The sequence below is a fragment of the Alosa alosa genome, chromosome 17, assembly GCF_017589495.1.
Source record: "Alosa alosa isolate M-15738 ecotype Scorff River chromosome 17, AALO_Geno_1.1, whole genome shotgun sequence".
NCBI lineage: Eukaryota > Metazoa > Chordata > Actinopteri > Clupeiformes > Clupeidae > Alosa > Alosa alosa.
The window spans coordinates 28,299,143-28,370,087 of NC_063205.1; the positions used below are offsets into that span (position 1 = coordinate 28,299,143).

A 70,945-nucleotide genomic window follows, 5' to 3' on the forward strand; every position below is an offset into this window, starting at 1 on the left:
CCCTCCCCACAGGCCTTCCCAGCATGCCTTGCTCCAGATCCACGGAGTTGAGTTACCTGCGATTAAGTGCCTCTTATGTATGTACCCGAGTCTGTTTTTAAGGAACATGCCGCCAAGCGTGCGGTGACGACACCCAGGCTAGCCAAGACCTCGCCACGCCAGCTCTCCAGGCCTCTAGTTTTGTCATCGCGTCTCGTGCCCTCTTGAAGTGGAGTAGGATTTCAGGACAGCTCTCTCCGAGCGTCCATAAATAACATCCGCAAACTGCCCAGTCGAGCCTGCAAAAACCAGGCCAGTGGCACTGTTTGCTTTCACTCTCCCACATTCTCTAATACACCATGAAACCACAAACCATTTCACTCCTCTGCTTTTTTTTGTCCTCTTTAAAAGCTCCCGTAAATCTCCACTACTTGCGTGAGACGTCCCTGAAGGGATGGTGGTGGGGGCGAAAAGAGAGAGCCTAAAATAACAAACACCATGTTTTCTGAGTTCCAGCATCTGAGAAAACAGGCCGCATCACAGGAAGAGATCATAAATTAGTAAGCGATCGGAAGATCCCCCAGGGGTTTGGCTGAGTGGCGCGCTCCTAGCGACGGATGAATACGGAGCTTTTTTAGATGTAGAAGCATGCGGCGCAACGTTTTCTGTGTGCGCCAGGTATCCGCTGTCACTGTTGGACAGTAAGACTCTATCTCCCGCCTCCCTCGTAGTAACTCAGTGGGCTCTACGCATTCAGCGTTTTACAATGAGTTACGCGCTGCGAGTGCTTATAATGATGAGGTCATTCTCTAGGAGGCCAGCGGGCTGACTGCTGGCAGAGAAGCGACAGAGATAAACACAGGATGAAAACAAACAGAGGGATAGAGAGATGGAGACAGAGAGAGAAAGAGAGGGTGAAGAAGAGACAGAAAGGATGAGAGGGGGGGTGGGAGAGAAGAGGGGATTGAGGGAGAAAGTGAGGGAGAGACGAGAGGTAGAGGGTGTGTGAGTGTGTGTGTATGTACGTGTGTGTGTGTCTGTGTGTGTATGTGTGTGCATGTGTGTGTCTATGTATGTGTCTGTGTGTGTGTGTGTGTGTGCATGTATGTGTATGCGTGCGTGCGTGCATGCGTGTGTATGTGTGTGTATGCGTGCGTGTGTGTGTGTGCGCGTGCGTGCGTGTGTGTGTGTGTGTGTATTGTCCAGCTCTCTTGCTGCCAGGCCTGCAGACCGCGTCTGACGGCGCGCAGGTCTCCGCTTGCTCTCTCGTCGTCGCCGGACGTGCCAGAGCAGGCGCCCTGACAACAGACAATCCCTCCCGGTGGCGCCCGGCCACCGGCGACTTCCTCCGCTCCCTCTGTCCATCGCCATGGTTACAGACTCTGCCCCTCACCTTTCACTGAGGGGTCCCGGAGACTCCATCTCGTTTATACGGGGGGCGAGACCAGAGTGAGACCCTCTCCCTTTCTTCATCCCTTGTTTTCTTGTCTCTCTTTTCAAACCTTCTCTGTTCCCTCTCTTAGACCCCCTGACCGAACTTCCCCCAAAAGCCAGGAAAGGCCAAGCCAAATCCTTTTTTGTTTTTTGTTTTTTAAACAAAAAAAAGCGTTTTTGTGACTTCACAGACAAATCCCACTTATTGTCCGCGGAGTGTAACTCCAGATCCCGACTTCCTGAAAGTCAAGAGGGGAGAGAGAGAGAGAGAGAGAAATGCTTCTTTTTTCGCTCGCCGCGGGCACGCTGCCATGTGCTCCGTCGTCCCGTTGCTGCTTCGTCTCTAAACATTTACACTAGTGCCGCGGGATGATTTAGGCAGGATGTTCTGGGTGCTGCAGGGCACTCAAAAGCAGCTCTCAGGACCAACGGTTCCTCCACGCTCCCCTGCCTACACCACACCCAGCACTCGTGCAATAGCCACAGAGTTTTTTGTACAAGAGCTTTTAGATGAAAGGAAAACTCCTGGGAGGAAGAGTAAGTCAGGAGAGAAAAACAAAAGTTATTTTTCAGGGATTTTTGCCCCCCCCCCCCCCCCCCCCCCCGGTGATAGTTTGCCTCACCAAAATAAAGTCTCTGAGGGAAAGACAAAATGTTTACAACTCAGTAAATAGACTGCTGCAGCTATGAAGATCATGTTTTCCAAATTAGACACTACGGACCTGTGCTAAGCACCACACAGTCCAAACAATCAAGGAGTGAAGCGTAGGGGGGGGGGGGACTCATCTTATCCGCTTGGAGGGCACAAGCAGCACGGCACAAAGGAGCCTCAGCAAACGTGGGGAAAGCAAAGCAGTTGGCCGGCTTAAGGGTCTGTCGGATTTGTTCTGTTTCAGGGCTTCCTCTTTTAGGAGCACAGATTGTATTTAATCAGCGGAGAGAAACTGCTCTGCAGGGAATCCAAATTTAAAAAAAACAAAACGCAAATAAATCAGCAGAAATAATTCCCATGCCGCCTCTCTACTTGATTCGCCATGGATTTTTCCTTTTCCTCGTCCTCTCTGGCCCCAGCATCTTGCTGGTTTACCCGCGTTGCTATGGAAACAGCAATGCCAAAAAGATTTTTACATTTATTTTTTAGCCCATTCTATTTAATATTTTTGAGGTCTGATGAGGCATCGACTGCTGGCATTGCCATAGATCCATAATTTTCGTCCAAGCAGGGGTGTATTTTCACATCACTGGACACAGTGTGTGTGTGTGAGTGTGTTGGGGGTGGTGGGGGTTGCTAAATGTGTTACTCACACAGCTTTTCTCCATCTGTGTTGTTTCCAAAGAATGCCTGCACACACTAACCCCTCGACTGGCACAAACACAGACAGAAACCAGCACAGAAATAGCATGTGCACAAAACAGCTTCTGCTCAGTAGCATCAACTGCATCCAGCTTCTGCCCTAGGTTACAATGCCACCTGAGGAATCGACACCAAAAGCAAATCCATTACCTACTCACTCACCACACGAGACAAGAAGAAGGGGAGAAAAATGCTCTAAGTAACCAGGACACCATCCACTGTCCAATGTCAAATACATTCAAATCAATACATGACCTTTAAGACTAAGATTTTTGCACTGATGTTTAGCCCTTTTGAATTCCCCAAAGCACCGCTCTGCATAACATGCAACACTTTTGCAGAGCGTAGATCAAAATTATTTTTTGCTGAGCTATGGTCAGACACTGGGAGTTTATTTAAATTTAATTAAATATAATGAACCTGCACTGTTAATTGCCTTCATCCATTTTGCAGATCGGACTGTCTTAAAACATGAAGGTAGATTATGAAGATGAAGATGAAGATTAATGAAGATTATGGGCTACTGTAGCCAAATACCAGTGAAGCCAAGAGATAGGACAGTGGCTGTCTTGTGGAAGCAAACACGGCCTCCCATAACCACATCCTGATGATGCTCCAGATTTCTAGCCTTGCCCTGTCCAGTACAGTTTACCGGACCATTTAGATAAGAGCATTGTTTAGGAAGAAGATCCTGTTTGTCTTGCCAATGCCACGGCCCATCTCACCAAGTAAACCTCAGCAGTGGCACTCCACATCGTTTCCACATTTTTACTCAGGCTTGGCACCCACTTGTTGCCAGACTTTTACGGTTCACACAAGCAGTGGACTGAACCCATACAGACACTGAGGGGTTGAATGGGGACATTTTAGAGAGCGGCTCATCCTGAATCACGTGTCGGCCGCGCATCATTGATTTTAACGTTATACTATGTTGCAGTCAGCAGGACTTTGGATTGATTGCCCGTGCTGCCTGCACAGTGTCAATGCAGGGGTGTTACTGCACGTGCACAGAGTGTGATAGGAAGGCAATCAGCCCATGCCAGACATTCAATACCACAACTGTTGCCCTCCCCAATCCGCCAAATCACAATCCGTTTATTTAGATACATGACGCAGGGTCACCAGGCCCCGTCCAGTGCGGTTGCAGCATGGAGCAGGAGCAGGAGCCATGCCCTGCAGTCATCATGATACCCATCATGGCATGCAGACAGTTGGGGGGCTGACACGCAGAGCTGCCCTTGGCATTTATCGAATGTTTGGTTTTGGTTGCCCTTGTCCAGTGGGGTTTCCGCTTTTGCCCCTTGCGACTCCACCATCCAGCACCAGCGGACCCGTTTGCCAGCTCCACAACACAACCCAAAATCCGGCCCTGGCAGCTGCACAGCTACAGCTCAGAGTCGGGCTCACGGAAGGAAGCAGAGAACAAAAAAAAACATCCAGGAGAACTGGACATCTAATGCCAGTGGTAATTTGACAAATGTGAGAGCACGTGGTTCGGACAATGGAAGACATTGTGGTTGGGTTGGACTGAACAGCAGAGACGACGATGACAAGCTGGAAAAACTGGCATGAATGACATGCGATTACATAGAGACTTAAAGCAATATGTTATACATGACAAATGCACAGTAAGCCATATCAGTGGCAGGTTCAATGACAGAACAGATGGTGGATGATGGTATGGATGGCTTGACAGTGGACCCTCAGCTCATGGCTAAGACTATAATCTATATTCCTCCTGTGGATCTCAGAATGCATTGAACTATGTTTATTTTGACTACAAAAGAAGGAGAATGCTCTACAATGTGCAAGATGACAGTGATGCCCTTTCAAACATAAGCTTTGTGCTTTACTTTAGATTGCTCAGACGTGCCTTCCCTCTAGTTAATGCAAAGCCCTCCATAAAAGATCACAGAAAAGCATGTTGAAACAAGTGGAAAATAATATAAAGAATATAGAGAAAATGTTACCTAGTTCATTCAGAACACTGCAGCTGAGTATGTAGAGACATGTGGATTGATGGAAAGTTTCTCTAAAATATCTCAAAATACTTGTTAGTGAAGAGAAGAGGAGAATCTTCAAGGTTCGCTGACTGTAATAGGTTGTATTTGATTTACATAAACATTAAACACACACTTGTTTGTACTGCAACTGGACAGTATTTCCATGATTTACCATAATAACAGGGATGTTGTGGCACGCAATCTAGTACATCTAATCACTGCACATAGGCTTTAACACCAACATCGACATAACAGGACAGACGTGCCCCTTGAAGTCCTGATGTGCCTCAGCCAAAAAAATCCGGAGTAAACATAAATAGCACATCAACTTTACACTTAGAAAAATGCAAACATGAATTTCTGTTACCATAGTCTACATTCAATCCTCCGCACGCTTACCTATTTGGCAGACGATCCAAAGATGTGCAATCAGAACATAAAATTGTCTTGTGGACACCTCCATTTTCATCTCCAGTGTAAACCACTAAAATGTGGTCAGCAGAATTTAACCGCTAATCTCTAAAAAAAATATAAGGGAAGCCTCGATTCAAGCGAGGATGCTACACTTGCTTCATGCCGACTATCACCGGGTCTCGATGGGCTCCAAGCCGTCTCCCTACTCCAGTGCGCTCCCATACATACGGTCGCTGCTCTCCTGGCAAGAAAAAGCAGGGAGAAAGATTGCGTGCGCGCGCCGCCCACAGTTCACTTTTTTACGCTAACGCGCACTCGGTTGCCAACGGAGACACATCCACATGGACAATCCCACGATAGGAGAGTGGAGATAGGTCAACGGGTAGCCTAGTTTATGTTGTGCGTTCAGAAATACTGTTCGTTTGGCAGAAATTATACAATGACAACGATTGAGACAATGACACGTCGAGACTAGAATGAAGACTACACAGAGGAACATGTTTATAACATAATTTTCATACATAGTTTACAACTTCACCAAGTAGGCTAGCTTTGGCAACCCTAGAGAAATGTGAAACCCAATTGATGAATTCAGAATAATGTCCTGACCCCTAAAGAGTTGTAGGCTACAGTGTACACAGTTTACAGCCCTGACCAAAGTGGCCTCACTAACTTAAGAAAAACACAAGGTAACATATTGCTTTCAAGCTCTCTTCTTGTTATCCTTTTAGTGCATACATTAACATATTTTAACAGAGATTATCTTTAATTTATGCAGGATCCCCATTCCACTTCTTCGACCACATTTTCTCTCCCCAAAGGAACTGGAAACAGGGCACTTTTCCTCTCTCTGACAAATAAAGGCATAGAAAAGAGCCTTGTTGTTGGAGACGCGAGTAATTATGCCAAGAGCAGTAGACAAAACAACCTGTTGATCAACAGTATCACTAGAGATGCATTGACTGTGTGCTTAAATAAACCTAGCGCAAGTCTTTAAACTTTAGTTGATTAAAGGGATGTTTTAAAGGGATGTTTTTTTTTATCAACTCGGTCATATTATTTTCAAAACAGGAATCAAGTGCAATGCTCAGCTGTGTGAGTTTGCAGACACAATGTATGACGTCCATCATTCCTGTGATAGGCCTAGAAAAACACCTGACACAGGGGTGAAAGCCCCGAGCTCCAGGCTGATTCCAAACAGGTAGGTTGTTATCAAAGCCAGCAGCATTTGAGTGGAACAATGGCATACAATTTGGCAGGCTGCAAAAACACTTGTGATTTATAACACACAGGACTGGCTGATGGGAAAACGCACTGAGTGTGGGGTCCGTGACTCACTGAAAAGGGACTTGCCATGAGAAGGCCTCCTTCCCATGAACCGACAGGGGATACAGGTGTGGAGACGGGAGACTGAAGATGCTTCTTGCAAGTTTTCCAAACCGGAATAGAACAACCAGGAACCAAAAGGGGCATATTTGGTTACTGGTTGAGGGAGTGCCTGGGTTTTTGGTGAGAGATTTCGACTCACTCTGACAGGATCACTTACGACATGGAGGAGAAAGAGGGCATTGGACAGTAAACAACGTGACAATAATGGATCCTAGCATCACTCCAAGGGTAGGGTACACTCACCACACCTTGGTGTAGAGTTGCGGCTGATAAATATCTAAACCATGGAAGAAGAATGAAAGGCAACAAGTAAACAACAGTCGGGAAACATGTCAGTAAACCAAGCTTTTCCCATAGCAGTCAATTAGTCCCACTGAAGCATTTAAAAGGTGCACTTTCTAAAGACAGTCTATTTCTAACACTGTGGAAGCTTTTATCCAAGGGTTGGCTTGGTGTTATTCACCCATTGTGTCCATTCAGGGGTGTTGCTCTTTCTAGACTGCAGTTTCTTCTCTTGAACCTTCCGCCCCAGAGAAAAGACCAAGGCCCTCCCCATCACTTTCCTTGCTGGCGGACTGACAATAGCGGTCCACTATTGTCCGTGGTATTGACAAACAGCTGTGCAGCTGAAGTTCAATATCCCGCACACTTAACCGCAGCTCCGAGAAATCAATGTCTGTCACAGTGAATCACAGCAGAGTGTGTTAGCAGGCTAGTACACAAAAAAACGCTAGCCCCAGGGTGCTCTGAGGCCATACATAATAAAATCCTCTCGAGGGTTGTGGTGGACAGAATTATGCAAGAACCTATGCGGACATGTGTTCGAATTCCCTTGTGTGTAACATTGACACTGACGTTACATCCAATTTAACAAGTGCTTCTCCAAGCTCAGATTCTACTCAGCCTAAAGAGCCATCTATGGCCACCACAGACATAGTCTCTTGATTCGCCGAACAATAACATTTACTTTAGCATCGTATAACCTTCTTAGGAAGCAAACTGTGCATCCTTTTAAAGCGTATGAGAAATGATGCGGTCGTTGGAGAATGGAGATCTCTCCATACCGCTGAGTGGACTGCTGCCGTCCATTCACATGTCTCAGTGGTGGTGGAGGGCGAGTCCCTGCCACGCAACATCAGGGATCCCGCTGCCCAGAGAGTGGCGCCTGTGTAGAGGACTGCAAGAGGGCTTTCATCGGGACCTCTATGCCGGCGCCGGCTCAGACTGCTGTCTCGGCCTCCCCCAGAGCATCAGCGACAAGATGAGCGATCAAGCGAGGCTTATGACACACACACAGCGTCCACACACACTCTCTCTGGCTCTCTCCCTCTCTCTCTCTCACACACCCACACACACACACAAAGACACATGTACATACAACACACACACAAACATCAAACCGCTCTCTGCCTTTTAAACACACACACACCACTATAAATAAATGTCTGTGCACACTCATTAACAAAATGAAAAACATACAACACACACTTTGCTCTCATACAGAAAGATTCACAAAAATGTCAATGCACAAGAAAAATCACTGACGTGTATATAAAACTATTAAAAAAATGCATGAAAATCACATTATTCAGGAGACAATCTCAAATACATAGAAACTGATGCCGAAATAAGTTTGTGATTGTACTTTTATTAAAAACGCCCTTATCCTATTCCAGGATATAATGCCACGTAAGCACAAACATCTCCTCTGCTCATCTGACCTTGAGTTAAAAATTGTAATTCACCCCTGAATATTTCCACTTTAGATTTGTTTACATCAGGATCTTCATGTCACCGCAACATTGGGTCTGTTATGTCTGCCTTTTCCTCCAGAGAATTACAAAGAGAAGAAAGATCAAGGCTCATCTCTCTCTCTCTCACACACACACACACACACAGTGTGTGATCATCACACACACATGCAGACATACAGCCTCCCCCAGCTACACACACACACACACACACACACACACACACACACACACACATACATACAAACACTCATACAGACACAGACAGACAGACAGACACACACACACACACACACACAAATAAAATAAGTCAGGCTTGTGATTCTTTTCATCCAAAGGCAGGGGGAACACACATGGGCCTCAGCCTTTCATGAGCTGTCACTGAATAACCCTCAATAGACAACCCACAGGGACCCAATAACCCTCAATAGACAACCCAGGGACCCAATAACCCTCAATAGACAACCCACACCTTCCATACCAGCCTTGCACTTTAAAAGCGAACATAAATTAGTCTAAATATTTATTTTTCATTCTACCCACGGCCAGTGTAGTAACACTACTTATCATAGAGATGGTCACACAAAACAACAAATTTAGCAAGATTACAGAACGTCCTCGGCAGCCTCTGTACCAATTAGTAGATGAGCACAACTTGTGTGCAGCGTGTAATTGAAGAGAAGCACAAAGCACAGCCATGCCACCAGGATGAGCTGACTACTCATCTCATCTGGGGCTTCGGAGGAGTTCCCTAGCAACAGGCAAATTGTAGGGGTAAAGGCCAAGTGAAGCCATGGAAAACTACATACAGCTAAACTATGTCTTTGCTCGGGCCCTTGACAACTGACGAGGAAACCCTGTCAGAAACATAAAGGCACAATCTGGGGTTTGATTTTTTACCCCCAAAAATATTCTGTGTCAATATTATATATATATATCTTGCCAGTGAGAGAAAATCTTTTTAAAAACGTGTAGTTGTTGCAAGTGTTTTCATGGGCAAAACATATTTCTGTACAGATAATATTAGCACTGCAATAACAGTTCTGTTGAAATATTTCTGAAATGTTTCACAAAATCTATTGTACTAACACACAATAAATCTCTTTTGAAGGTAATGTTCCAAGTAGCAACATTCACAAGTATAAAATGATTTTCCCGAGGTAATGAATTGAATATATTGAAACAATGGCTTCCCTCTTGGCACTTGGAACAGTCGATCAAATTGGCTGCCAGTCCTGGTAACACTCAACCTCTGATAAGTCACCTCCTTGGGAGCAATTTGTGTCTGGCGCTGTGGTGCTAACGCACACAAGTCCACCTCTACAGTCCACAGAACAGCATTAGATTTGCACAGTTGAAATGTGCTATCAAATACAAAAGATTCCGCTCATTTTGATGGAGTTTCAGAAATATGGGGGGTGTTTTTGATTATGTTTATGTCATGCTCTCGGAAGGCAATATTTCACTGCCAGTGCTTGCTGCTTTCTCAAATCATGGTTGTGGGGTTGTGGTGACGTCAACTGTCATACCACATAACAACAAGCCAGCCCTGCCAGGGGCTCTACAGCTTTTGTTGTTGTTGTTGTTGTTGTTGTTGTTGTCATTGCTGTTGTTCATTAGTTAGGGTTTTATTTTTTGTTTGATTTTCTTTTTTAGGAGAGGGGGGCATGTCACTGGCTTAGATGTATAGGAACTGGCAGGGGGAACAGTTTTGCAGAGTGTAATTCTGCATGAAAGATTTCACAATTAATCAGTAAAAATGAATATCAGGGCTACTCTTGGTAACTGCTGTCAAACCATCCCAGGTTAACTCCTATAGGATTCATTTCAGGGCAGCATCTAGTCATCACACAGGGTACAGTTAGTGGGTAAAAATCTGCTCAGTTCCTGTAACTCTTACTAGGTTTCTGACTTATTCAGTGACAGAGAAGTTTAAAATATTGTAACTTACTTGATAGTTTTTTCCTTGTGTCATTTCACTTTATTATACATAACTCTACTTATGGACTTTGTTTGGATTGTTTTGTATGTGTGGATTACCTGAATTAATAATGTCTGGTGAAAATTCCTTGCGAATAGCCTCACTGAAAGTATACTTACTGAAAAAAATGTTGATGCGTTGTTGAAATGTTGAATACTTATTTCCCCCACTGTATGATCTAATAATATGATATGATGAATATGCCTGTAATATCTGCACCTTAAAATTACTATACACTGTACTACTTTATACTGTACTATCCTACACAATAGAGTGCTTGTTATTATTGTTGCAATGTTGTGTCAAAAGTAGTTTAAGTCTTAAAAAATATCAAATCAGTGACAATACACATGAGACTGACCTAAAATTTTGAATTAATTGTTGTTTTAGTTTTAGTGACATTACTTACAGAATAATAAGGTTCTATCTGCGTTTTGAGTAGTTCTGAGATATTGAGCTTCAAAGTTTTAGAATTCCATAGAGTTACATGGTAAATGGAACAAGTTCTTTTTGATACAAAGTCCAAATATGTACACAACTTTAAGAAACACCTCATCTGAACTTAAGAAACTCCATGTATGTAAATAACTCCATTTTGACAAAAATGTCAGATGAAGAGTTCAGATGCAAAACCCTCTAAATCCGTCTGACCACTTTTCTTTTAAATGAGCATTTAAATTCAGGCTCCTTAGGTTTTTGCCTATAAATCGATATTTCAGACCAGGAAGAGAGTGGTATTTAGTGGGTTTAGAAGTTAAATTATTTGATTAGCGAATACTATGTGTGGAGAGCATCCCCTCACCATCTTTATCTCATTTTTGACATAGGTGGCATTTAGAGGCTTTTGCATCTGAACCCTTCAGATAGAACCTTCTTATTCTAAGGTAGCGAAAATTTGCCACCTACTGTACATTGAGGCATATTGAAATTCAGCTGCCTGAAGAGTTGTATCTATCATCATGGGGCGAACATGCTGACTGTTGTTCAGTTGGTATACATAACAACGCTCCTGGTCCTGACGCTCCTGGTCCTGATGCTGCCTTTGGTCCTGACGCTGATCCTGATGCTCCTGGTCCCGATGTTCCTGATGCTGACACTCCTGGCCCTGAAGCTCCTGATCTTAGTTCTAATGCTTTGGTTCTAACACTCCTGGCCCCGACACCCCTAATCCCGATGCTCCTTGTCCCAACACTCCTGGTCCCAATTCTCCTGGTCATCATGCTGCCTTTGGTTCTAACACTCCTGGCCCCGACACCCCTAATCCCAATGCTCCTGCGTCCCAACACTCCTGGTCCCAATGCTCCTGGTCCTGATGCTGCCTTCGGTCCTGCTGGTGATGCTGCTGCTGGTCCAGATGCCAATGTTATTTCCTCCTGTCATTCTAATGTGTTTATGGAGAAGACCGCAGCCTGAAGCCACACGGACCCCCTCGCTTCCAAAAAAGTGTAAAACGTAAATGAACAATTATTACTAATGCTTTATTTAATTATCAGCATGTGACTTCCTAAGCATGTGCTCTTCCCAGATGCCTTTTGGGTATGGATACATAATCATTTATGTTGCAGTAGATGTTCTGCTCTTAGGACCAGAGAGGATGGTGCCCTAGCGCCCTCTAGTGACCAAGGATATAAGGTAACACTGAACACCAAAGGAGATGAAAACCTAATTACCGGTATTCAAATGGATCAGGCTAAGTCATATGATGTAAAAACCTAATATAAGCATTCAAGAGGGTTGAATGTTGAATTGCTGAAAATATTGAAGAGGAACAATACACATTTCACGAACAATACACATTTCACACATACATATACAGATATACAGACATACAGACGTATAGGCCTATATGGACATACATACATACATACATACATACATACATAGGCTACATAGGCTTATGTGCAATAAATTACATGGTAATTGAGTGATGATTGGGCCAGATCTAAATTAACATAATCATGTTAGTAGGAACGGAGGTGTTACTGCAAGAGTTTTTTTGTACATCAAGAGAATAGGCTGGGTAAACCCAGATGAACCTGTTAGCAAATCTGAATTTGCTCTGCAGATGTCTGGAAAGGAGCCCATTGACATGTTTCCAAATCACCAAAAATCCAGGATCCAATCACAATCGCTTATTCGGTGTGGAGAGACAGATAGCTTATTAGGAGATGGAGCATTCAACACATGGCTGTGCTTATGGCGACAGGGTTAAAACCTTTGTTTACAAGAAAGATGTCATTCAGCTGCCCGTCTGAAACAATATGATAAGAGTTTAATGCACCAATTTAAGTTCCATTTCTCTCAATCTCAACAGAGATTTAAAAAATGGTCTGGTGTTAACCAGGCTATAGAATATGTACTCAATTTAAATTATGTGTGTGTGTGTGTGTGTGTCAATTTACTAAATTGTGTGTTTGACTAAATCGTGCACTCACTGTGCAAAGATACTTCTAGAATGTGCGCATCTAATGTGTGGGCTTGTTTACAGCTATTATAGCATTCAACATTGATTTCAACAACTAGTCAGGGGGCCTATGTGGTTTCTGTGGGTTTGAAATGTTAATTTTTGGAGTGGTTGGACTGTCTTTAGAGGTCATTGAACATGGAGAAAAATGATGTCTCCATTTTTTTACCTGTTTCAACCCTATTTTTTGAAAATTGTATATTTCACTGTAATTAACACCATACATTTTGCCTAAATCACTGGCTATGGTAAATAAAGTTCACAAAACAGTTATTTTCAACAGTATGATTGTATGTCAGTATTATGATTGTATGTCAAACAATTAGAGATAAGATCAATAACCAATCAGTTTCCCCAAATACACACTCCATTGCTGAAAGATAGCGAAAACATAACAGAATCACAGATGAGACCTCAAACAACATTTCATTCATTTACATATACATAACATATTAGATCTCACCTCCACAATTTCTTCATCAAAATCTACAATTAGTCTACTAGACCCTACCCCTACTCACCTTCTTAAGACTGCTCTCCCCTTCCTGGATAATGTTTTGCTCTATATTATAAATAATTCAATGCCATCAGGGCATGTACCGCAGACGTTTAAGACATCTGTTATTAAGCCCTCCCTCAAAAAACCAAGCCTTGTATCAATACTGGTCCTCCTGGACCTCAGCGCTGCCTTTGACGCCATAGACCATGACATACTACTTGGGCTTGAAAATGTGCTATATCAAAGACTCAGCACTCGCTTGGTTTAGATTATACCTTCCTAATTGTCAATAATGTGTACAGGTCCATAATAAACCATCTACCCAGATTATGGTAAAATATGGAGTGTCTCAAGGCTCAGTACTGGGGCCCCTGTTGTTTAGCAGATGATACACAACTATACCTCTCCATAAAACCTGATGAATTAACCCCGTTAGCCAAACTTGACACATGTATAAGAGATATAAAGACATGGATGACGAATAATTTTCTGCTTTTGAACTCAGATAAAACAGAAGTCATGGTTTTAGGTTCTAAAAAGATGGGGGATATCCTATCCACATCACAGGTTACATATAGTGATCTTCCACTGACCTCATCCACAAGTGTTAAAAACCTAGGAGTTATAATTGACCAGGACCTAGCACTAAATAATCATATAAAACAGATCACCAAAACTTCATTTTACCATTTAAGGCACATTTCAAAGATAGGGAAGTCCTTATCCTTACCAGATGCCGAGACATTAATCCATGCTTTTGTTCCCTTAGGGATAGACTATTGCAATGCTATTACGCTGGCTGTAATAATACCTGTCTAAAGAGCTTACAGTTTATACAAAATGCAGCTGCTCACACACACAAAAAATATGAACATATTTCCCCCACCCTAGCATTGTTACACTGGCTACCTGTTAAAAGTCATTGACTTCAAAATATTACTTATATCTCTTGGTTGGTTGCCTGCATTAAAAGAGGACAGCTCATGAAGACACTCTTTTGTTTGCTTCTGACAGAAGAAGCACTTATCTATGCTGGAAGCAGCTGCTGCTGAACAAGTGTACTGTACAACCTCTAGATGGACTTGATGCAGTTACAGGTGTGGCTGCAGGTTCAGAAGATGGTCTACCTGCAGAAGATGATCTGCCTGCTTCACATGATTTCTAGCGATTCTTAGCATGCTGCCGATGCTCACTGTTACAGGTGGATTTGTAGCAGTTTCTGTGCCAAACTGCTTTGTTCTGTTGTAAAATAACTGCACTGTAACGTTGTAATCGTTGGCTGATCTGTGATCACCATCTCCATACTCTCTCATGGACAAAAACAAGAAAATTGGCATATGTCTCTCTAGTGATGGGTCATTCACCAGTCCACACATATCTGCCACTGGATACATAGCCCCAAATCTGTTTCTTTTATAGGCATCACCTGACTAACAGAAAGACACACCTCAGAATATAACCTAACTAGACTGTGCCACCATGAACTATGAAAATGTGCATGAAGAACAGAACACACACACACACACACACTCACCTGTCTGTTTGTCTATCTTACCCTTTCTTTTCTTCACACTTACATAGGCTACGGAAGGCCTTACAGACTTCAGCTGATACTAGCTATGTAAAAGTCTATTAAACTTGATTTAACAGAGATCTTTGCACTTTGTGCTCTGAATAGGTGAAGACAAGAACTGGCAGAGCAGGCTAGGCCTACACTCAAGCACACTAATAGGCATGAATTGATAGTATTGATATTGAAGTATTCTTTTTTTAAGCGGAAAATTTTGAGCATTTTAGGCACAATTTCTTATTAGAGAGATCAATCATCAGCCTAAAAATGTTTTATAATGTTGTATTGTTTAAGTGGTCCACTTCGGCACACTACCTTATAGAATATCTTTGCTTTTTGGCACCAAACCCCATGCTATAATACCAGCAATGTGAGGTTTATGGACAAAACACTAAATTTGACCTTTTCTGAATTTGACCTTTGATTTGGGTCCTTCAAAACCTTCAAAAAATGGAGACATGTTTTTTTTTACTCTTAAGAACCCCTAGAACAAAGATTATAATTATAATTTGTGATGCAAATCAAATCACAAGCCCCCAAATTAGACACATAGGCCCCCCTACTAAAAGCATGGTCACATTTTTTAGGAAGTTTGTACTGCAGCAGAGTCGAAATGAATACTGGAATTAGACGCTACCTTACAACATTGATTGGTAGTGGTTTTAAATACGCATGTGAGCTGTATTACTGTAAGCACATGTATTGCACTTATATTGTGCAACGGAATCTGCACGTGACTCTGGTGAGCATGCAGAGACTGCGCCCACACCAAATCACGCAATGGCTATAAATCCAGGTGCAACCTAGCAAGTTCTAACGGATATGTGGAATTCATAGTGATTTGTAGCTGGAAAACGCACCACCAATTTTCTTATCTTTAATTGCTGTTGGCAGCCCGTGTGTGAACTTGCGCCTACCAAACGGTGATCGTGTCTATTGTTTAAATGTTGCATCACAATCATTTACCACCAGATGGCGCACCAATACAAAGGGAACCCCCTCTTTGTCAAGAAAAAAAACTCAAGGTTTCACCATCCTGTTCTTTGGGGGGAACTAGAAACGCTGTGCTACACTGAGAGATCTCAAAGAGGGATGATAGTCTACAATGTATCATCATGTAACCATTCAAAGACACCATACAAAGCCTACAAGTGAAGCTATGATAGGGCCTATTCCTCCAGACTCCGCATTCTCTTTGAATGATTTACATACAATTTCTAGTATAGGCTAAACAGAAACTACAAAATGGTATGAGGTGTTGGTGAGAAATTGTGTTTCTTAGAAGGACATTATAAATTATGTAAAAATGTATCTTTTGAACGTGAATATCATCCTTTAATTTTACAACCAGGAGTCTAGCACCTCTAGAAATATCTATGCATCTGACACATCAGCATTTTGAATGAGTAACTACGTTTGTTTAATAATTAATACGTGGACCCATTAATTTTTAACAAAAGTAAAATATAATGGCCTGTGGGGCTATCAAAATAGTAAGAGAGAGAGAGGAAATGAATAGTGAGTGCATGTCAGCACACACCTTTGGTATGCGAGAATTAAATTCTATTTTATCCTGTCAGTTTTCACATGACTTCCATCACCCATTGTTTTACCAAATTCACACAGATGTTGTTTTGATATAACATGGAGATTGGCTCCTGAGCTCAACTTGCATAATTGAAAATGTGTCGTGTTTTGCACCTCTTGATTTCAATGCACACCAGATCACAATGATTCTTCAAGTATATGCTTTCAGTAGGCTTAGAATTCTCTTCATCATATTCTGTCTCTTTTTGAGGTCGTCGCATCATCTAAGGCCACTTAAATTGTCAGTCTGATATTTGCAGGTTGTCATGGCCAGAGGAGAATGGTGCATGCGGACCTCTGGCTGAGCGCTGCTTACATGTGAAGGTGATGACAGCTTCTCATTAAGACCCTACAGGCCACGACGGGGAGCTGTCATGAAACCAGAGGAATTGCCAGGCCAAAGACACCGGACCTAATTAACAAAAGCCTCCTGAAACCACACAGTTAGACTCAACTTTATAAAGACTTCTCAAGAATGTGGATATAATTATGCCAGGAATGGATTATTGTAGGGTAGTCTAAGAATGTATGTACCCTACCCTAAAGAACATTTCATTTTCGTATGAAAGTTAAGCTTTACCCATTGCATTTAATAATGCAACTCTGTCTAAATAAACGCTTGTGTGTCTGAAGTGCTTCTCTTCAGAAACTGATCGTAAATTAAAGATAAGAGTGCCATGCCGCGTGCAGGCTATTACGACTACTTATTCACGGTAGGACAGATGGGTGAATGGGGGATGGGCGACAATGCTCGTGGGTATAGAAGCTGGGGTGCACGGCGCGCGCCTCATTGCTATTCGCTGCATCCATGCACGCAGCACCCTGGAAGCACGTAGCACACGTTGCACTCAATGCAGTTGCCTCCACGATAAGCATTTTCAATTTAGCATTTGATGCTTTATGTCTTTGTCATTTATGTCACATTTAACGTGTGGATATTGTCTACTACATGAGGTAGGCTAGGCATTCAACTGTTCACATGCACTTGAAAGCCAGTGTGCTAGCAAGCAATGTAAAATTGAGATTTCAGCAAAGCATGGGGTTTAAAGGGTAGCCTTACCCCAAGTGCAAAATAGATGCGCCTTGCCAAGCCAATTCTTTACTCACTGAAAACAAACTGCACAGCTCCTGAGGAGACTAGCTTGGGGCAATATGGCCAATTTGTGTCAGTAGGCATCATGTCATATTTGTAGGTCAGAGATGATCATCACTAAACTATGAGCCCATATGACCCCTGACATTTTGAAAAACAACCTTGAAACTCAACATGAGAATGAACCAGATTCAAATTTGCTGCCTGTGCACATCCAACCCCATAGCCTAGGCTACCCCTATAACATTTTTAGCCAATGTGAACGTAGGCCTAAGCCTACTCAAAGGAAGTCCAGACAGAGTGATTCTTTCTGGCAACCAAAAAACCCCCAAAACAATAGGGCTACAAACGGTGGCCTTGATGATCTCCTCTGACGGAATAAATACTTTGATATTGACGTCAAATCCCCGGCATGCCCAAGCATGGTCAGCTTTTTTTCCGCGTGTAATCGGGTTTTCCTTCGGCTATTTCCGTTGAAGTTACACAATCCCCGCCCCACTTGATTCCTGTGTTGTTTGGGGACAGTAGGAAGATGGCGGCTGCTCCGCTATACTGTGTCTGCCGGCAGCCCTATGATGTGAGCCGGTTTATGATCGAATGTGATATCTGTAAGGACTGGTTTCACGGCAGGTATGTATATAATTGTTTCCTTTAGGTAGAGGAAGAGGTTGGTGTGTCTACGTTTCGTTGGAGTTGCGCAGTTTCGGAAAAATCTGGGTATGTCATGCGGTCGAACAGCAATCCTGGGGGTCTCTTCACGCGTCTTTATTGTCACAGTTACCCCTCTAGGAACTATTATGGTAACACAACCAGGAATGGATTTCTAACGTCATATGTTTTCATTTTGATGGGTTAAGTGGTGTACTGTTGTAATGTCCTCGTCCTGGGGTTTCACGAGTCTTTACTTTATGGAATTTAATCGTCGCACGTAACATCAACGCTTGGCAAGTTAACGTAGCTAACGTTACCGAGTGGCAAGTCGATAGTTGCTGGACTGTGTCAAGTTTTTGTTCATATCAGCTTGTTGGGGGGAATGAGACGTCACCGAGGAGATTGACGTTTTTGTTCCTGTAGGTTGTCGATTCGTGTACTGTTTTGCAATGATCACTACCGTCGATGACATCAAGACGCAAACATTATCTGTCTGTATTTACATAGAAACTTAACGTTAGCCAGTAGGCTGTAAAGGTTGACAGCAAGCTAGCTAGCTCTCTCGTTCGTGAACCCACTGGAAACTCGTCCTCAAATGCGGGTTTCCTGTCTCAGGTAACTGAAAACGACTCTTCTATCGATATGATTGCTTATGTAGTTATAATGTCGGTACGAACTACCACGAAATGTTCAAATATCATATTGTTTGGGTAGGGTACTGCGATTTTACGGGGTTCAGGCAACCCCAGCACACCGAAATCAGTCCATACAATGTTAGCAAGTTAGCTATCTTGCTAATTTAAGTCGGATAAGTTTGTCAAAACCGATTAGGACAGCAAGGTTATGCACAGAATGTGTCGGTCGCTTTGAAGGCTTGTTCTCAAATCAATTATGTGTACAAGTGATCACGGGAAGACACTATTATGTACAATATTCCATGTTTCTTGTTGGTTTAAGTCGGGGGATTTAAATGCCTGCCTTGAACAAAAGTAGACACATTGCAAACCCATCTAGTGGACAAGAGAGGAATTGCAATTTAAAGAGACATTTTCCTACAGCGCGTCGCCTGTGGAGGCTACTGCAGTGACTGTAGTACCACCGATCAATCATTCATGTTTATATAGCTAGCATTAGAATATGTTTGTTTTCACGTTAATGCAGGACATAGTAATCTGTTAGCAAGCTTTGAAGACTCCCTATTTTGTGTAGAGGTGTTGGTTGTGAGAATCTGGTCAAGTCACTTCTCTATTTGACAGTCCAAATCACAGTGAATACAATGTTACACCATGCCCGAATACAGATTGTCTCTCTTGCACTGTGCTGTAAGGCCTTGTGTAACCACACATTGCTGTCAAAACCTGGGCATGTCATGAAGAGGAACAAATACAAAGCTATTCCCATTTATGACTAATAAGTAGATGCACATGACCAGCTAGGCTTTGAACCAAATGGGCTTTTCGCCCTACCATTTCCAAGCTCTGTAACCAGGTCGTAGGGTACACTTTGATAATTGATGGCCTACAAACACACAGCTCAGCGAAGAAGAGGATATTTTATTCACCATTGTAGACCATGTGCTTTTCCTCTGGTGAAAATCAAAAGCATAACAGAGGCCGCCGACTCTAGATGGTCTTCAAACAACGCAGTCAGAGTGGTTGTATTTTTTTTCACCCCAATCTTGCCTAGTGACTGCGGGATTGGACGACAGCAACCCCAGGCATGATTGGATGTTGTTTCGCTGCCTAGCTAGAGCGCTCATCCCTCTCGTTTTTATCGAGGCCCCTTGTGTGTGCAAGACTAGTGCCACCAAATGGGATTATGCCGCCTACCCTACCATGGCGCTGTATGATAATCAGCAGGAAACCATGGGCCGGTACGGGGGAGGCTTCAATGGGATTATCAGCCTCTTCATAATGGTTATACACAGTCTGTTCCCTGCCACGATCTAACACTTGCACTAGGCCTATGCAAACATGCAAGGATGGGATCAGATCGGTGGCGGATAAGGGGAGGTTAGCAGTTGACAATCGCATAATGGGGTCCTCAAATGGTAGAACGTCTTTGTTAGTTTTTTTGTTTAGTTTTTTTTTTGTTGCTCTCTGTTGAAATTGATTTAGTTTTTCCAGATATGATGTTGCAATCTGTGAAAATTGCTGCTCTGGGCTAAAATTGCAGTCGAGCAGTTGTGATTGACTCACTATATGACCCAAATAGCCCACTTAAGGTCATTTCTGAAGTCATGGTATGGCATTGGCTAATTTCTTCCCTCTTGACTCGAGAGAGTCGCCTACTGCTATGGCTGCTAGAACGTCCTATGTCTGGCACTGCCGGGCCTGAGTTTGAGGAGGGGTGGGGGAAGCTGAATGAGTCGAGATGCGTTGGACAGGGGGGAAGATTGATGGCATTGCTGCTGAGCCAAGTTCAATGCTCCATCCGTCACCGTCCCGCGGGCAGGAAAACACACAAGACAGATGAATGTGTCTTCCTCTTCAGCTTAATAGGGTTGGCCCAATTGGGTTACGCATTCCACTTACTCTTCCTATTTTCTGCCACTGTGCTCTTGTGCAATTTCGGAAGTTTTATTTTTTTCATGTGAAGAGTTTTTTTTGTTGTATTTGTGACACCAAAAACATCAGGTTGTGCATGGTACTTTAATCAATGCTGGGCGGGGGTGTTAAATCATGTTATTTATTGTCTGATTAGGGTTGAAAAGTTAAGTCATAATATTGATTTGGTACTTGACCTGTCTTTCAGGACCAGTGCATTGGAATATATTAGGTATTCTTTTTAGCAGTGTGCTGAAAAAAGCAATATATTGATCCAGGTTAGTGTTATATTTAGTATCAGAATCAGATTTTTTTTTATGTTTTTCTTAAATTTCATAGATATCAAACTGCACTACTTATGTGTTCAGTGTCCCCCCAGTAAGAACTAGGCTATGTGATGGAATATAAAAATGATATTGAACTTTGAGGCCTTAGGGTCAAGCCTACATCTGTTATGGTGCCACTAGTGTTTGTCTATGGATAAATAGCCTCTGGTGCTTTAGGCTGAACTTCCTGTGTGTAATGTGGCCTATACAATCTCAGTGGAGCTTGAGGACAAGTCTGGTTTACTTCCTTCCCTTGGACTCAAATGTCTGTCTTGTTTAACCCCTTTCTGACGGCTAGCTAAGAGTTTTGAACTCTGTTTGCACTCCCAGTTTAGGCAGGACCCGGTAATTAATGTGGTGACAGGGTTTGGAGCCCCCCCCCCCCCCCCCCCCCCCTTTAAAACTAGAGTTGGCAAACCAGGTGCTCACAGCCTGAACCAACGACCAAACATCGCAGCTCTTTTCGCAGCCAGGGGCCACACACACACACACACACACCCCCACACCCCAGTCACCACCCCTTAATTTATTTGAAAAGTGCCAGCTCCGTAATGAAGGCGTATCGGATCCCTGTGTGGGGGGTTATTTAACCCCTCGCCCAAATGGCTCTGCCCGCCCATTGCTATTGTGTTCCTCTGAGCATCTTTTGAAACAATGAGGCCGTCGCAGCGGGGCTGACTAATGTGTCACCCCGCGGCCAGAAGGAACCAGGGCCAAGGTGTTGCGCCGCTACGAAGACAGACAGACAGAGTTTTGTGAGTCTTGACGCAAAAGTCGGTGCTGTGCTGTGCACTCTGGCGTGGGTTGTAATCGTTGAGAAAAAAAGAAAAAAAAGTGAATGCTTCGCCGCTCTGTCAGTTCAGTGTGACGCACAGGGAGGACAGCATGACTCCGACGAGAGGCAATGCTGCTCTCAGCCGGAACACTAGCTCTCTGTCTTCCCCCCCCATCTTTCTCTCCTTCCTTCTCCTCGGATTTGTGGGCCTGTTAGGTAGTTAATCAGTTACACAGGTGACACATTCGCTGACTCAGAGAGCTGCTCCTGTGGCACAGTGCCCTGTTTTCCCGAGCTGTTACACAAGGGCTGAAAGGGCGCGGTGGTGTGGGGGTGGAGACGGGGGGGAGAGACCGGCCAACTGCCTCCCTTACCTCAGCGCACTCGGCACGTCGCCCCCGGCATGACATAATTGCCCTTGTGACTGAAGTTTCTCTTTCTCTCTCACTCCCTCCCTCTCTCTCGAATGTGCTTTCTTTTTTTTTCTTTCTCTCGCTCTCTCTCTCTCTCTCTGTTTTCTCTCTGTGGCTGTGAGTGTCTTCCTGAGTAGCTAGGCCCTTGTGGCAACAGCGAGAGATGAGAGCGGAGAGTGTTTGTGCTATTGTTTCCACCGGGCAGGAAGTGAGTGAGCGATGCAGGGGCACTGACACTGTGAGGTGGCCATTGTGTGGGACGGCTGGGCCTTGTATCTTCCTCCCGCAGGCCGTGGCATTATGCAGCCTCCACTGCCCAGTCATTCAGCCTCCCACAGACATTCTCTGTCCTCAAGATTAACCAGCTCAAGGATCCAGACTTCAGAAGTGGACGTTTTGCTAGGAAATAAGAGGATTAATAGAACATATATAACTATATGTAATAATATGGCTTGTAGAAATGGTAGCCAGGGCAGTCCCCAGTGTTTCACTGATATATAGGCTACCTCCACAAGAAGAACAGTCATATTGAAATGTTGTTCTTTGTATAGTGAGGAAGTTATGTTGTATGTGTCCGATACAGTCTACCATGTTTTCTGTATAGATGGATTTTGATTTTTTTTGCTGACCATTTCATACTGAGTGCTTTGTAAACATTGGCACACCACATGCTTTAACCTACAGCATGCAGGTGTGTTCTTTACTGTTGAGGAAGATAAAAGCTAATTGGGAGAGTCCATAGGTGGAGATCCTGTGTCCCACGCCACCCACCAGAGGCAAAAAGAGGCTAACGGCTCCTGGGTGTGCTAATGGGGCTGCTTTGTTTTGGTTCAGTTTCCTGCAATAAGAGGCAGATCAAAGCAGATAACAGTTAGAGGAATCCTCTGGCCCTCCCTCCCCGCCAGCAACTGAGGGAGGGGGGACAGGACTGGGACCCCCCCCCCTATGTCCTTAAAAAACACTGTGTCAACAGTTTACACAGCCTCTTCTGTCTCTGCAGAGGAAGGGGTGAAAAGCTTTGATGTCAAGGCTTTTTTAAGCAGTAGCTCTGCCTCTGACACTGACGTTTAAGGATGGAAGCTACTCCAAATGATGTATGGTTTAAAGCACAGGTGGATTTTTTTTTTATTGCTCCTGTTTTAAGTGTAGTGACAGCAAAAAAGTCTTCTGACAAATGTTGAGTTGAGGCCTATCAGATTTATTTCTCAAGTACCTTGCTTTGATAGAACATCAATGAGTAACCCTGTTCATTTCCCAAATTTTTGTTTATGGCAGGTTAATCCAGTGTTACTCCGGTTCTACCGGTATGACCCCTGCTTGCTATGTGGTAGTTCTGCTCAACTTTACTGCAAACAGGTCTGCTTGACTCACCTGCTGGTGGTCAGCCTCTGTGTGGTTCAACATTCTAGTCAAAGAGTGCTTTTCACCACAAATGCACACAGAGTGAACAGTGAGCTTGGTTTCACTACTTGCCATACATTATGTGAGGGTATGTTATATTTGACAGGAAACTTTTTCGAGTCAACATCACCAGACAGCTCTGCCAGGACCTGAGGTCATCCAACCAAGTGAACACCTGTGATTGACTGGTATTAGGTCAGATGCACAACAATGAAGTTGTGTTGACTTGTTTTTGCATGTGTGGGAGGGTTATGTGTATGTTTATCTGTTCACTGCAGTGGTAAACAAATACAGATAAAAAGATCTGTGAATGGACTCTCCCCACCCACAATAGGTTACCGGTCTCTAGACTGTCTCATGAGGGCGAAAAATTGCCTTAAAAGGTGTATTGTCACACCGGTGTGACTGGAATGTTGGAAAATGAACATTCTAATGAATATCTGGGGTCATTGAATTCAACATAGAATTTGAGAACTTTGAATTGTTGCGGAACGGAATCTTACGTTAGAATGTTCAAAAACCCACACCTTTAAGGGTTAACAGGCCAAATAAAAGTAGATCAAGATAACCCAAGCACAGGCTAGATAATGAGTTGGCTAATAATATACCGCTGTTGTACAGGTTTTACAACAGGTTTGTTTTGTAATAGGTATGCCACTGAGATATTGTTTTGAAGCACCCAATCTTGTGAAACTGCACATAGCTTCACATAGCAGGCCAAACCATGTGCCAAAACATTATGCCTATACCCTAGCATGTTCCACAGGATGGATTGTTTGACTCTGTTCATGGGAACATTTTCTACATACCAGACGGTCAATAAAAGTCAACAGAGGTGATTTTCAGTGTACACTGGGTATAGAAATGCAAAAGAAACATACTAATTCCTCTCATTATGTTAGTAACAGGGCTCTGGTCGTCAGCTGAAGAATGCCTCTGTTGATAGAGCCCTTGTGGTTTTGGGCTGCTTTTTTTGAGTGGTTGAGGTTTCAGTGATGCTTTGTGTAGAAGAAAAAGAAGAAAAAAAAACCCCACTGCTGTAAAGTGGCTGTATGTCTGCAAGAGGCTTCTTGATGGATGTCTTGAGTTTTGCTCAACAATATGGGCTTAAGTGTTCAGCTTCAGTTTCAACATCAACAGTTTTCAGAGTAGGCCTAGGCTATTTCTCCTAAAGGTTGATAAAAGTGTCATCTGTTCTTGATGGTTTTGCTCAGTTATGATTTCACTCAAAGATCTCACTTCACTTGCACCTTAAATGCTTTCACCTCACAATGTTATTCAGGGAGAGGTACATCAGATAGATGACATGGGCAGGTTGTCAGAAGACTACCAGTAGGCTATAACAGTCTGCTTTGATGCATCAGGGAGAAATATAGCCAATACTGGATCTCTTCTATTGCAGTTTTTTGCCAGACATTCCTTCATATATTTCGGGTAGCCTAACAGCTAGAGCTCAAGGCCCTTTAAAATCCTGGCAGTATGACAAGCAGTGAGTCCAATAACAAGACGCACACGTGGAAACACTAATCACATGATCAGGCTCAACAAAATACAAGATGAAAGAGTACCTATGTTGAAGGGGGTCCAACACAAGACACTTCTGCCTGTGACTGTTAGTATTTTGGCATCTACAGTAAGTAGACTGATCTCTGATGAGCTGCATCTTTCACTCTTTTCAGCTGTGTCCAAGTGGAGGAGCACCATGCAGCCGATATTGACGTCTATCACTGTCCCAACTGCGATGTCCAGCACGGACCCTCCTTGAGTAAGTGGCTCTTGGTCTGACCACAGACAGACAGTGGGGGGGATAAATTGCCCTCTGGGGAACTGATCATTTTCTGTCCTGACGCAGTACAGCTCTGACCTCCCCCAAAGTGCTGGGGTCAGAAAGCAACAGGCTAATTGAGTGGTAGAGTAATCCTATCATTGAGTCTGTGCACAGAGTCTGTGGTTATAGCAAGCAAGGAAGAGTAGTGCCTACTGTGTGTGTGTGTATGCGTGTGTGCATGCATGCGTGTTTGTTTGTGTGTGTGTGCACTTTTGGGTGTTTTGCATGCATGCTTGCGTGTGTGTGTGTGTGCACGTGTTTGTGGATTGTGTTTGTCTGTGTGTGTGTGTGCGCGTGCGTGTTTTTGTTTGTGTATGTGTGTGTATGTGTGCATGCGCGTGGGGAGAGGGGGTGGGTGGTCGGGTGGTTGGCAGTAAGTCAGTTTTGCTTCTCAATGTCGTATGCGTGCTTGAAGGAGGTGCTGGTGGTTGTAAAATGTATGCTTCAAGAGAAACGACTAAAACAAAATGTCATTTTAAGTAGTGACACATTATGCACTAACTTTGCTTATAACCTAACCTGTTGCAGTGAAAAAGCGCAATAACTGGCATCGCCATGACTACACCGAGCCAGGTGACGGCACCAAGCCGGTGCAGGCGGGGACGTCAGTGTTTGTGCGGGAGCTGCAGGAGAGGAGCTTTCCCAGGTAGGGGCCTGAAACCTGTGTTTGTTTACTTGTTTGTTTACTCAAGTGATTTCGCAGCAGTTCCCCACATCTGCTGGAGGAACCAAAAGTTACCGCAGTGAAATTGATTCGTTTCTCAATAACGGGAGAAGCCGTGTTGAAACGGTGCTTGCATTCTGTTTGCAAGATTTAACTTTAACTTTTTTAAGAATTCATCAGAGTCCTTGTAAATGTGGAGTAAAATGAACTATCAACTAAAGCCAGTGGCCTTACTGAGGACTTATCACTGACTGCTCTTTTTGTGTTTGTGTGTTTCAGTGCGGATGAGATTGTCTTGAAAATGCAAGGGCACCACGTGACCCCAAAGTATTTGGAGAAGCACGGGTTCAACCACCCCATCATGTTGCCCGAGTTTGAGGGACTGGGTCTCAAGCTGCCCCCTCCTTCCTTCTCCGTAAAAGACGTGGAGGAGTGTGTGGGTGAGGAACCGCCATCCATATGTTGAAGCTGTGTGTGTGTGTGTGTGTGTGTGTGTGTGGGCGTATTTGTCTTTGTTTGCTTGATCTGTATTTTAATTTCCCCCAATACTTCATGGATGAATGAATTAATGTTTTCTATAGATCCTTCGATGCTGAATGTTAAGCACATAATGTGTCGCGCGCAAGAGTTACAGCAAATACAAGATATCTCATTAGCAATATAGCTTGAATTTCTGGATCACAAAGTGCAAAATGAAACCAGAAAGACAAAGACCAATACCAGCAGGCTACAATTGATGCTTAAGTGGAAGGTTTACGTATTGGTCACCCAAGATTAATCAAAAGTTGATTGATTGTAATCTAAGATTATAGTTGTCTGAAGGTTCAAGGTATTTCCTCGTCCTGTCGAGGGCCTGGTACATTCTGGCTCTTGTTACAGGCCTTTTGCAAGCGGCGAGCATCTCGAGTTCAACGCCACCGCAGCGGCTGTGTTTTATCTCTTAAGCTCCAATTACACGCCACCCCTTCTGCTCCATTGAGCAATAAGCGCCTCTTGTTTTAAAAAGGAGCAGGTGTTGTGACTGGGGTGTAGGCCCCCGTGGCCAGATCGCATTACATTCTTACAGTTTTGGATACAATGGGTGGAGGGCTCGACCCTTTCTTCCTCCCTCCCTCTCTCTCTCTCCCCCCCCCCCCCCCCCCCCCCTCTGTGTCTGTCTGTCCCCCCCCCGCTCCGTGTCAGCAGAGGCGTCCGGTCCGTGTGAACTCCAGAGGCCCTTCCATCCCCCATTGTTGGTTTAGTATCCTGTCACCTGTGCTTGCCAAGACGGCAAAAAGGGAAAAAAAAAGCGTAATTCGACCCCTCTGGTCGTGTTCTTAGATGGATAAGACTGGGATTGAGGTGGTGGCCTCCCAAGCCCATCTGTAGGGGAGGGAGAGGATCGTCCGTCTCACTGGTGTAGAGGTATTCCACGATGGCTTTCTCTCCCTCCTCCCATTCCCTCGTCGGAGATGCTTGATTAGTTAGACATCCAGGGACTGCAGCGCTCCGAAACGCTTTCCACTGGCTCTGCTCCAGCTGTTCCCTGTCATCAGACGCTGGCCAGCTGGGCTCGTGTGTGTGTGTGTGTGTGTGTGTAGGCGTGTGTGTGGTTGGCGGCAGAAGAAGCAGTGGGGGGCAGGGTGATCACACAAATGCCAGCTGTCCTCTCCCTGCTTATTGGTAGCCATGTTTCCAGTGCTCGCTCGCCTGCTTACTTGCTTACTCGGCCCTTTGGGGGGCGGCAGGTTTGATTTGCTGCCCTACAGCTGTGCGTGTCGGTCAGTCAGGCCTTATCTCTCCAGCCTCCAGGGCCCACACTCTCCCACCTCTCCACCTCTGCCTCTCCTCCACCCCGGCGGCTCAGTCAAGCAACCCCCACAGAGTGAGAAATTCCCTGAGGGAAGTAGCACAGTGGTGTGGAAATAACGGCTAGCTCCAAGCCTGGCAATTAAGCAATCCCATTTACAGTCTAGTTAGGGAAATAGTCCCAATTGCACTGTAAAGATTTCAAGATTTTTAATATAAGCTACAAAGATTTGGTGTAGCTTATATTGTGAGTTCATAATGTTTAGTTAAAACGGACTAGTGACACCTGGGTTAAAATGACCTACAGCTTCTGTGGTTGAAAATGCTGTAAAGCCATATTGTATTAGAATACTTGATGCTTTCAGACGAGAATCGCAAAAATAGATGCTCTGAGAGAATCAAAATTACTCCCAGGGGGTCAGGGATCTCTTGACGCAGTAATCATAAACTTGTATGGAACACAAAATGAACAGCTGTTTCAACTGATCCAGAAACTTTCAAATAATTGGCATATTGGCCTGCCAAGTCTTTTACATGTACAGTGGAAATGTCTCATGGGATTTATTAAGAAATGTTAACCTCGCTTACAACAGCTGAAGCATAGTAAGTTAAATCAGCTTTTGATTTTGCAGGGGGTGACAAAGTCATTGATGTCATTGACGTTGCCAGACAAGCAGACAGCAAAATGAAACTCAAAGAGTTCGTCAAGTATTACTACCAGCCTCAGCGACCAAAAGTGTTGAACGTCATCAGCTTGGAATTCTCAGACACCAAGTAAGTCGTCTTACTGCCTAACAACAATGAACTACCAAATTAACTAATGTACTATCCAGAGCTGGAAGAGAGTACAATGTGGATGTGGGATACTGATTGCTTCTCCATCCTCTCAGGATGTCTGACTTGGTGGTGGTACCGGATGTCGCTCAGAAGATGTCCTGGGTGGAGAACTACTGGCCGGATGATTCCTTCTTCCCCAAGCCCTTTGTGCAGAAGTATTGCCTAATGGGGGTGAAAGACAGCTACACTGACTTCCACATAGACTTTGGGGGCACGTCGGTGTGGTACCACGTCCTTTGGGTAGGAGCTTGAGAGGCCCTTTTTAGATATATGACTGCTAGCTCCTTCTTTAACTCAGACATATTTATGTTGAGATGGTAATATAAAACAGTTTGTTGATGCACGCATGCCACTGTGTGTTTAGATTCGGCATGCATGTAAAGATATGAATCTGTTCCCCAGGCTGCAAGGCAGTAACAACTCTGTACAATGTAGGTAATATTACTCGTCAGCATCAAGTCCTCTGACTAACTGGTGTATTTTGTCCCTGTTGTTTCCACAGGGAGAGAAGATATTCTACTTGATCGAGCCGACCAAGGCAAACCTTGCACTTTACGAGGCATGGAGCTCCTCTGTCAATCAGAGCGAAGTATTTTTCGGGGAGAAGGTGGAGAAGTGCTACAAGTGCGTGGTGCGGCAAGGAACCACTATTCTCATTCCCACAGGTGAGAGATTTACCTCCTCCGGTCTGGTCGCTTGGATTCGTAAGGCCCAGGCACCACCTCTAGCCCCGGCACCAGTTCCTCGATAATGGGGGCCTCTCAGTATTTGTGGTTGGTGTCCTTGCTTGACCCATGCAATGGAAAATAGTTTCTTGGAGAGAGTGAAAGAAAGATTCAAAATCATCAAAGCAGACCACGAGTCAAAAATAATATCAACATTTTCCCAGGGAGCTTGCCAGGAAAATTTGGCTCACTGCTTGGAGGGGGTGATGACCCTGCTCGTTGCCAGGGGAATGAGAAGCACGGAGTCTCTGCCAGGCACCAGTGTAAACACAACAGGCCCAATTGACTGTGTCATAGACGTGGCTCTATCCAGTGAAAATCACTCCAGCTCGGCCCAGGAGCTTTTTAGTCAAAGAAAAACCAGGAGTGCTGTAAACAGTAGATAAGGTACTGTGGTGAGGGATATCGTGTTGCAGGAGCCGACCTTATCACAGAGAGGGAGAGGGAGGCACAGGTTTGTGTTTGGAGTGAAAGTGAAGAGCGACAAACCACTCAGGCATAGATCCCTCTCCTGGCCTCTGGCAACTGGTGTCATTAGAGCATCTGGCTTCTCTCACTCTTGCTCGTAACGCTTCATCTAAGCTCCCTTATCCACAGCCCCTCCGTTAACGCCAAACGCCTCTAATCTGTTGTGCGTCGAACAGGACGGGGAGCGAGATATTGATCAGATGGGTTGCGTCATTGTGGGGAGAACGTGTGCTCTGTCTGCAATGCCGCCGGTGAGGGTTGTTGTTGTTGTGTTAACTGTTGCTCATTGCTGCCCCCTGCAGGATGGATCCATGCCGTTCTCACCTCTCAGGATTCTATGGCTTTCGGAGGAAACTTTCTTCACAACTTAAACATAGGCATGCAGCTCAGGTAGGCTTTCTGCAGACCTTAACCTGAGAATGAACGAATGCCTGGAAGGTCACATAACTATAAAACAAACTAAAATTCAGTTGCCTACTGAACGATGCAATGACCTAGCACCAGGTTAGTTAATAACCTCAACGTGATTTTTACGCATCTTGCAGGTGCTATGAAATGGAGCGACGTCTGAAGACCCCTGACCTCTTTAAGTTTCCCTACTTTGAGGCAATCTGTTGGTATGTGGCCAAGAATCTCCTGGAGACATTGAGAGGTAAGAAAGACCTAAACACACCCTTCTTTATACATATTTTTAAATGACTGTCTTAGCGGTCATCATAAGACTACATGATCATCATGATCAGATTCATTGATACACAATCCATCAAGATTGGATTTGCTGCATAGTTCAAACATATCTGCCAGGCCAACAACTTTAAACACTAACAATCACACTCAAAATAAATTTCTGCTTAAGCATTGTGTGATTTTTTTTTTTTTTAACGTTCAAATATTCCTCCTCAGAATTGCGAGAGGATAACTGTCCGCCCCAAGCCTACCTTGTGGAAGGGGTGAAAGCTTTAATCAGTGCACTGAAAACATGGCTTAAAAGAGAGGTATGACCAACACAGCTCTTCTAAATACAATACGTCAGCAACTGTAACGTCCGGTCAATATCACATCACATCACAGTCCAGGTGTGGTATGTGGATAGTAGTGTATTGTATTCCAGTGCAGGAGATGGAGCACAAATGCAAACCCATTACAGGCTTCTCACTGTTCAATGCGTATGCTCTCTCCCCAGGTGACCGAGCCCACCAGTGAGGTTCCTGACCATATCAGACCACACCATCTGGTCAAGGAGCTCACCAAGGAAATCCGCTACCTGGAGGTAAGTCAACCTTTGGAGATAAGGCCGGTGGAGGAATTTGAGCGTAGGCACACCTGGAGTCATTGAATGCGAGTGTGTGTGTGACTAAATAATGCGCCTGTAATTTGAAATGGACTAAAACCAACCAAGCCACCACAATGGACTTTTTTTTTTTGGAACTAGTAGGTTTTCCCACCATTTGCCAGCACTGGCATTTAATCAAAATGTAAGAATGAAAAAAAGTCCACTACACCAGCTCCCAATGAATGCTTAATTTATTGCGACGTTTCGGGCACTAGCCCTTCATCAGACATCATCAGCTAGTGCCCGAAACGTCGCAATAAATTAAGCATTCATTGGGGGCTGGTGTAGCGGACTTTTTTCATTCTTACATTTTTGACCTTTTTGTCCAGCACCCAACTTAAGACTTTGGATGTGCATTTAATCAAAATGTCTCATGAACCTTGTTACCTTTTTAGGAGGACCAAGGCAGTGGTGGTGGACACAAGCCAATGAAAACTCAGGGAAATGGGGGTTGTCCCCTGACTCGCTCCACGCTCGAGCGTGGGTGCCACGCCAGGCGGGCGGCTCGGAGGTTGCGGGAGCAGCAGCAGCAGCAGCAGCATCAGCAGCACACCCCGAAGCTGTCCTCCAACCTGGATGTCCTGGAGCGGCACACGCGCGAGGTCCTGAAGAGGCTGGAGGTCGGCCCACTGGAGGAGGTGAGCGCAGCAAGGCATTGTGGGAGGGCAGACTAGAGCTGTGGGGGGGGTGGAGGTATGGGAAGGATAAGGGATGGAAGTAATATTTGAAACATCCTTTCACATAGATCTCGGTTTCTCGAGTTCACAGAGTACTGTAGGTACGGAGGGGGAAAAAACAAAAACAATCGGTTCTACCTAGCTCGAGTGGCTGCAGCCAACAGCTAGAACTGTCACACTCTGGGGGGCATGAACATGGCATGACCCCAATATGTTATACTCCCAAATGGATGTCAGATTGTGGAACGTGTTACTTTTGTCCCCCATCACTGTACGTGTGTGTGGGAGTTTGGGCATCTTTGGGGTAGCTAATTTCTCAAAATGTGCATCACAAAATTAAAAGGGTACTGTTTGTGATCCACATGCCTTGGATTCAGTTTGGAAGTTAGTTGGATGAAGCGCATGCCTTGAGTAAAGATCAGAGTGCAGGGACTGTAAGATGATGGTTGCCAGCTGGCTGCATGGTTTTACTGGCAATCAATGAGAAATGTTTGTTTCATTTGATCCCACTGAAATCTCTTCACTCCATTGTAGGATCCAGACTTTAGCACAAGAGTGCATGGAAAGTTCAACAAGGTCTCCATGGCTTCTGCGGTTACGATCGAGAAGGGCCTGGACAATAATCTGCACCTGGTGATGTGCAATGGCAGAATTGTCAGGTGAGAAACCTCTGGCATGTACTACTGAAAGGTAGCAATAATTCAACATCGATGAGGCATCAGCAACATAACATGGAGACAACATGCCTCATGGACACGGCTAAAAGTCATGTCATCTATAGGTCCAAAGGGATTTATAGATAATATTTGGCATCAATCTCCCTAGAGACCTATTTTTGTCAGATGACCTGCCCTGAAATCTAAAAGCTGAATCAAAATGCAGCAATTACCCTGAATTTAAAAGCTTTAATTTGACAGTGTCAAAGTGCAATCTTATGAGGTCAATACATTTTAGAAACTATGCTAGATAGTCATGCTCATGGTCACACACATCTTGCTACTGCCTCTACTACTGCTTTTCTAGAGCAGTCGTTGCCAAACAGGGCAGTTGGTACTTGGTACTTTGATTGACAGAAAAATACACTGTGTCTGTTATTCAACAGAGACCAGCGGCCTCGTGGTTTAATGAAGACTTCGGTAAAGACTGAGAACGGAAATATGTTGGCATACCAACTTAAGCAGGTCAAGACAGAAAGGATCGATTCGGATGAAGAGCAACATTGCTCCAGAGGTAAAGGTCAGTAATCACAAAGGCTGTTAGAAGTCTCTAAACTTAGAAGGAAGTCTCTGATATCGTGACTAGTAGTTCATGTTTGGAACGTTTTCTTGTTTGGAACATCAAATTCTTGTGGTTTACTTAGCCAAGTCATGAATCCTTGAACACCATGAGCACTATCCTAATCAGCGCTGTCTTTGCCTACAGATTTTCACACAAATACTCAGCCAGAACTCAGGGGAGAAACGTCTGGTGTTTCGGATACCGAATCGGAGGACAGTGGAAGCACAGAGGTACTGACTGACTTCTCATTTCATTCCTCCCTTGTGATGAGTAAGATTTAGTTGATTTAAAATAATAACGATGTTGACATTGTTTCCTACTTTGTCACTTAAAGCGGAGGGATTCCTCTTCGGAGGATGATTCAGGGAGTTCTGAGGATGAAAAGGACGACGTGAAAGGCTCGATGGAGGACTCAGGGAGCGTGATGGGGCACCAGGCTAACACAAAACACAATCATAAACACAGGCCACTCAAAAGGTAAAGCAGCAAGTTCCTGATATAGTGATATGACCTGAGGTTACAAATACAGGGCCATTCACACCTGGAACAATAACTATAACATAACGATAACTATGACAATAAAACTGTCCGCCCAGGACCAACGATAATAACAAGTCTCTCCTTATGGTGATGAATGTGATGTCTAAAATTTGATGGATTCTGATTGGCTGTCAGCTTTTCATCATTCTCAAAATTGCACTAAAAGTGATCCGCAACAATATCATTCTTCATGTGTATATCGTTATAGTTAATGTGTGAATGTTGTCATTCATGTTAGATAGATCAATACTTTTTTGCAGTTATCATTCTTGGTGTGACCGGACCTTAATAGTGTAGTAGTGCTTTTTCGATGTCAGAACTAGGACCATTGCTAGGCAATGTTTCTGGTCTGTCCAAGCCAAGTACACCTTTTTGTAGTTTGCCCTCTACATTTGTGATGTCCAAAGGCTATGTTCAATATATGGTTCAAATAATTACAGAATTGGGTAGGCTTGGAGATAATTAAAGGCATCTATGTGTTTCTGCATTTGCAGAGAACGTCCTACCTCACCAAGCACAGAAGAAGCCATTCAGGGCATGCTGTCCATGGCTGGGTTGCTCTGCCCACAGCGGCCGGACGAGGATGGCAACTCGCAGGAGCCATGGTGGTCCCGGACGGTTCACCTCTCCCCAGAACACCGAGACAGGCAGCCGCCGTCCGGCCCGGAGAGCAAGGTCTTCATGGACAGCCAGGGCAACAGTAGCAGCGAGGCCTGGGACCATCACGAGATCCCGCCCAGCCCTTTACGCCAAGAAGACAGCCCGAGGGGGGACTTCCAGTACCGGGAGAGCTCCATGTCCCCTCCCCTGCACCCTTCCAAGAGACATGCTTCCAACCCCCCTCCCATCAGCAATCAGGCTACTAAAGGTACTAGACTGGTTTGCATCAGCTCCTCTTTTTTGCTGTTGTTTTATACCAGTGTGTCACCTTTTTGGCACGACTTGCATGTTGGTCTAGCAGTCCCCTCCTAGCTCAGCAAGTAAAGCATGCTGCTGCCAAACATAAAAGGCAAAGTTATGGAGACCAATGATGAAATTGTGCAGCTTACACTTTGGAAATTCTAATTTAGGCAATCGCCGTCATTGCTTGCTGGTTCAAATGTTAATTTTGGCTGTTTGGCTAATTTTCAGGCAAACGTCCGAAGAAAGGAATGGCTACAGCCAAGCAGAGACTGGGGAAGATCTTAAAGCTCAACAGACACAATCGTCTTTTTGTGTAGTAGGAAGATTCAGAGATGTCGACGGAGAAGAGCGCTGCTGTCTTTTTTGGGCTTGTAGCGGTCTGCTCCTCTTTGGATTAGACACGTAGAACTTAACACATACAAAGGCCACGAAAGCTACATCTGGAGCATGTGCACCCTCAACACGCCACATACACACACACACACACACTCACTGTGCATGCTAATGAGACAGGGTATGTTTGATGGAAGCAAGCACACTGCTGCACCTGTTTGACATCCAGAAGGTGGAGCAAATTTAAAAAAAAGAAAAGATAAAAAAGGAGAAAAGAAAAGATAAAGAAGAGGATATGTTCTCGACACTGCAGGGACTGTGGGAAATTTACAATTGTGTTTTTTTTTTTTTTTTTTTTTTTTTTTTTTTTTTTTTTAAATTCATGAGCTCTCCAACAATTTTTGCCGAGATGTTGTCAAGAATAAAGGAGCCTCCTTCCACATTGGCATCACATAAGTCGAATCGTCACACCAGTTACAACCAGCCTGTATTGCATTTTTTGCATCGTTTTTTTCTCTCGTCTCCATGGTATTGGAGCTTCCACTGTTTCCCTACCTCCATGACACCCTGTAGCGCCGAGGTGAACATGCCTCGTGCTTTTTGAGGCCAAGGACAATCAAGGACAAACTCCGCACGGAGGACAGGCTGTGTGGCCTGTTGAGGTTTAACACTGGGGTGGGGGATCACCTAGTTGTAGGGTTGGTCTCTCGCTTTCTCTTTCTATCTGTTCATCTATCTATCTATCTATCCACTTCTACCTTTACATCTGTCTTTAACCTAGATAGCTGTCTGTCTGTCTTTCTTTACATGGGGTCCTTCTAGACCTTGAGAAGGGAAAGGTGCTATGGTGATAAACTGGAAATTCCTTAATGGTGCTGAAGTTTGTGTGTCCTGCGTGTGTCCTTTTCCCCTGCCCCTATCTCAGTCACACCAGCAATAATGATGACCTGATGTTGAGTGGAGTGAACTTAGGTCCTAGAGGGCATTCTCATGCATTAGTCTTCCTCTGATCGCCACTAATCACCTCTCGCAATGGCTGTACAAGTCATTTGTACACATGTATTTTTTTTATCATCACAGCCACAGTCTGTCGGAATGCTCTAATGTTTTGCATCCGTGAAATTGTCGTTTTTTTTTTGTTTTTGTTTTTTAAACAAAAAGTATCAAAGCCATATGTTAAACGTTTTGTGCAGCAAAAATGCAGCTCAAGTCACGCCAACACAGAACCATAGATAAGTGCTTTGCTGCCTCCTGTTGGTCAGAGGAAGACCTGATGAGATTGCCATCTTTAGTATTCGTAGGGTAGGAGTTTGCTTGGTTTTAAAGGCATTAGATGATGTACAGGGATGGATGAATGACAGAGTATCCTACTTAATTTATTTGCTTCTTTTTGGTATCTGACTTGATCAGTTTCTTTTGATGGCTTTTCAACTGTGTATTTATTATTAAGTCCTGAATGCATCCTATATCCTCACCTCCACACTGTACAAAGTATTTTTTTGTAAATGTTGATATTATTAAACAGTTTACTTTAGCTCAACCTCGCACCACACTAAGTAAGTTTCCTTGACATTTTAAATGCCTGGCTTGATGAGGCATTGGGTATTGATTGATTGGGCAAAACTGCAACCAAACTTAATTAGGACACAGTTGCCTGATTTGCGTGCTAAAAATTCCATTTGTATTTTCTAATTTTTATACCATGGATGTGTTACGGAGTGGTAAATAACTACTTTTAATTGATTTTCATTTGTTTTTTTAAAAAAAGAGTCTGTCACTATTTCTAAATTCATGCACTGTCCGTGATGTTTGCTCCACCCTATCTTTCTATTTTGCTAATTTCTGAATTTAAGAAAATTCCAAATTTGAGATGGTATGGTGCCTAACTGCTAAGTGGGGTCTGCAGTTTGTCTCAGGGAACGAATCACAGAGCTGACATCTGATTTCATCACCAGCAATGTCCGTCTGTGTTACTATGGTTTCAGCTATCATGACGACGCTATTTACGTACCATATCTTTATGATTATGATCCTGAGCCTTGGCCAAGCTCTTGGAGTACTACCTAATGACCATTTTATTACTTTAAGTGATTTAAAAATACTTTGATGGCTCACATGAACTCAATATTGTAATTTTAAATATAGCAGGTTAACCTAGGAGACCCATGGTTGTACTTTGACCAAATGTTTGAGCAAAAATAAGAAGTACCTCAATGTAAGTATCATTTGTGATTGCATTACACCAGATGTGTTCTGAGTTAGGAGTGTTTTACGCATGAGAAGCCTTTTTTATTTTGTTGGTGGGTGGAAACAATATTCAAGGAGAATTAACAAAAAATGAAAGCGCCTCTACCTGACGGACATGATGTCCCTTTCTGATACAAAATTAAATTTTTAGGATGTGAACGTACTTTTTGCTACTGACTGTTGGTCTGTGTCCCTGTTTGTAGAAAGAAAAGAGTCAAGATCCATTTGATGTAAGAGAGCTAATCTACTACTTCCAACTACAATACATAACAGCAATGGTGATTCAACATCTATCCAATACTATTATATATTATTTTGACATCCTAGAGTTTTTGATTTTAAGCAAACTATTTTTTAAGCTTTAAAAAAAACCCTGACCAGACAAGTTAACTAACTGGATTAGCTGGAGCACAGCTTAACTTGTGAATGCAATGGTGATAATACCTCCCATAAACACACTATTGAACGTGTTGTAAGTCCTCATCATTGACCTTGACATGCCCTTTCTTTGTTCTCTTACACAGAAATAACATTACAAACCACTTAGCTAGATGTCCTTGTCAGAGCCCATGTCACATTTCCACAATCTAGAGGTGCTAGCCTGCTGGCAGGGTTTTGCTCATGCCTTCAGTGATATGTACAGTATTTATTTGGCTTCATCTCTACATTACATCACAACTGTGGTATGAAATGGGTCACTGTGTTTGAATTTATAGAATGGAACTGATTTCAATATTTTGTATGTGCTTCGTTATTTAAAAAAAAAACAAATGCAATGTCAGTTCACTTTGAAAAATGGCCTGTAAATATTGAAAAAAAAAAAATACAATTTCCTTTGTGTATGAACTGTTTGTTCTTTATACTAGCTTTGAACAAGATTTCAAGTGGCAAATAAATCTGTTTATTAAGTCAACAATGTTATGCACATCAGCTGTTTCTTTCATTACATCCATGTGTACAGGTTTTGCAAGAAGGAAGCGTGTTACGATAAGAAACCAGTCTTTCATTACAGTCTATTTACAACACTGACTTCAGGATCAACGATCAGGTCATTCTTGAGCAGCAGATCACAGAGTGGAATGGAGGGATCTGCAAATAAACAAGACAAAAACAAGACACATGAATCCACTACTCAATTCATACATTTAAATATTTCAACCACTGTGATGTACAGTATGCAACAAGTTCTGAACTGAGTTGTTGGCAAGTCGTGTGGCAGGATAGAAGGAGAGTTTCTCAATTCAATACTGGTTAGTTTTTTTTTTTTTACCTTATTGCTGGTAGTTACTCCATCACATGGTAGCCAGAGGATTGTAGAATGTAGTGTTTCCCATACATTGACTTATTTGTGGCGGCCCACCACAATATCAAGATTGACCACCACACAATGATTTTCCAGGTTGTACTAAATTGTGCTTAAATCTGGTTAGCATCATAACCACGCTGTGCTAATTTGTAAAAAACTGTTGTATTCAAGTTAATTCTGCAAACCAACCACCACGATTAGAATTCAATTCACTGGTAGAGTGAAAAGTCTATTACATGGAAAGTCAGGGGATTTGATCATATTTTGGTCCAAGTTAAGGAATATCAGGGAATTTGTTTGTAGCATATTCAAAATGTAGTTAGCATTTATCAAAAATAATATTTTCCAGTTAATTTACATGTCTCAGTTAATTTACATGACAAAGACAAACTGTTTCAAACTATAGGGGCAGCCTTGGCCTACTGGTTAGCACTTCAGACTTGTGACCGGAGGGTTGCCGGTTCGAACCCCGACCAGTAGGAACGGCTGAAGTGCCCTTGAGCAAGGCACCTAACCCCTCACTGCTCCCCGAGCGCCACTGTAGCAGGCAGCTCACTGTATCGGGATTAGTGTGTGCTTCACCGCTGTGTGTTTCTCACTAATTCATGTATTGGGATAAATGCAGGGATCAAAAGAGTATATATACTTATATATATACTTACTTAACTAACAAACTGTTTTTTTGTCGTCTGTGATCAGGGAATTTCACATTTGACTTAAGAGTGGGAACCCAGTGTGTCCCAAACACAATGTGTATCATATTGATTTTTTTCAATTCATTGATAGGGTGATGCATACCCCATCTTGTGTCCCAAACACATTACGAGGTGACAGTAGCCATAATACTAGCCAGACACTATACAGACAGGGAAACGGTCACCATAAATGAGGTAGCATTTAATCTTGATGTAATTCAGCATCCAACCGTTTCATTCCATATTCCTTCCATTCCCTGCACTACTTAAAAACCGCCTTAAAAATAACTTCATGACAGGAACAAGACTCACCTGAAAGTCAGCTTCATAAATATGAGGACCGTTACTCATCATCGTCAGCGGGGATTCCCAACTCCTCATCCGTCCACTCAGAAGAATCTGGCCATGGGAAGTGACCCTTCACAGAGAGAAAAAAAGAACAATCAAGTCTATAAACTAGCCTTACATTATTTGTTCTAGATGTAATGCTCCTGTCTCTTAGTTTATCAGAAACAAAAATATGCATTTTTGGTTAATGAAATGTGAAGACATAATCGCAATACTGCCTAAGCAATACCTCCTGACAGTTGTACATGTATGTATGAGCTTGCAGATATCGGATTTACAAATGCTACAGGGAAAGTAAGTATGCTTTATCTTTACATTATGGTAACATGGCAGGAAGGACCTCCTGCAAGAACTTTTCCTTGTGTGAAACTTTGTTGTACTTCTCAGGACAGACAAACACTCACCAACACAGCGTCTGGGTCGTGCCAGCAGTGCCACAGAATCCAGAACCACATAGCGCTGGATAGGAGTTCCGACTGGAAAACTTGGTTCTTTGTCAGTTGAGGGGGTGTCCTGTACTGGGGCTCAATGTGTGGGCCACCTCCTGCCCTACAATCACATATTTCACAGGTGAAAGAGCGTCACACGCTAATAATGTACTTAGTATAACTATATGTTAGGCTAGCTACAATTTGCATATCAGAAACATCTGCTCTCAGATTACTATGGTTTATAATATCAAATGAGAGAGAAAAAAAAGGTTGCTATCGAGCAAATTCTAAAACCGACAGCGGAGGGCTGGCTAGCTGTGTTGTAGCATACACTCATCTGGCTATAGCTGGCTAGCTAGCAAGGTTAGTGATGACCAGAAACTAATACGAGTAGAAATCCAAACACGTAATTCTACAAGTTAGCACTGTTAGGAGCACTGACGCTTAAGTGACATAGTTAACATAGTCACTTTATATTTAACATTATATACATGCAAGATACATGCTAGTTTCAGCTTATGATAAGCAAACTAATGTTATCCTCACTAGGCATGGCTAACAGTTACCTCCTGACGACTAGTCTCTGTGGCCCTCGTCGAGCGAGCTGCATGCCACCTCGGAGGACACCAAAAGCCCTCCCGAGAGAAGCCATGGTGACTTTATTCTTCTTTCTGTCACAGTAGTGTAGCCAGAGTGTAGCAGCGCAAAGGCGACCGACTACAAAATGTCACCTTCTCAACACAACATCGACAAGCTCGCAGACCAAGCAACAATCTGCAAGCTCATTGGTGGATTTCTTCTTCGTCATAATTTCTACGGGGCAGGAGGACTACATGACCGCTGTATCTACACCTGCTGTTTCGAAGTACAATAGTGCAAGTAGGCACACACGCGCAAAGACAGGCTACTAAAAGTAAAAAATGACAAAAAAAAGTTAGTTTAAAGCCGCAGTACTATGAACTTTAGGTCTGAAACCAGCAAGTTAACTACTGCATACACAACCTTACAAAACACCACCCCCTATACTGACAATGCTAGAAACTTTCTGACAAACATTCTGACTTTCTGACTGTATTTTCAGTACAGCCTACTCAGCAACGTAATGCTGTGAAAGGTTTGATTTCATTTTTGCCATGTATTCACACCCAGAACATAGAACTACAAGGTAGCCTAAATCCTGGATGGCACTTGTTTGGCTGTCCTATTATTATTACAATTGTATTACCACCAAGATGAATTTGAAGATGATACCACAACGAGTTGCCAGATAATGGCATACATCCAAAATAGCCAAATTATTGCATAGTTTTGTTTTTATAAACTCCTAAGCCATAGAAATGTAATATGGTATTGGTTCCTCAGTCAGACACTAGGAGGCAGTGCTGCACAGTTTTCAAAGTGGACCTCAGAAAACGTATGCAACTAATGCAATAACAGTATGATCATGTGGCATAAAGAAAGAAAGTAGGAACAAATATTTTTCTCACCCTGTCATCGCCATCTCAGCATGGGTCCTCCTTGTTTTTGAGTCCAGCATAGTCCTCAAGCTGGCAAGTTGTTCCATTGCCATGTTTCTAATTCCTCTCTCCTTTCCAATAGAAGTGAGGCATTATTGATATCATCTGAGCTTTTCACTGTTGTGAGATCCTATTAAATGCCTGGCAAGAGTCCAAACACTGTACCATCCACCTTTGTCACTTGGGTGAAAGCAACAACTAGCCCCATATGTGACACAGCCCATCATTTCTGTCACTTCAACAAATGGACTGTATCCCCTATTCATATGGCTGGTGTCGAGACACGAAGGGCACTTTACTTTAAAAAAATAATAAATAAATAAATAACACAAGGTAAAGAGACTTTTGTCAAAGCCACACCATCATGATATTGTGTTTCCTGACACAACTTTGGCATGTTCTCTCCCTGTCTACATCACCAGGAGGCAATCCAGGTCCGGTATCTGAAGCAAGACACACACACACACACACACACACACACACACACACACACACACACACACACACACACACACACACTCATGCACAGTGTCGAATACACACACACACAAACACGTATACACACACGGCAGTCCTGCCATTAAAAACATTCCCCTGGCAGCAATGATGGAGGGCCATATGGGCCAAATTTTTATCCTTTGAAAATACATTGAAAGAATATGTGCGTACCGGGGGAAACACGCAGGGAAAAGAGGGCGACTCCAAGTCCCTGACATATTAAAGCGGTTTTAAAGGCAAATATTTTTATTAATCACTGTCGCAGGCATGGAGGTATGGGACCAAATTAGTTGGGTGGGAGACGGCGGTGGTTCCAGATGTGATGGCTCTCCGTGATTAATGGACGAAAGTCACACCATGCCTTGAGGTCATACTCCTGCCCTTGCCGCCGCTGGTACCTTTCTTGAGATCAATCTCAGTTGCCCCAGTACGGCAATTGTGCCAAACTGCCGTTCCCCAGTCCAGCACTGGCTCCGAGCCACCGCGGTGCTGCACAGTAGGACCGCCGAGCCGACCACCGCATGCCACTGACCTGGGATCAGCCTGTGACACATATCGGAAGGAAAACAAAGCACCAGCACAACGCTATGTAAAAGTGTGACTGGGAGTTATTTAAGAGACTAAAACCACCCAGTTGTTTTGGACTCTCCCCATGCGTGTCCGTTTGACAGATGTGGCGTGCATAATGCCTGTGGAGCCTGGCCTCGCCCGCGCCTCGGACTGCCAGTGCCAGGGAATGTGGGGGAAGAGCAGGACGGAGCACGGTATCAAGCAGCCAATTACACACTGAGCGAAGGACAAGCAACCTTCCCAAAACAACCACTCCTATCTGCAAGTAGGAGTTCTGCTCCGATAACCAAAAGAAACAAAATCAACAAACATCCAATATAATGATGCTTCTTAACCCTCCTGGATCAGAAAACAAAAAGTTTTTGGGTACATTGCTGTGTCATGAACTTAGTGTTTTGACAGCAAAAACCCTTTCCCAGTCTTTGAGCCATTTGGACGCTGCTCAGAAGACACCGGTCCGGTAATATCCTGTCAGTAAGATCAAACCCGTGTTATGAGCATGTTATTCCAACATCGCCGGAGTACATAAAAACCACACACTTATTCACTGTAAGTTTCCCTGTGACACTGGGTTGACCTTCTCGTATAGCCGTAGTGGGCACTTGCTGCCGTTGCTATTGAATGCTCGGGAGACCTGTGGAGGCCACCCCACTGGGTTCCCACAGTGTGGATTTGCCCTGACTAACACATCTGACGCGAGGGATAAACAGGGTGTGGTGCACAGTTATCCTCTCTCTCTCTCTCTCTCTCCCCCTCTGTCTTTTTCTCTCTCTGCGTGCCTTTCTCACTCATTCTCTCTCTATTTCACTCTCTCTGTCCCTTTCTTACTCATTCTTTCTCTCTGACCCTTTCCCACTTGTTCTCTTTCTCTCTCTCTCTCTCCCAGTCCCTTTCTCACTCATTCTCTGTCTCTCTTTGTCCCTTTCTCACTCGTTCTCTTTCTCTGTCTGTCTCTCTGTCCTGTTCTCACTCATTCTCTCTGTCCCTTTCTCACTCACTATCTCTCTCTCTGGCCCGTTCTCACTCATTCTCTCTCTTCTGTCTCTCTCTCTCTGTTCCCAGCTCTCTATCTCATGCCCTCCTTATCTAGTGTTGTAATGTGGACATGGTGCTGACCAGGATTGCTGTAATGCTTATCTTTAGTCTTGCTCCGCTTCAGCCCAACCTGTTGTGCGTATAATTTGATTTTGCTGTGCAGTAATCCTCTCGCTCTGAGAGTGGCTCCCCCGCGGGACCCCCTTCGAGCCAGCCAGTGATTTAATGCAAGTGCTGCTTTTGATTAATTACTGCGTCCACATGTAGGCTTAGTGACTATGCCTCAATACATTGAAATGGAACACAAAGCCTTATGCTATGCGCTGTATAGAAGCAGCAGCATGTGCATGTGTGTACGCATGTTTAAGTCTTTGGGCATTATGGAATGCTATGCTTATATATGTACTCACACATGCTAATGTCAGTCAGTCAGTCAGTCAGTCAGTCATTTTGTGTGACGGGGTATGCTTAGATTTATGTTTCCATCACATTTACTTAGAAGCCATGAAGTCTACCACACACACAGTGTCCACAGGAATATGTTTTTAAACTCAAGGCTTGGTACCCACTCTTGAAATGACATCACACACATAGCAGGAGTTATCACTCACAGACATCAGCAACAGGAATGCGGCAACCCTTCCAAAGAATGTGCACGTTGGGAAACAAGACAGAGCTCCATTTGTTATGCCTGCAAGAAAACTGTCTTGTTTTTGAAGGGCATTATCTTATTGCAGATGATGATGCCAAAATGATCCTAAGGTTCTTTAATGCAATAATTGAGCCCGGATTTAAAGGACCTGGTCATACGTGCATAGCACCTATCAGGTTACATCTGCCCAAAAATATACAGCGATTCATCAATGCTGCTGACAGCTTGCAGAAATCACTCATCACACATGCTCCTAGAAAGGCTTAACACACTGGTCTTGTCTGGGCCAAACACTCATCGCCTATCAGACCTGGGTTTATCAGATAGTGCAAGATCAGTGCTCTGTAGGAAACTGCGCATAGTGAACTGTGTTTATGCCCTCGGTATTAACACAGAACTCTAAATGCTGCAGCAACAGTAAAATCTTGAGCCCCAGGCCTTTGGAGGCCGTTTGCACCTATACATTAAACATGTGTCTCGTGTGTGTAAAGCAAATCCCTCTTCAGGGTCCAGTGAGTTCTCAGTGACCTGGATGTGATCCAGCGGTCTCCGATGTCTGGACAGGGAGTGCTGCAAAGGAGCGTTATCTGAAGTCGTCACTGCCACTGTATATGCTTGGCTGTGACAAATGGCATTTTCCATTTTGTGCTCTGCGTTTTGTTTTCATTTACTGTACGATGCCTGAGGCATTTGGGACACAGTTAGGAAAAGGAGAGAGAGAGAAAAACAAACAGGTATTTAAACCAGAGGGTCTTCTAATTGCAATTAGTTCCTGGTGAGCCAGAGTTTACCATCAATAAACTGTGAGAGTTTGTAATTTAGGTAACGAGTGTGGGGTGTGTGTGTGTTGCATCCGTCCCTCAGAGAGGACTTCTGGTGAGGCTCTGCTGGCCCTTGTGAGATGGCTGATGTCATGAACTCGTGATTTAACAGTAGAATGTGAAGACAGGGCATAGAGAGAAAGAAAGAGCATATGTGAGTTAAAAACATTTAAAATAGGACTAAAGTAAAACAGATTAGGGGAGAAACCAGAAATCTATTTTCAGACACTGAACCAGCATGGTTAGGCTATTTTCTAAAAACCCCTTGTTATTTAGGCTTTGATGTTGCACAGACATGACAAGTCTTTGATCAAACAAAGATGTTTATTTTATTTAATGCAGTCATACAATACACAGTTTCCAATAGCACATGTGTTCCTTAGATGTTGGACTGCAGTTTGGGCGCTCAAGTCTTCATCACGGTCCCCTCCATGAACTCAGTACTGTCCAGGCACTTCCCACTGCACCTCCAACTACTGCCACTGCAGCCTTCGCTCCCAAAGACAAGCCTGCTGCCCCTAGACCACACAACACAAACCACATACACACCAAGCCAAGCACAGGTTTTGGTTTAACATGTCATTAAACCATAACATAAAGTATTCAATTAAACATTTATTTAACATAAAGTAGATGATGCAAAATGGTGAGGCAAGTCCCCCACACTCGACAGCCAGATGGACTAGCTGCACGAAAAGCTCTCTGTGAGCTTGTTTGTTTTCTGTGGAGCCAGGTGTTTTTGAACCTGTCGCTATTCTGAATGTAATTAGTGGCAATTAGTGTCTACACGTCCTTCTTTATTGCAACATGCCGAGTCACTTGGTGCAATACTTAACCGGGTCCGTGTAGACTGACTAATGGACCACCAGGTGACCTTCACTTTGTGAATGAGTTTGGTTTACCGTTACATTTTACATTACATATTAATTTAGCAGACACTGTTCTTGACTTGCAAATGTCAACTATATTACAAGGGAGCAGCTTGGGGTTAAGTGCCTTGCTCAAGTGCACAGCGGTGGAAGCCAGGAATTGAACCCACAAATTTTCATGCTACTGCACGCTAGCCCAGCTCCTTAACCACTACACTACCAGTTCCACCACCACCGTCCACCTTACCAGCTGACTGGAGAACAGCCACCAAACTCCCAGCTGCCACCCCACCTCCGTTGGCCACTGCAGCACCAGACATCATGCCAGCGGCAGTAGAGCCAGCCGCGATGCCCGCTGAGCCGAAGCCTATGGCAGACAGAGCCGCCGGTGCCATGACCAGGGCTCCAACTATAAGACAGCAGAAATTTAAAAACACACTAAACACTAACGACACAGACTTTGTTCACTCTTCATCTCTGATACAAAAATAGAAGACAATTCAGAGGGCAAATATGTGGAATCAGTCAGAAATAAGGGATTTTACTTACCTGCTCCGATAGAGGCCTTGATCACAACACCCACTGAAACAAAGCAAACATTTTAGAGAGCTTTACAAGTCTCATCTCTGAATTGCCTATAAGCCACACCTTTTCTGGAAGGCTTTTCCTGTTGTGTGTTACACAGACAGTGCATCCCATCTACTCTATTTACAGACAGCCCCTCTACTGCACCTCTAGTGAATGAGCATGTTAAAATGCTGAAGGATGCTGAAGAGGTTTAGTATCGGAGTGAAAACAAAGGAGAAGAATACAATAGAATACAGTATGCTGTTGTTGATGCTAATGCTAAGTGTGACAGGAAAACAAGTTACTCACCAGTGCCACCACCGATCATTTTAGATTCGACCAGCTGGCTAACAATACACTGCTTCTTCGCCAGGAACAGACTCCCTTTTGATTTCCTTTCCAACTCTGAGGCAAAGTGCAGTTATCTGAGCTTGTCAGGGGGAAATAGAGTCTTGATTTAATAGGTGGTTTTCTTCTTCTTCTTCTTTTATGGCTGTCAACCAGCTTTTTGGTGCATAAACGCCACCATCTGGACTGGAGTGTGGATCAAGATATTAAGCCTTATGTAACAGGATGGACTGTGGGCATGGGGTGTAGTATTAGGCTTGTTCGACTTCGGCCGTTTTTTTTTTTTTAAAACATATTTTAAAAAAATTGAAATGAAGTTGTATGGACTGGACTATGTTTTTTTTTTTTTTTTTTTAAACGGCAACAAAATTGTGAATTTCCAGAGCGTGTTACTCTACACTCGGCAATCGACTCCTACGGACTTTCCCCTAAAGACACCAGCTGCAGCAGCAACATTTCCGGAAAGGTACTGGCTTGATGAAATTCATTCTGAACTCTCTATCCGACCACATAAAGACCTCGGGATACTTCGATTTGGCTTTAGGGACCCTCTACTCACTACCACGTAAGTGTAATGTTGTTTGGAACTGTAGAAGAGGTATAAAAATAGCGTTTTGTAGCGGCGAAATGACTTGCCCTGGTCACTTCCAGGCTAACGAGTTTTGACTAAAAGCGGTAAAATCGAACTTTCTCAAAACACATCCGAATGACATGATTTTGATGTCAACTCATCGTATGTACTCCCAATCATCCGTAAATTGATCTAAAGTGCATTTTACTCCGGATAATTCCTTTAAGTGCCATCCGTTCTACTAAGCACCGCGGCACTACCGAGTCTGCCTTATGTCCAGAGCACTAGGTTACACTGATTCCACAACAGCTAAGGGAGGGTTAGGCACTCCGCTAACGCATCGTGCCAACAACGCCCCTTAGCTGTTGTGGAATCGGTGTAACCTACAGCCTCTCGGGGCTTATTGCTTAACTAAGTACTCACGATTGCTAATTTCTAACAGCATAGCATTACACAGCAGGCTGCAGCCACAGGCTCATTTTACACCATGTGACGCAAAAGTACACAATATAAAGATATAAACAAGATAACTCCATAATAAATCAAACAAAGTGTACAGAAAGTAAATATAGGTAAAGTGATAGTTATACAAGTAGTGGAAGACACAAAATATAGGGTTCTATCATGACAGTCTAATGCGCATCGTCACTCCTCAAAAGCTTATTCAAATTTAGTAGGATGTCCAGTCCACATTGGGAGGGTTTTCGTTATCAAACGTCGAGTGCATGGCGCAACAAGGTGTTCCTAGATTTCTTAATCAGTAATGGGTGTGTTTGGGGCGTAACATCATTTAAACCAATGAGAATGACATCTGTCATTCCCTTTAACGGTGCAAAGCGCGATGTCAAAGAATGCATCAGTATTTTGACATTCAACGGCGCATTTGAAGGAGGCTGCTTGCGAGACCGTGGGCCCTATCATGACAGTCTAATGCGCATCATCACTCCTCAAAAGCTTATATAAATTTAGTAGGATGTCCAGTCCACATTGGGAGGGCTTTCGTTATCGAACATCGAGCGCATGGCGCAACAAGGTGTTCCTAGGTTTCTTAATCAGTCATGGGTGTGTTTGGGGCGTAACATCATTTAAACCAATGAGAATGACATCTGTCATTCCCTTTAACGGCACAAAGCGCGACGTCAAAGAATGCATTTTGACATTCAACGGCGCATTTGAAGGAGGCTGCTTGCGAGACCGTATAGAATAGTCATTCCACTAAACCCTGCTTTACTAAAACCTAGCATAGCCTTCACACATTTGCACTCCTCTATTATTTGAACTCATTGGCAAAGTGAAACTAAGTGTCAGTCAACGACAAGACAGTTAAATGCAGTTACTTTCACTATTGACTGACAATGGGTTACCATCGAAAACATAGGACAAAAAACAACACTTACCCTAATATAGCTCAAATGACTGAATAAAAAAACATTTATCCTGCAGAGGAGTTGCTTATATCTCGTGACAGTGCGTCTTCAGCTGTGCTCCATACATGTCTTTCGCCTCTCCCCTAATCACTTTTAACCGTTATTACCAATTTGTAAATGATGGTGAATAACTATAACCTGACTCTCGCCAGATGAATTTCATTCAGCCTAGCTTCACTCATCCATCTGGGATCAATCCATTGGAGTGGTGCTTCAGAAGGCTGGGCCTTATTAAAAAATCCTTGCATAAGATTGGATAAGCCACTTTTCCGTCATCTATTGACGTGCTACTTCAACCACTCACATCGAAGCCAACCCGTGACGCTATGAACAGTCTCACAGTCGCTTCTACGCTACATCACATCCATGAAACTCCCGCCCTGCGTCCTGATTGGCTCTACCATACAATCTTGTGCTGAAATCACTCTCAACGGAACCAATCCAAGATGGATGTGAGTGGAGCTAGGCGGAACGAAATTCATCTGGCGAGAGTCAGGTTAGAATAACTACTCATCATGAGATGTACAGTATTTTGTAATATCTTTTTTCTAATTATGTTTCCATTGTAATCGTGCAATTTGTAATGTTTTGCATGGACATGCGCTGGTGTGCGTTCATGGATGATAGAAGGATGGTGCGTTGTGCACCCGCCAATATGACTGTTGACAATGCACTCTTAAAATAACATATAAACAACTCGCCATAGACTTCTGACCAGGTGTACAATAGCGATTTTTAGACAATGCGCTAAGCCACTACCTAAGTTGTTAATTGCCACACCCCTGGGCGCATTGTTTAAAAAATAAGCGTGCAAAATAAGAAAATACACTTTGTGCCGGGTGGAAAACGAGTTTTAAGCCATGCGCCAGGGTGCAAAATATGGCCCATAGCCTGAAAGGACAGATAACAAGTCAAGTACAGTCAAGTCAAGTCGGCTTTTATTGTAAATTTCTTTACATGCACTGGTCATACAAAGAATTGAAATTTTGTTTCTTACTTTCCCATACATAACATACCTCTTCCCCAGAGTGACAGAGACAGGGAAGAGGTAAAGATCACAGCAAAATATGAATAAGAAAATTTGAGGGAACAGGAAACTAGAGGCCCACAAGGACTCCCACTGTACTGAACACATATGTGGTGTGTCAAGGCAAAAAACATATTTTTGTAATTATAAAATAATACAAATGTGACCTGTTACACCTGCTTAAAGAAACTGGAATCTGAAAACAGGTCAAAGCGATCGAGAAAAACTGTAATGTGATGAAAAGGTAAGTGCGCTAAGAAATAAACTATTGGCATTTTATTCATACAATGTAATTGTGCTCACTGCAACTTTAGTAATTCTAAACCCACCAAACCCACACCAAACAGACTAGTAGAGGACTGTGAGAAGCAATATGACAAAGATGGGATTAGATCACAGAATGTGCATTTAAATGTGCCTTGTGCATGAGAGCCATCTCTCATGAGGAGCTGTGAGCTGTGACTTGGAGTGCACAAGTACTATTACGGCAAGTGAACATAAACATTTTATAGCTGGGTGTTACAGGGCTATGGGGGGGGGGTGCAAACACTGCTATGTTTTGACTCGTGACAAGGGAACCAACTGTACACTGCCCATATTCTGATTTGGGAACAGTAGTTGGGGAGCTGATGTGTGGCGCGATGCAGGTGGTCTGGCTGCATGCTGAACACTTGACCAGCAGTGAATTCGTTCCCTGTTCGGAACCCTGGCAGTTTTCCACCAAGGTCTTGGCTGTGTTTATGTTCTAATTAATCATTAGATGACTATACTGTATCGTTCAGTCAGTGGACTTTATTTTTCCTGTGTGTGCGTGCCTTTAACTAGCCGCCTTTAGCTTAAACGCGCATTGCACTCTTGTGTAAACACCCAGCGGATGTCAAACATTAGGGTTCAACTCTTGGGGGATGTGTTAGGAAATGGTGTTTGTTTTACCAAATCATTAGATTTTTTAACAGATTTTGCACATGCTCTCCCATAACCTGACCCTCTTGCTCTTTCTCTGCCTCTCTCCCCCTCATTTCTCTCTCTCTCTCTTTCTCTCTCTCTCTCTCTCACATAGACACACACACACACATACACACACACACACACTTTTGTCCTCCTTTTTTTCTTCTGGGTTTGAACACAACTAAGTTAGTGAGTGCTTGGATGAAGAGAGAATATGATCCCGTTTTCAAAAAAGTAGGGGGACGGTGTGTAAATGTAACTTTAATTACGTAAACCTAAATTTAGTTGCAAAAAAGAACATAGACAACATATCACATTTTGAAAATGACACATTTTTGTATATTTATTTATGACAATGTAATGCCAGAAATATGTCTTAAAAAAAAAATAAGGAGGAACATTTCAAAACTAATTAGATTAACTGACAACATGATTGTGTATAAAGAACATCCTCAGTCACATCTCTTTGATGTAATGATGTAAGGGTAGTCATTACTGTGAAAAACTGGGCAAATAATGCAACAATGTTAAATGATGCTCCTCAATGTAAAATTGAGATTGTGGAGTTTGGAGATAATCATCATCTAATACATAACATCATTACTATATTCAGGGAATCAAGAGAAATCTCTGTACAGGGGACAGGGCTGAAAAATAACATGGGATGGCCATGATCTCTGGGGCCTCAGATGGCACTGCATTAAAAACAGACCTGTTTCTTTAATGAAAACCATTGCATAGGCTCAGGAAAACTTCTGATGACCATTGTCTATAAACACAGTGACACTCCATCCACAATGCTGGTTAAAACGCAACCATGCAAAGATGAAAGCATTTCATCATGACATGCCACCATCCTCTCTGGGTCCCAAGTCTTATAAGATGGACAAAGACAAAGTGGAAACTGTCCTGTGGTCAGACCAATTTAAAATGTGACATTCTTTGAAATCATGATCTCTGGGCATATTCTGGGCTAAAGTGGACAGGGGAAAATAGGCTGCACTTTGGTTCAGAACTCTAAGAAACCAAAAAAGAGACAGTGAAGCCGGCTTCTGCTCCTGTGTTTTTAAAGAGGAGAGGGACCATCCAACTAGGAGGATTTAGCCCACAGTTCAAAAGCCAGCATCCATGATGGGGTGCATCAGTGCCTATGGCATTGGCAGTTTGCACATCTGGAAATACACAATTAATGACGAATGGTATATACAGGCTTTGGAGCAACAAGCTACCATCCAGATGTCTTTTTCAGAGAAGGCCTTGGATATTTCAGGAAGACAATGCCAAACTGCATTCTGCACAGCATGGCTCCATAGTAGAAGCGTCCAGGTGCTGAAATAGCCTGCCTGTAGTCCAAACTTGTCACATTTGGTGCACCATGAAACGGAAAACATAGCAAAGTACACCACAGACTGTTGAGCAGCTGAAATATAAAACAAGAATGTCTCAAAATGTCATCCTCTTAACACCAGCAACAGCTCTCCACAGTTACCAATGTTGTTAAAAAGAGGAGATGATGCAACACAATGGTAAACATGCAACATTAAAAATATATTATATATTTTCCAAAAGAAAAATAAATTCTGTCCTTCAACAGCTGGTATGTTGTCTTTGCACTATACTCAAAATATGGTTTAAATGATTTGAAACGATCACATTATGTCTTTATTTACATTTTACACAGCGTCCCATTCCCATTTTGGAAACAGGGTTGTATATGATGAAGACTTGTATAGCCAACAAGAAAGAGAGAGAGAAAGAAAGAAAGAGAGAAAGAGAGAGAGAGATCAGTATTTGTATGCATCTGCAGACAAATTTAGACATGCATATACACACACATGGAAATCACTACAGACCATCCCATAATGTGTTTAGAGTGAAACTGACTGTGAAGTGCTATGTGTTTCCCCCGGGGAGCCATATTAACTGCATGTGCCTTTGAAACAGGCCCCTGCATCTCCAGGCATTTCAACACACTTCTGGGCCAGCGTGTCAACTGTGAGTGTTGGCGGCGAGTTACAGTATGAGCGCCAATTGCCATCCCCCTTGTGACCTCATCTCTATGAGACGCCTTTCATCACCTGTACCCATCTGTGTCATCTGGTCATTGTAGTTTTTAATGGAAGCCTGTTTTAAGTATTTTTCTGATACAGTTTAATATTCATCCATACAATGTGAGGATGGCCTTCCCTGACATCATAGTTCATGAAAGAAATCTGGAATGAATATGACGGGTGATTGACCTTTGATGTTACGTTTCGTGGTTGAAAGGCTGGGAAGAGTTTGACGTTTGTCTTGTTCTCTTCAAGACCAGGCCTCTGCTGAGTGATAGAAAAGGTTCACAGATGCAGAGGACGTGAAGTATACACATACTGTACATGCACACCACACACACACACACACACACACACACACACACACACACACACACACACACACTACACACACACACACTACACACATCCAAATAGACCCTCATCTAGTGTACATCACTTACACACACTCACCCTCCATCCATCTACTTGCGTTTACCTAAACACACTCTCTTTGACCTACCACAAAACACACACACACACACTGTTTAGTGTATATGCCTTGGTGTAAACCCAGTCCAGATGACGGCTGATTCTCATCAGAGATGCTGGACATGACAGAGACGCCCTCACTTCCCTTGGCTCCGCGGCCCCTGATAAAGGCAGGACTGCACCGGTGCTTTTATGTCCATGCTGTCGTCATCCCCAGACATTTGTTGGGTGCACAATCAACCCAGGTATGCAGGCTACGGGCATAGATTAGAACTCGGTGGATGTCTGGGTGAGTGAGACTGGTGTGTTGTTGGTGGAAAAGAAAGCATATTGTGCTTTTCATTTTTGTTTAATACCTTTGCCATCTCTCTCTCTCTCTCTCTCTCTCTTAGTTGTCCTTTTTATATCCTTCCACCTGGATTGAGCTGACTTGTATTCTGTCCAGGAAATTTGCGTCTGGAATAAATGCCAGGAACGCCCGGAGTGGAGTCAGACTCTTGTGATGGTCTGTTCTTTATCCATCCCATTAGAAGAGGCTTTTCTCTCTTAACGAAGCTCCAGCGCAATGATATTTGAGAGGGGCCAGAATGATAACAACAACTTTACTTTGTAATGGTAAACATCTCATCTCAAGATCCCATCTACAGTCAGTCCCAGCTGTCTCTTATGGATTTTGTGGTTTACATCCTGAGGAAAATCTTTTGCTCCTCATCAGATAATATATCTGATTGAATTTGTGGTGCATAATTATGATTAAGATCTCACATTTTCTTTTTCTGTCCCAATATTTCATGTTTTCATTTTTTATATATATAAATCAGCCAAGATTATGTGAAACTGGACTGTCAATACACGCCTGCATGTAGCAATTTCTCTGTAAGCGAGACGCATAAGTCAGCGTGCTCCCTATTAGGGCTTGACGTGGTAATGCACTAATGATACGTTAGCCTGCTGCATGACTCAAGGCGTGAGGCTTTCCATATCTGCAGACGCAGCACAGCGGTGGCTGCTGGCTCAGGCCACACTTGTTAAAAAAACTGGCAGCAGAGTGTGCAGAAAGAGGACATGGCCTAGCGTGTGTGTGTGTGTGTGTGTGTGTGTGTGTGTGTGTGTGTGTGTGTGTGTGTGTGTGTGCGCGCGAGGTATGTGTGTGAAAGAGAAAGAAGTGAGTGTGAAAGAGTGTGTATGTTTGTAGGTGTAAAAGAGAGAGAGAGAGAGAAGATGGGTGTACGTGTGTGTGCATGTGTGATTGGGTGGGGTTGGGAGATTGTGCACGGGTTACTGCTGACAAATCAATCAGGCACTAATTGGAATTACCTAAGTGTGGCCCCTGATCAGCCTTTAGCTTAATTAGGCAGAGCTCATCCACATACACAGGCTTGGCCACGGCTCCCACATCACGCTCAGCCCAAGGGTTAATCACCACCCTGGACCCAGCAGTGGCAGGGAGCGCACAGTGCCTGGAGCCAGATCACCCCCAGGGGCTCCTCTGGTCAGGGAGGCCTAGAAGGGAAGGCTGCCCCTGGGGGTGTCCACTCTAGGCTGCTCCCCTCCCCTTGGCTCTGCTATTGATTTGAGTTGATGTCATAGGCGGGTATATGGGAGGATTCTCAACAGGGGGTCATCCCGCTAAGAGTAATTGAGCTGATTGGCCTGTGTTAGGTCATAGCCTCGTGTGTAATTGGATTACTAGGGCCGAGAGGAGAACAGGATCAAGCCAAGAAGTGGCCATGAAAGTAGATGGACACGTACTGTACAATCACACATAGCACCTACAGTATGTTATAAGCATGGTTGCTAACACCATAGAGTTGGATGAACTTCTGAAATAGATAGTTTTGAAGTAGAGAATTGTGTGTGTGTGTATGTGTGTGTGTATGTGTCTGCTGTGTGAGTGTGTGTGTGTTTCATGTGTTGTCATTTCTGTATTGGTACGCTTTCCTCCAGGGTCATTCACTCCCCACTCCCGCCTGCTCTCCCTCGATCACCTCCTCGATGCGATAGCCCCGCGTTGCTCACATGTGTTTGTAATCCAGCCCTGTTGATTGCTTGGCTGTTTGCTTTAAATGATCCCATTTCACAGGATGCACAAACTAGCCTTGAACAGCATGGCGCATGCATAGCCTTCCATCTAAGAATGAGGTAATGGACCTCAGGTTTCTCCAACGCGCAGACCCAAAGGCCTGAGCACGCTAATCAATGCATACAAAAATCCCCTATCAACATCAATTTCACATCAAGTGATAGGACCACATATTTTGTTCCTTTTTACTTTGAAAGGACGGCCCCTACACCCAGATAGCCGGGGCGATGCCGGCTGATAAAGAACGTTTTATCTGATGCGCGGATGCTTTATGCAGTGAGCTCGGCTCCGTTACGAGACTTCGGAGACTTGCAAAAATTCTTTACAGGCCTCACAGCTTCGCCGGCTCACACATTTCCCTTTTCGATGCCAACGCTGCCAATCTCTTTCTTTCTCGTGCAGAGGGGAGCCCTCCACACTGACCAGAATGAGCGGAACGTCTGGAATTATGAAGCTGGCGCAAATAGCGTCCGCCATTTTGGCTTTTCAGTGGGGCGCAGTTTCCGCCCCATCAATGCATGTTTACACTAAGACCCACTGAAGCTATTTCCATGGCTATTTATATAGCGTCTCATACATAACTGTGGTTGGGCCAGAAAACACACTAGTCCTTCCTCCCCCTGAAATGAAAGAGACCTCATACATGTCTGTGGTCGCAAAACTGATAGGAGCAAAGAGGGGCACGCACAAAAAGGCCTGCTTCAAATTTAAGGCTCTGGGAGCTATGTGGGTTTAACATACAAAGGTGCCGATTATCGTCCAGGAGGCCATTGAGGCAGCGATACTGCAGCTATTGATTAAAATGTCTTCAAGCCTGTGTGTCAGCATCCTGCAGATTGCTGAAGTCCTTAGGGAGCCTAGATTGACTTGCAGATAGAAATAAATAATGGTCTGATGGAATAGTTCAAAAGGGTGCCAGCCCTTCCAACCCACAGGGGGAAATTGAGTGTCACGTTTTCCCCTTAGTTTTTGTTAATGCACTCTTGTGTGCACTCTTGTCTTTATGTGTACATTGACTGTTTAAAACCCCTGCTATTCATCAAGTGGAGTAAAAATGATCCGCATTCCGGCTTCTTTAAAGGGAATTAAAAGTAATTGAATTCTACTGTGTTGATGACAGAACGCTTTCAGATCCTGATTTATACAATGATTGGTCATGCCTTGTCTGTGTTGACCTTTGACCCCAGGACGCATATAAAACAGCAGGATGTTTGCACAAGGCAGATTCATAAGCCTAGTGAAACACTGCGGCCAAAAGAAAGGGCTCCGCCTCTCTGTCCGGGCAGTCCCGTCAGTCTGGTCCAATCAGAGAAATGAAGTGGCCGTTTCTCGGTGGAGTAATTCCTTCAGCATGTTGAGAAAACGCTGAACAATACCCTCGTCTTCCTCAGCGTGGCCAGTCTCCAGCGGGATGGAGTCAGAGGTGAAGCGGGAACGCTCTGCATTATTGATTTAGGTCATTTCCAGATAAAGGAAGCCCGTTCTCTGTGGGGCCACAATACACTCCCATTTGTGGGGCCACAATACACTCCCATTTGTTCTAATTAAGCAGACTCTCTCATATTAAATCACTAGTGCCAGAGCACAACGCTGCTGGTTGTGACTCTGGCTTCATGTGGTGGAATTTGCTTGTAAAGTATCATTGAAAAATAGCGCTGTGGAAAAAACCTAAGCCCATAATGCTTCAGTAAAGTGGAAAATAGGACTTAAAAAAGGAGTTGCTTTTTTGTTTTATTTCTTCATGGAAACAGAAAGTATCTGGCGTGGCAAAAGAAAAAGTCCCGGGTCCTGGGCCGAAACTGGTGCAGCACAACAGAGGATTATCCAATTACATTTGCGGGTTACAGACCATGACAGTCGACGGTAATACCAAGCAGATGAGTGTGTGGCAGAACAGCGCCTCTAAGCCCAGGCTCTCCAGATGAATGGCAGGCCTGTGTGTGCTGCAAGCGTGGAAATCCAAGGACAGGACACTGTAGCGCTGGGCACATCTGCGTGCGTGTGTGTGTGTGTGTGTGTGTGTGTGTGTGTGTGTGTTTGTGTGTGTGCGTGCGTGCGCGTGTGTGTGTGCATATGTGTGTGTGTGCACGTGCGTTTGTGTGTGTGTCTGTCTGTGTGTGTCCGTACGTGTGTGTGTGTGTGTGTGTGTGTGAGTGGGGTTGGGGGTGAAGTACAGAGCAGGGGAGTGGTACTGCCTCCAGCTATGACCTACTCCCCTCCACCCACCACCACCCTCAGGGAGAGCTGGAGGTCCTCCCTGGAGCCCAACACCCCCACCCTCCTCCCCCACACACACACACACACACACACACACACACACACCCACACATGCCCCACCACCGAGTCTGGTTCGTGGTCACAGGTGAGTGTGTTTGGCGAGCGTCTGGGGGGAAGTTGAACCAAATTGGCTCTCCTTTGCTGCTCAGGGGTTCCGCTGGGGCAGTGGGAGAGTTGGGCCGTGCTCCGTTCACAGGCTACGCTTCGGCCTTGCAGCGCCCGGTGGCCAGGGGAGCCTGACATCATGCGTCTGCATTCAATGCCACGCCAGGTAAGCGATACCGGCTGACCCCTGACCCGTGGAGAAATGGAGGCATTCGTCATGCACTGTGTGAGTCTGCTGCAAATAGATGTGTGTGTGTGTGTGTGTGTGTGTGTGTGTGTGTGTGTGTGTGTGTGGGTGCGTGTGAATGGGGGGGGGGGGGCAGACGATTTTAGCACATCTGTTCAGAGCCAGGTAGCATATGCAGAACTAAGGCCGCAACTCCTGCATCCAGAACGTTCTGTTGATGTATGGTAATTGATGGCAGTTGCCTCAGCAGCCTTGACGAGCCTGGAACCCCATTTTCAAGGCTGCATATCCTATGAGGTTAACTAGCTCATTATCTAATGAATCTGCAGAAAAATCAACTTTGAAATGTAGAGCTATAGGGCTATAAAGCTGTGGACTGCTTGAGTCTCTTGGTAAGATAATACTTCCAATTTCACTGAACTTGTTGCCAAGCTAAATCTTCCCCACTAATTCGGCGGTTTTCAAACATTTCATACGAAGGGTCCGCTCCGTTTGTAGCGCGTCCAAGCTTCTGTCGGGATAAAGAAACCTTGGTGGCTGAGAAGGGTCCTCAGGGTGTGTTTAATTTGTGAGTGGAAAGTGGATTCTGGATTCTCAGAGTTAGTGTAGAGGGCTTTTGCTGGTTTTTATTCAGACAATGGCCCTGTTGTTGCGTCTAAACCTTTTTACCTTACCTTTACCTTTTTACAAGTCAATCTTCCATCAGCGCAGGGCTCTCGTTAGTCAGCTCATGAATATTGGTGGGAATCACACAGAGAAACTGCGGAAAAGGAGAATCTCACATTCTGTCTATTTTCCTGTCTGGTCACTGGGGTCACTTTAGTGATTGACAGTCAGATTGACATAGACAGTTTGACCTTCGACCCCAAGGCATGGTTCACCAGGAACGGCATTCAGACCAGTCGACATTGACTCGGTCCTGTCCTAAGAAGAATGACCTCTGACTATCTATTGGAGCTAGCTGCCCTTGAGTTGAACAGGTATCGAGCGACCCCTACCCACTGCCACCTGACTAAAGAAGAAAGGCCACAGAGACTCTCTCATTTGACACAAACTGATTTTGTTTCTGTGTTGTTACAAGGAGCGTTTGTGTCTTCATCTCTCAAACAGCAGCAGTCAGTTGACAGAAAAGAGGAGGGAAAAAAGGATCCCTCAAGGTGGTGGTATTCATTTTGAAGGTGTTCACTCAGCACTAAGATGTCAACGGCAGATTTCCATCAAATATTTGACCCGCTAGCAAGATCACTGGCACATTGCTGATGCTGAGTTTTCATCGGGGTTAAAGCAACAACCGCTGACGTGAGCTCTAGAGGAGCCTCCCTTCTTCTGTCCTTTCGACCCAGATCCGCAGCTCTGCGCCTGGGTGGGTTGCCACACGGACGCACATTCCTCGCCGGGAGCGGTCTGTGTTTGAGACGTCCATCCATCCATCCACGGCTGAGGGAGCGCACCACCTGTCTGCCTTTGAGCTACACAATAGACTGTTAAGTCTCTTTTTTCCGAGAGATCCTTCACTTGTAGGTCTGTAAACGAGGGCCGTCTGCTTTGCGTGATTCAGAGACGGGAGCCATGTTTTGAGCCAAGAGATCCTGGGAAACGATATGCCTGAAGCCGAAAAATTGCTTTCAGGTGTGTTTCTGTGCAAGCTGTGTGGACAGCAGAGATGGGAGCTCTCCACTTCTCTCTCTCTCTGTCTCTGTCTCTCTCTCTCTCTTTCTCTCTCTCTCTCTGTTACAAGTGTGTTTTTGTTCTTATAACAAAAGAGCAAAAACAATCTTTCAGCAAAAAATGTCTCAAGTATCAGTCTGAAGTACTACCAGTACTTGCAGTCAGATAAATTATTGATATTAGGCATTTTGTCTATCCCTTGAAAACAGAATGTATAGTCACATTAGCATAGTATTTAGCTGCCTCGTAGCAAGTGGCGTCTGCACTTTGGCACGGGCCCAACAAATTCCACCTCTCACAGATTCAGCCTCTCCCTCTATTCCCTGCTCAGCACTGACAGATGTCAGGGCTCAATCATCCCCTCATAATGCCTAATGGGCGGTAGGTCTACGCATGCTTGCTTAATGAGGGATGAAATGAAGTGAAATTGCACAGCAGACATGGCAGTAGTGGAACATGAAAATGTGAAATGAATCTGCAGTGTTTATTTTAGAGAGGAAATTAATGGGCCGAGGCGACGGAGCAGAAAAACAGAGACGCAAACAACTGTTCGTCCGACGTGGAACCTCTCCCAAAACTATGACAGAAGTGTGGTAATGACATAACTGAAGAGCATTTCCACATGTAGCATCTGTCAGACAGTGCCTTCCCTCCTCCTCCACGTGTATCTTTCATTCTCTCTCTCTCTCACTCTTTCTCTCTCACAACCACACACTCTCTTTCTATCTCCCTCTATCTCTTAGACACGCACACACACACACACACACACACACACACACACACACACACACACACACACACACACACACACACACACACACACATCTCTCTCTCTCTCACACACACACACACACACTCTCTCTCTTTCAATCTCCCTCTTTCTCAAGACACGCACATGCACACACACATACATACACACACACACACACCCCTCTTTCACTCACTCTCTCCTCTCTCTCGGTCTCAACTCATTTTCATGTCTCCAGCTCCACTCCTCATTTGAATAACTCATTTAAGTGTTGGTTCCATCCGCTGAGGAATAACGCACAGATGTTTGTTGCTTCTGAAAAGAGCTACTTGAGTTCAGGAGCGAGGGAATAGATAGAACATTGTCAGTATCGTTTGAAAGTCCCACTGTATTCCCCATGTCGTAGAATCATCCAGAACATGAGGTTTCTGTGGTGTGCTGGCTGGAGGAATTTTTCATTTATTGACATATTTTTCGTAACTCCCATGAACTTGCTAAGATTATGCAATGACTTTTAGCAACAGTGTCCAAGCAACTGTTCCCAATGAAGTGAACACTTATTTTGGAGAAAGACTGGGTATTCAGATTTAATTATAAATCTGTGTGATTACTGTATCCTGTATCACAGACCCTGACCAGACATACATAGGAACATCCCCTTCAGAGACAGGAAATGGCCTGATATCTTGTAACCCCCACTTAATGTATTTGTGTGACTGAAGTTCGTGCCAGATGTCAGGGAGGAGTAATTGAAAGGATATTGCCTTAGTAGGGATGTACTGATGTTTAATCTCACGTACTGTGGTTGTGGTAGCACACAGTTGGCAGTGACACAGAGTAATGACTACAGAGCTATTAATTGTGCTAGACACAAAGGCGTGCATGTTGAAGCTTTATGGGAAAAGTGGGGTAATGTGAGTATATGTGTGTGTTTGTGTCTACAGGTATATCTGTGTGTGTGTGTGTGTATCTGTATGGATGTGTGTGTGTGTGTGTGTGTGTGTGTGTGTGTGTGTGTGGGTGGGTGGGTGGGTGGGTGTGTGTGGGGTGGGGGGGTATGCATTTTGACCCAATTTTAGATGCAGCTTCCCATGAGACAATAATGGCTGTGGAAGCGTCGCAGAGCGTAGGCATAGCTATGAAGAAACTATGCTATTCTTAGCCAACTGATGATGTCTGTGTCGTTTAGGCTTTATTAGCGACCTGAGGGGTATGTGATGTACAAGTGGTGACGGAGGGCAAAAGCACAGCAAGCCCCGATAAGGTCACAGTGTCAGAGGCTATTTTTGTTTACCTTTGATAAATGGCTTGAAGTCATCCGTGACCCCACCCCACCCCCACCCTCCCCATCCGGGAGCTGACTTCAACCAATTGGAAGGCAAACTGAGCGGCGGAACACAAAGGCAGGCGTTCATTGGAGACCGGCCGCTGTGTGACTCACGGGCTAATTGAGTCGGACAAAAGAGGGCACTGTCCTGCTATGTCCCAGCGAGGAGCTAAAGAGCGTTAGCCCCTCATTTTGTACTCTTCTCATTTTGCCTTCCCCACACTGTCTCTCATTTATGCTGACACCTCTGTTGTCTCTCTCTCTCTCTCTCTCTTTCTCTCTCTCTCTATCTCTCTCTTTCTTTCTTTCTTTCTGCCTCGATCTCTCGTTCCCTAGGGGCCGAAGGAGAATTTTTAGCCCACGGACGCATACGGTGGGGTGGTACCACCACGCGCCTCATGATGACCTTTAGATATGGAAATGCCCTTGGCCTGCTCTAAGTCAGCCTGTGTTCCCCCTCGCCAATGCCGAGTCACCTATACTGCCCTGGGAGGCCTGGCTGAGGTGAGGCCCTGTAGACACGGCCGAGGAGACTCATGTGAGGGAAGACAAGGAAGAGAGGGAGAGAGAGAGGGGGGGAGGGAGGGAAGGAGAGAGAGGGAGAGAGAGATAGAGAGAGAGAAGGAGGAAGGGAGGAAGAGAGAGAAAGGAAAATAATCCAAGGTGATTGTGCACGTCTGACAGGAGTGATTGTGCACGTCTGACAGGAGTGATTGTTGGAGACGAGTGTTTGAGGTAAATCTCTCTCGAGCTGTTTCAGCGGCGCTAGTGATTGCGGTGGAATTCCACGTCCAATTCGGCCTCTTCTCCCTTCAAACTGGAGAGGCTGCCGGTCACAGGAGCCAAGGGAGAAGAAGGCTTTTTTTTTCCCCCCTCGTTATGTTTATCAGATCCATCCACACCCCCCACCAACCCCCTCTCCAATCTTGGCGTTCATCTTGTTAACCAGAGCCCTTCTCACCCACCCCTCTCTCCTCCCTCCTCCCTCCCCCTTTCTTTTGTTTTCGTTGCCTTTCATGCCCAAGTGGCAGAGTCGGCCGCAAGCATGTGCTGCCGCGCTCGCAGATGGAGCCGATAGCGCCCAAACGGCACCAGCTGCCCCGACTGGCGCACGCCCCCTCATTCTTGTTCTCCGCAACGAGGGGCGGACACGCGAGTCAATCACCCAGTTATGTGCCAATTTCAAACAAGCTCCGACACCCCTTCACACTCCTTCACTCCTCCCTCACTCTTTCTCCTACAGTCATTTTTTTTTCCATCCTCTCATCTCACACGTTTGCTAATCACTGTAGGTTTGAGTCTAATAAGCATCCATGCATGTCTACCATTAGCTTGACAAAGCTGGCAAAGAGTCTTTTTTACTTTTTCTTTTTTACTGAGGGGGTGTTTCAGAGTGGCGGAGGGGCAGAAGTGAAAGGATTTTACTAGACGGGTCGACCTCTACCTGGACTTTCCCCAGGGATAGGATCACACACAGCAGTGACAGTTATTGGTGCGCTGCGCCGGAGACGGCCATGGCACAGTGCACTCGAGGGGGGGAGGTGGGTGGTGGGTGTGGAGGGGGCATCTGCGATGGCAGCAGTGGCGACCTTCGACCTCCAGATTTCCCACAAGCCACTTAATGTCAGCGTGACAAACATGAAACATCTGCAAGGGGCCATGGAGGGTGAGCGAGATGCCCGGCTGGTCTTTACACACACACACACACACACACACACATGCGCACACACACGCTCTCATACACACACACCCACACTCACACCAAGACCCAGAAGAACACACTGTAAAACACACATACTGTAGAAACACACATACACATACACACATGCTCTCTCTCTCTCTCTCTCTCTCTCTCTCTCTCTCACACACACACACACACCATCAGCATTCACATTTGTTGGGAATACAAACACATCAAAGACACATTATTTCCAGAGATGACGAGCGCTGTGAAATTCAATAAAGTGTGATAATCTCGGCCCCTTAGGAAAATCAGTTCTCTGTGGAAGAGGAGGGGGAAGAGACCACACACAAAGGCTGGGATTCTTTAAGTCTATTTTAATTTCTCACTCTCACAGCCGAATGAGTGCCAGCTCCGCCAAAACCCACGCGGTGATGGCCCAAGTCAGCGCGGGCCGACACACTCCCCAGAGCCGCTACCTTCCTCACACTCCCCTCGAGCTGTTAACAGCCCCAGTCTTCAGACAGCGCCAAACACTTTCACAGGCACATCGCAAAGTGGTTGTCTTTCTGTTAGCACTTTTAAACTACTTTATGGCCACTTCTCTCTCTCTCTCATTCTCCCTCTCTCTCTTTCTCTCTCCCTCCCTCTCTCTCTCTGTTTCTGTTACACCCTCTTTCTCCTCACTCTTTCTCTCACTCACTCATTCTCCCTCTCTCTCTCTCTCTCACTCACTCATTTTCCCTCTCTCTTTCTCTCTCCCTCACTCCCTCTCTCTCTGTCTCTCTTGTATCTTTTTTCCTCACTTTTTATCTCACTCCTTCACTCTCCCTCTCTCTCTTTCTCTCTCTGTCTCTCTTACATCCTCTTTCTCCTGACTCTTTCTATCACTCACTCACCCCCCCTCCCCTTTTTCTGCCCTGCCCTTGTAGAAATGCCCCCATCATGTCACCCCCTGTGTTTCACTCTCTCAGGTGCTCTTCACTCCATCAGAGAGATGGGGGGTAATTTACTACTGTTGCTCTCCTTGCGACAGAGAGCGCGCGAGAGAGAGAAAACGAGTGAGCCGTTCCGCCCATGTTTTTTTGTCTCGCTTGCGCCGTGATGAAGAGCGGTCGGGTGGCTTTACGGCCCAATGAAACGCCGCTCCCGCGAAAGCGCCAGCTCCTGACACTTTAATTGGGGAGGCGTAAATCACTCGACGTGTCAAAGAGGAGGTAATTATTTCCCCCTGTCTCCACTGGCACACACAGAGCACGACACACACAAACACACACACACACACACACACACACACACACACAAACATACATACACACACACATAGTTTTCACCAAAGGCCTCCACACTGCCACTCACACACACAATATAAAAAAATGGCCATATAATATATTATAGTCAGATGCATTTACTATGACACATCTACTGTTTTCAGTTTACATACACACTGCTCCCAAACTACATACATTGTATTCCTCTGCGCACTAAGCCATGCTCTGTGCACGCACACACACAAGCATGAATGCACACACACACAGTCAAACACTGTGCTTAGGCAAGCATGTGAGTGCGTGCTCTCACACACACACACACACACACACACACACACACACACACACACTCACACACCTACACACACACACACACTCACACACATACACACACCTTGTCTCGACCCGTTTCCCAGCAAACCACTTTGCCGCTCAAGTGCGAATCGCCGCACGCCTAAACACTGCCATAAAGTGACAGGAATAAAAAAATAGGACCGCATTCCAAGAGCAACACAAGCCGCTGCCGGGCCCGGCCGCCGTCGCTGGCCCAGTCAGGGAAACGTAACCTGGCCCCGGCCCGTAATTACCCCTCTGCTGCGGGGCTCTCTCAGCATGGCACTGGGGCCAGCGTCGGTAATAACACATACCTCATCCGCTCCCTCTCGCCCTCTTTCCACACCACCCATATATCAAGCCCCCGATCACTGCAGGTTTTTGGGAGCCTTTTGGGTCTATGTGTGTGTGTGTGTGTGTGTGTGGGGGGTGTTGGAGGTGAATGGCCGTGAGGAGGCAGGTTTATTTGGGTGATGTGGGGGGGGGGTTTCCGCTCGGTCACTGGTGTTTGGGGAGCTGGAGGGGAGGGGGTGGGGTGGCGGTAGGGGACAGTGGAGGGGTGGGTCAGGTTGGGTACATCCTCCTCCTGTTGAGCAGAGCTCGGTGCTCACCTCGCGCAGGTGTTTATTTTTAACTCAGCCACATGAGGAGTCAGCACTGTGAGATGGAGGGTGTGTGTGTGTGTGTGTGTGTGTGTGTGTGTGTGTGTGTGTGTGTGTGTGTGTGTGTGTGTGTGTGTGTGTGTGTGTGTGTGAGAGAGAGAGCTGTGGTTCAGCTCGGATGAGGGGCTGAAAGTGATACTTTGCTACCCAATGTTGCATGCACGCACGCACACACACACAAACTCGGCATATAACCATATGGACACATGCTCATAAATGTGCACTCACACACACAGACAGAAAGACACACACACACACACACACACACACACACACACACACAGACAGAAAGACACACACACAGCATGTCGTCATGCTCCAGTGGGACTCATCCTTCTCTGTCAGACCCCAACGTCACCTGTGTGTTAAATGGATGAAACCGTGTAAAGTTGCCATGACGACAACAGCTAGCATCTATCGCGTGGCATCTCCCGTATCCCTTGAAAACTCTCCCGTTGTCAAGCACCAACTATGAATCCTTTAATGCCACTTCCAACATGCTAAAATAAACCACTGTCCTCCGCCACAATAATGTTCAGTCCTGGGGCCGATTGGGACCAATTACTGAGGAGAATCCAGCCCCTCTCTATAACATGGGCACTGAGAAGAATCCAGCCCCTCTCTATAACATGGGCACTTGATGGATGGGCAGTCATGAATGGTCTGAATGAAAGAATGAATGTGAAATGAATACATAAGTAAACAAAGGGTTTGCCATCAGCGCGGAGGAATGTTTATCTGTCTTGGGCACTCATGGGAACTACAATCTATTCATAATTAATTATTTTTCATAACAAAAATTGTTCCATGGCATGACTCAACTCCCTTTTGTCAAAGTGAGAAATGGAGTTTGCTGTTGAATTTTTCTGGCTCAGGAACAAGTTCAAGAATAGATTTATCTTGGAGTTATTATGAGCTGTAAAAATATTTAACATTTGCCATAGAGAAATTCCATATTTGTTTAAATGTCTGTTTAGCTTGAAAGGCTAGTGATTTAATCTGTTTGGAGTGGGAAATGGTGTGTTAGTAACTATACAATGTGGGCTGATTGCCTCTTCACTTTCCCTTTCTCTCTCATTCTGTCTCTCTCTCATTCTTTGTCCATGAGCAGTGTTAGGGATGGTGTTTCCCTTTTCTCTCTCATTCTGTCTCTCTCTCATTCTTTGTCCATGAGCAGTGTTAGGGATGGTGTTTCCCTTTTCTCTCTCTGTGTGTGGCAAGGATTCACAGCAGAACCAATGTTTGCTCAGGGACGTCTCTGTGATCAGTCTGTTGCCTCGTTAAAGGGGGGCATAAAGAGATGAGAAAGAGGGTGAGAGTGTGTGTGTGTATGTGTGTGTGTGTGTGTGTGAGTGAATGGAGACGTGTGTAATAGGAAACCCGTCCTCCTTCTGTCTCCCTCCTCTCTCTCTCTCTCTGCCCCCTCCGTCCCTCTTCCCCTCTCTATCCTCTCCTCCCTCTTCTCTCTCTCTCTCTCACTCTCTTGCTCATTCAGATTTGTTTGTCCTACAGGCAACTGGATGGAATAGCAGTCCTGTCCTCTCTTCCTCTTCTCCGTTCTCCCCTCTCTTCTGGGTAGTCACTTGAAGGAGGCAGACACGGAGCACCAGTGAACCTACTCACGGGACACACACGCACCCACATACACACTCACACCCACGGACAGATAGAGTGAGAGTGTGTGTGTGTGAGAGAGAGAGAGAGAGGGAGGTTGAAGCTGTCTTCGGTGGGACCAGGATAACCTTTGGACCTACTGGCACCTGGCACCAGCAGTCTCAAGACGGACTAAGAGGGTAAGTCCGAACCCCGACTGGTGTCCAGATCAGGATCTGGGTCCAGCTGGCGAGCTGAGCCCTGCTGGGAGTGTGTGGGTTTCCTTCTCCAGCCTGGGGTCCAGATGGAGCAGAGGCAGTAGGTGTGTGTGTGTGTGTGTGTGTGTGTGTGTGTGTGTGTGTGTGTGTGTGTGTGTGTGTGTGTGTGTGTGCGCGCGTTTGTGTCGAGAGGGGGGTTTGGATCAGAGGGCTCTGGCTAACAGGTGCGAGGGTCCCACTGGTGAGACCAAGGGAAATGACAATGCTTAAAGTTCTCATGCAGGATTCATCTCAAACAGCGTGCCCACCCAGCCACCCTGACAGTCTTGCCAAGTCTGTTGAATTAATCTTGTGGCTGGAGATGATGTTTATATTGCTTGTGGGTGTCTTTTTATGTTTTTCCTAGTTTCTCTGCTGACTTCACTGTCTTATGGAGAAGAGCCAGTTGATTTCTGTGGAAATTCAGAAGGAGGTCTCAGATCTGATAACGGCAAAGGTTTTACTGAATAACATTTATTAGACTAATAGGTTAGTGCACGTCGTGGGTTTGGCGTGTAACATATTATTTGCATTTATATATGGGCTATTACCTTTCAGTTGTATTTTTATGATCTAAAACATGTGGTCCTATTACTATTGCATATTCGTACTCATATTTCGAGTACCCTACTCCTTTAAACACTACCGCCAAACAACTCGTCAACTCGTCCAAAACGTTCAGTATGAAACATAAGGCAGAGTGTTTATTTCAAACATACATAGTTTCTTATTTATGCGGATGAAAAACAAACAAGTGGAAGCAAATAGCAAGCAGAAAGTCTATTAATGGGTCCAGTGAGTCTTAAACTAATAGCCTATTTCATAACCGCCACGACGCACTTCTGATTCCTTTTCTTGATCCGCCTTTTCTTGATTTTTATTCAGCCGAAGGTATAAGTTAAGTTTTTTTTTTCTTCTTTTCTCAGAGTCAAGCGTGCGTTTGGCACCGCGTCAGGGAAGCGAGCTGTTGGCAGATAGGCTATGGGGAAAGGCGGTAACGGGTAGCACTGGTCGCCGCTGTGCGCTGATTCCCGCATGGACAGAAGGCTGCCGCCCGCGTGCGCCTCGCCACTGCTCTTTCGCACCATACGATGCTCTTTACCTCCACTGACTCCAACGGACTAATGCGATTTCCTGCCTTAAATGCATCTGATTCAATTACGACCTGGCGATCTCTGTCTGTAACCAATCTCTGTTTATATTTAACAAGGAAGAGCACAGGCAGACTGTTCAAAACAATCTCTCGTCCAGCTGCAAGTGCATTTCAGTCAATTACTACAGTTTAAACAAACCAAATTGTGTGCATATGTATTACACATCACAGACGACAGATGCTTAATGACTTAAGGTTCATGAGATGACATAAAAATGAGCCTCCCTTTCAAGGACGTTGTTAAGCATCTAAAATAAACAAACCTTGATTTTGTAAATCACCCGTTTAATGTTTTGTGTGCATCGTTTTGTTTTTGAAGAGGGAGGTTTCTGTATAGGCGAAATGGAAAATTCATTAGGCCAGGATATACAGAAACAACACACTATAAAGCCGATTATCGTCACACTATTCAAATGTAGCGTGTGTCTTTGTTTGTTTAAAACTGGCTTTGAACCAAAGGCATTTAAACTTTCATTTCTAAACATTCCTGGCCAGACGTTTTTGACAGTATCCCTGGACTGCGTTCAAAAGTCCCAGACTATAAACGATGCGAGTGGTTTGGCGGGCCTGAGTTTAGTTATGAAGTGGGACAATCCTCGTTACAGGTCTATTGTGAGGCACGGCTGGGTGATTAAATCGGGAAAGAGAGAGAGAAGCAGTCAGGCATACCAGGACCAGCGCTCAGGTGCTTATTAATGAATTCCTCTGCTGTCTGTTAATGCGCACCAGAACTCAAGTCTCAGGGATGCTGTACAAAGAGTTGTGAAAAAAAGGGTGAGAGTGTGTGGACTGTATTTTGTATTTATTAGTGTGTGCTATGCAGTTATATAGGCAAAGAGAAGGGGTGTGTGTGTGTGTGTGTGTGTGTGTGCGTGCGTGCGTGCGTGCGCGCGCGCGTGCTTGCGTGCGTGTTTTGGCAGCATGTACAGCTATAGTGTGAGTGTATGAGTATGCGACTATGCGTAAGGTGGCGGGGCCGCATGGTGTCTTATCTCGGAGTAATGGTTTATGACGTCCAGTGGCAGCCTGCTGGGTTCCCCAGTGATGACTTTAGCAGCTGTGTGGCTGACATCTTATGGACGGAGAGAGAGAGAGAGAAAGAGAGTTGCTTTGCATGGTTGCTTCTCTCCGCTCTGCAACTTCCATTTCTCTGCTATACTCCTAGACGCACTGCCAAAGCAATCTCCACCTTACTCTGTTTTCCATATGCTAACCGATTAGCCTTATTACACACACACAAGCGCGCGCGCGCGTCCTGTACACACATATGCACTTTCACACACATACCAACATAAACATAGGTAGCGGAGTCCTAGCATAGCTTTTTTAGTGCAGCTGCGACCAGCCTTCTGCGAAAGGGCGGGCTGACCTCTGCCACCCAACCATTACCTGCCACCGCATTGCAAATTGAAACTTTCGTAGATATCCTGCGCGCCTGCTTTCCTCTTCACGACCAGCCATCAATCTTTCAAGACCGCTCATGTATAAGCCATGAGCGTGGAGACCGTCTTTTATTTCCCCTGCGCAAATATAAATATATATTTGTGCTCCACGCATTGGCGTGATGTTTCTGTAAAGTCCCGACTCTGTCCAGTGATGCCTTTGAGCTCTCCTGCAGCGATGAAAGAATCCCTAAACAGCATGTGTTCTTCTTGTCCTTATTCATTATTGATCACTTATTGTCTCAGAGAAGGGGGAAAAACAGAGAAAAGGCCCTCAAGTGTTATTTTTTTATAAAGAGTTAACTCATGCATTTTGTACCAGTCTTTTGAAAGGCAATAGTGCATTTCCCAATTCTCACAGGAGACCTTTGATCCACATACAGAACTTCTTACCAAAGACTTGGTGTGTGAGACATGGAGGTTTTGAATATTTTGATTAATCACTTTGTTATTTTTCTTTCTTTCTTTCTTTCTTTCTTTCTTTCTTTCTTTCTCTCTCTCTCTCTCTCTCTTCCCCTTACAGGTTTTTTTGGTCTGGGTGTTTTTTCTCTCCTCCCAGACATCATGGGGTGGCCACAGGGTCATGTGACCTGGCCAGTGGAGTCATCATCAGGCAAGGTGACGGCCACGACAACACTGGCTCTTCTGCTCATCTTCCTCAGCGCCGTATCCCCCTTCTCTACCCCACAACCCAGAGTCTTCCTCACTTTTACCGGTAAGCAGTGAGTTGGCATCTTGTGTGTCTTCGTGAGAAT

The 70,945-nt window shown here is 44.6% G+C and overlaps 5 protein-coding genes across 13 annotated transcripts in view; 2 read left to right on the plus strand and 3 right to left on the minus strand.

Moving 5' to 3' along the window:
* Positions 1 to 5,449, minus strand: part of ptprz1b (protein tyrosine phosphatase receptor type Z1b) — a 37,740-nt gene extending 32,291 nt beyond the window's left edge. For 3 of the 7 annotated variants that reach the window (XM_048268115.1, XM_048268114.1, XM_048268112.1), the window contains exon 1: positions 5,170 to 5,449. In XM_048268115.1, the coding sequence (XP_048124072.1) occupies positions 5,170 to 5,239 (70 nt within the window). In that variant the 5' untranslated portion in view covers positions 5,240 to 5,449. The remainder of the gene's footprint in view (positions 1 to 5,169) is intronic. The other 4 variants (XM_048268118.1, XM_048268117.1, XM_048268116.1 and 1 more) reach the window with 2 other exon arrangements.
* A 12,416-nt stretch (positions 5,450 to 17,865) lies between these two features.
* Positions 17,866 to 38,164, plus strand: kdm7aa (lysine (K)-specific demethylase 7Aa). Of its 3 annotated transcripts, none has more exons than XM_048268768.1 (18): positions 17,866 to 18,148; positions 25,310 to 25,395; positions 25,987 to 26,104; positions 26,402 to 26,562; positions 28,543 to 28,684; positions 28,801 to 28,987; positions 29,250 to 29,412; positions 30,243 to 30,330; positions 30,486 to 30,592; positions 30,844 to 30,935; positions 31,124 to 31,210; positions 31,669 to 31,911; positions 32,485 to 32,609; positions 33,053 to 33,180; positions 33,373 to 33,458; positions 33,563 to 33,705; positions 34,263 to 34,636; positions 34,900 to 38,164. In XM_048268768.1, the coding sequence occupies exons 1-18, from the start codon at positions 18,051 to 18,053 to the stop codon at positions 34,986 to 34,988; spliced, it is 2,517 nt and encodes an 838-aa protein (XP_048124725.1). In that variant the 5' UTR covers positions 17,866 to 18,050; the 3' UTR covers positions 34,989 to 38,164. The 3 variants fall into 3 exon arrangements, with proteins under 3 accessions (XP_048124725.1, XP_048124724.1, XP_048124726.1); XM_048268767.1 differs by having other exon boundaries at positions 18,016 to 18,148; positions 33,053 to 33,186; positions 34,900 to 36,544; XM_048268769.1 differs by lacking the exon at positions 17,866 to 18,148 and adding an exon at positions 18,334 to 18,784 and having other exon boundaries at positions 33,053 to 33,186; positions 34,900 to 36,544.
* On the minus strand, positions 38,130 to 40,790 carry ndufb2 (NADH:ubiquinone oxidoreductase subunit B2). Its single transcript, XM_048268770.1, has 4 exons — positions 40,598 to 40,790; positions 40,005 to 40,149; positions 39,565 to 39,670; positions 38,130 to 38,340 (listed from the first exon to the last, which is right to left on the minus strand). The coding sequence occupies exons 1-3, from the start codon at positions 40,681 to 40,683 to the stop codon at positions 39,596 to 39,598; spliced, it is 306 nt and encodes a 101-aa protein (XP_048124727.1). The 5' UTR covers positions 40,684 to 40,790; the 3' UTR covers positions 38,130 to 38,340; positions 39,565 to 39,595.
* Positions 40,791 to 45,429: 4,639 nt separating this feature from the next.
* LOC125310971 (interferon alpha-inducible protein 27-like protein 2A) lies at positions 45,430 to 47,052 on the minus strand. The gene is made up of 4 exons (XM_048268771.1): positions 46,870 to 47,052; positions 46,543 to 46,575; positions 46,241 to 46,402; positions 45,430 to 45,642 (listed from the first exon to the last, which is right to left on the minus strand). Exons 1-4 carry the CDS (start codon positions 46,886 to 46,888, stop codon positions 45,542 to 45,544), a joined length of 315 nt encoding a protein of 104 aa, XP_048124728.1. The 5' UTR covers positions 46,889 to 47,052; the 3' UTR covers positions 45,430 to 45,541.
* Positions 47,053 to 67,036: 19,984 nt separating this feature from the next.
* sema3c (sema domain, immunoglobulin domain (Ig), short basic domain, secreted, (semaphorin) 3C) overlaps positions 67,037 to 70,945 on the plus strand; it is a 44,308-nt gene continuing 40,399 nt past the window's right edge. Inside the window, exons 1-3 of the mRNA XM_048268772.1 lie at positions 67,037 to 67,057; positions 67,258 to 67,538; positions 70,714 to 70,905. Coding sequence (XP_048124729.1) covers positions 70,755 to 70,905 — 151 coding nt within the window. The 5' untranslated portion in view covers positions 67,037 to 67,057; positions 67,258 to 67,538; positions 70,714 to 70,754. The remainder of the gene's footprint in view (positions 67,058 to 67,257; positions 67,539 to 70,713; positions 70,906 to 70,945) is intronic.

Excerpts from the sequence above, each read along its gene's own strand:
- kdm7aa (XM_048268767.1), top strand. The coding sequence starts at position 18,051 with ATGGCGGCTGCTCCGCTATACTGTGTCTGCCGGCAGCCCTATGATGTG. Across the intron at positions 28,685-28,800 it reads TTGGAATTCTCAGACACCAA|GATGTCTGACTTGGTGGTGG; the intron begins GTAAGTCGTCTT and ends CCATCCTCTCAG. Across the intron at positions 30,936-31,123 it reads AAACATGGCTTAAAAGAGAG|GTGACCGAGCCCACCAGTGA; the intron begins GTATGACCAACA and ends CTCTCTCCCCAG.
- ndufb2 (XM_048268770.1), bottom strand. The coding sequence starts at position 40,683 with ATGGCTTCTCTCGGGAGGGCTTTTGGTGTCCTCCGAGGTGGCATGCAG. Across the intron at positions 40,150-40,597 it reads CAGAGACTAGTCGTCAGGAG|GGCAGGAGGTGGCCCACACA; the intron begins GTAACTGTTAGC and ends ATGTGATTGTAG. Across the intron at positions 39,671-40,004 it reads ACGACCCAGACGCTGTGTTG|GGTCACTTCCCATGGCCAGA; the intron begins GTGAGTGTTTGT and ends CTCTCTGTGAAG.
- LOC125310971 (XM_048268771.1), bottom strand. Across the intron at positions 46,403-46,542 it reads CAAGGCCTCTATCGGAGCAG|TTGGAGCCCTGGTCATGGCA; the intron begins GTAAGTAAAATC and ends GCTGTCTTATAG. Across the intron at positions 45,643-46,240 it reads GGCTGTTCTCCAGTCAGCTG|GGGCAGCAGGCTTGTCTTTG; the intron begins GTAAGGTGGACG and ends TGTGTGGTCTAG.